This window comes from Marmota marmota, unplaced genomic scaffold, assembly GCF_001458135.2.
Source record: "Marmota marmota marmota unplaced genomic scaffold, marMar, whole genome shotgun sequence".
In the NCBI taxonomy this organism is placed as follows: Eukaryota; Metazoa; Chordata; class Mammalia; order Rodentia; family Sciuridae; genus Marmota; species Marmota marmota.
In genome coordinates this window covers 432654-504742 of record NW_025999871.1, presented here as the reverse complement: position 1 = coordinate 504742, position 72089 = coordinate 432654, and the positions used below count along the sequence as shown (strand labels likewise).

Here is a 72089-nt window from a genome sequence, read left to right as displayed (position 1 = left end):
AATGGGGATAAATCCAAGGAGGGTCCAAGAGTTGCAGCTCGGGGAGGGGTTGGGCCATCTATGAAGAGGGGACAGCTGCTTCTGATTCCCCAGAGTGAGGGAAACTCAATTGGCCCCAGAAGACATTGATAGGTGGGGCCAGAGCCAGAGGAAGGGAGCTTCACAGTGGGGGCTCTGCTGCAGGGGTTACTGCCAAGGACAGCCACAGAGCCACCCTGTTGGCAGCATTTAGAGCCTTAATTATTTTCTTCTAAAAACACAGCTGGGAAATAAATGATTATTGGCCACAAGGATGTGTGTTAGCCAGATGGCCTTTCTGTCACCCCTCCCAGCTGAAAGGGATTTTTGGAGATCGTCTTGTCAAAGACAGAGGAAGAAAACAAGCCACGTGTTGCTTGTTTGTGGAACGCCTGTGAGTCAGACCCTGGTAGGGCTGCAGGGACTCTAAGACCTTCCGGGTCAATCAACCCACTGGACAGATGGGAGACTGACCTAAGAAGCTTAGTGCCTTGTCCAGAGTCATCTGGCAGATGGGGGATTCTTGAGGTGAACAATGGCTGGTATAGGCACCAGGAGGACCCTTCAGCTGTGGGTGCTCTTTTGGGTTTGGAACAAGCTCTATAATCCCTCCCCAGCTGAACTTACCCATGGACCACTTAGTCTGCATATTTTCAGAGGGGCTTGGCATGTTCTTTTTAATGTTGTTTGTGGTGTGTATATGTATGAACCAGAAGATCAGAGGACAGGCAGGGAATATACCTTTTAGTGTGTGAGCTCGATTCTCAAATGACAACCGGAGAGAATGGCTCACAAAATCACTCTGTCTCTTTAAGACTTTGGCCCTTGCTGTTCCTTTAGCCTGAAAAACTTCCTCCTAACTCAGATGGCTTTTGTCACTTTTTTAGAGAAGTCTTCTCCTATGTGTTTTTTTTTTTTTTTTAGTTGTCAATGGACCTTTATTTTATTTATATGTGGTGGAGAGAATTGAACCCAATGCCTCAAATATGCTAGGCAAGAGCTCTACCACTGAGTCACAACCCCAGCCCTGGCTTCTCGTATTGAAAGGGGTCCTGACTATATGCCTGATCCACCACCCTGCCCACTACTGTTGATGGCCCCTTCTTATGGACCAAGCTCCAGGCTTGGGTCAGTAGGCTTCTGCCAAAACTTCCACTGTTTTCAGCTTCCTCTGTTAGGACCCAGGCTGAGTGAGCAAGGCCTTAGCAGCTCCCTGATGGGCACCCTGCTCATTCTGTTATACTGGAGGGAGGGACAAGAGGTAGAAGGTGGCCTGACACTGGATCTGAGGGGTGAGCTGCAATGGAGGCAATCAAGTGACTTCTCAGACTTGAGAGGGTGTCTGCACATCCCTGACCGGACAACCTCATTCCTCTGTTATCATGCTCTGAGAAGGAGCAAAGCAAAGGTCAGGGCTATGAAGCAACTGTCCAGCAGGCACTTCCTCTAGAGAGCTCCATTTCCTCTGCTGATGGACTCCTAGATGTGGTCTTTATACCTGGAATGTTCTCATAGCAAGCATGCAGTACCACTTTGAGTCTGCTGGGTTAGGGTATGAATCTCTGCCCCCAGACCCTTAATTGCCAGCTTTAGTAAGGTTTCTTTAGAAGGACAGAACAAATGAAGGATAGAACAAAAAAGAGATATATCTATATCAATACCTATATCTGTATCTATCTATAGAAGAGGAGATTTATTAGGGGAATTGGCCCACACAATTATGGAGGTTGAAAAGTTCCATGACAGACCATCTGCAAGTTAGAGACCCTCGATGCTGGTTCAGTCTAAGTTCAAAGATATCAGAATCAATAAAGCTGATGGTATAACTCAGTCCATGACCAACAGCCTAAGAATCTTGAGGGCTGCTGGTATAAACCTTGGAGTTCAAAGACTGGAAAGCCTGAATTTTTGGTGTCCCTGAATAGGACAAGAGTGTCCCAACTCCAGGAGAGAGAGGTATAGGAGGAAATTGCCTTTCCTCTGTGGTTTTTGTTTTATTTTGTTTTGTTTGGGCCCCCAGTGGATTGGATGGTGTCTGCCCACATTTAAGGCCAATCATCCCTGCACAGTTGACTGATTTACATGCCAGTCTCCTCCAGAAATACCCTGACAGACACATCCAGAAATGATGCTTTACCACTTCTCTAGGCATTCCTTAATTCAGTCAAATTGATGTTTAAAACTAACTATCTATTGCATTAGCCATCTCTGAACCTCAATTTTCTCATCTGTGAAATAGTAGTAATACTTTCTAGCATAATTAGTTGGGAGAATTAAGTAAAAAAAAAGTAAGAGGAACTTATGAAATTGTATGATAAATTTAAACATTTCAAAAAGCAGAAACTAAGAAAAATACATTTCTTATTCTAAAATATTTATTATTAAATTATTAAAAATACATTTCTGATTCTAATGAGTTGACAAATTTTCTTGGAAATAAAAAACAATAACCCAGCCCCGTGTGGTGGCACACACTTGTAATCTCAGTGGCTCTGGAGGCTGAGTCGGGAGGATCTCTAGTTCAAAGCCAGCCTCAGCAACAGTGAGGCACTTAGCAACTCAGTGAGACCCTGTCTCTAAATAAAATACAAAATAGGGCTGGGATGTGGCTCAGTGGTTGAGTGTCCCTGAGTTCAATTCCCAGCACCCATCCCCCCGCCAAAAAATAAAAAAACCCCCAATAACCCAATAGTAGAAGAGGATAATAGGAAACTATACAAGAACACATACATTAAAACCTAACAGATGCATATGAAGTGGTATATTCAGAAGAAAATTCATAGCCTTAAAAAATCTTCATTAAAATATGGAAGAAGAGGGGTTGGGATTGTAGCTCAGTGGTAGAGCGCTTGCCTTACATGTGAGAGGAACTGGGTTAGATCCTTAACACCACATATAAATAAATAAAGGTATTATGTCCATCTACAACTAAAAACAATCTTTTAAAAATATGGAAGAAGAAGAATCCTTGGAAGTAGAGCTTTTTTTTTCTTTTTCTCTCTTCCTTTCTTTTTTCTTTCTTTTTTGTTTCTGTTTTGCTCAATGATACATTCCAAGTACTAGAACTAAGGAAGCAGAAGAAGTTAAGAGAAGGATAGAACAAGGAGGGGGAAAAAGGTAAACAAGAAAGATGCTGGAAATTTTGAGAACTGAAACTCAGGGACCCACTAGGTAAGTGGCAATGTGGCTGATGGCAATTGGAAAGTATTGGCAGAAAACATGTTAGTCCCTCTCAGATTGACCCAGCACCATCTATGCAGGGTCATCTCATAATTTATTTTTTAAACATGGAATCTTTGAGAGTGAAATAATGTATTTCTTATAACGAGGTCAAGGAAAAGGGTGTAAATTGGGATTATTCCCCACAAGTCAGTCCTAGGATTGCTTTCTTCACATAAAACCCCAGAGGAAAGCAGGAGTAGGTATGTGTGATATATGTGTGTAAAATCCTGAATTAACAGTAATTACCTGAAATCAACTAAAATGGAACCAAATCTTGGTGAAAAGAAGCTTCAAATTTAAATTAAACTTAGTTATTTAAAAAAAGTAAAGTTATTCTTTGTATCAGTCAAGGCCCTGTAGGATATAAATGATACTCTCAAATGGGGTAATTGGAGATTTTCATAAAAGGACCCTTTGTGAAGATATAGATAAGTTATAGGGAAACAATGGACTGTAAAACAGCAGGAAATAATTACTGCTCCTCTATGGAAAGGGACAAAGGAATGGAGCAGTTTTTATAACCCTGAGACTGAAAGTGCTATGTAGATATTGTCTGTTAGAAGCTGTAGCCTTTGGTTGTAGGCTACTAAGGACCCCACAGGAAGGCTCTTATCTCCTTCCTCTCTCTCTTCCCCTTCCTCCCTCCCTCTCTAATCTTCTTCTCCCCATTGGCTAATCTCAACTGGAAGTCAAAGAGAACACTCTGGTATGGTCTGTATAGATCAGCATCCTGGGAGATTGAAAGGTGGAAAAAACCTCCCATACCTTTTGCCCTCGAAATGCATTTAATTCAGATAAAACTTTGTGTCTGCATAGTGGAGCATAATAACTTTCAACAGTTATAGCAAGATTTGATCAACTTTTTCCATAGGGGACCAGATAGTAAAAATTTAAATTTTATTTATTTATTTATTTATTTATTTATTTTTTTGTGGTGCTGGGGATCAAACCCAGGGCCTTGCTAGGCAAACACTCTACCACTGGGTCATATTCCCAGCTTTTACCTAAGCGTTATGAGCCATATTAGCTTTATTGCAACTCAACTCTGGCTGCTATAACCATAAACAATTCATAAATGGATGGATATGGCTATGTCCCAATAAAACCTTATTTACGAAAACAGGTGACAGAACAGATTTGGCTTATGGGCTGTAGTTAACTACACTGTGACTACTGTATCATTGTGGAGGGGGTTTAGTTCCTCAGTTTGGTCCCACTAGAAATTAAGGTCTTTCTTGTGACATAGGATTCATTCCCATGAGAATGGATTAGTTTCCAAGAGAGCAGGTTATGATAAAGCATCTGCCCCCTTGTCTTTTCCTCTAACCCTCCTGCTTTCCACCATGAGGCTCTCACCAGAAGCCAAGCAGATGCCAGTGCCATATTCTTGGACCTCAGAACCATGAGCCTAAATAAACTTCTTTTCTTTACAAATTTCCCACTTTCAGGTATTTTTTTATAGGAAACGGACTAAGACAATAATCTAAGCACAAATACTCAGATTCTTGGACAATGGCTAACAGATTAATTGTGTGGGCAGCGCTTGGAAAGAATAAGATTGAATATTTAGAGATCAGGTCCTGAGAGTGAAAGTCACATGGATAGATCACTTGAAAGGGTTATAAAATGTGATGATATCTGCCAAACCAATAGCATCTATGGTGGAGAAATCACCACAGGTACCTATCTTAAGCCTCCAAACTCCTTGCCCAACCAACATTTTCATAAGCTCCCATTAGCCAACTTGTAGATCCACAGGTTATGTATTCCCATTTTGATGATTTTAATGGAGTTGTTCTATTCTTGTTTCTTTTGGACTTGTTTCTTGCTGGTTAACTTATCTAATCTAGGTTGAATTGACACATACTACTCTCAGGGTAATAATATATACCTAAGAGCAAGTGATGCATTTAAAAGATTCATCTTTAGTTATTCATTGGTAGCCAGATCTAACAGCCCATTCTGTAAGTTATAGCTAAATTAACTTTCAAACAAAGAAATGGATTCCATATTTTAACCACTTTTGCATTACAATGAGGACTAACCTTAAAACCTCACACAGAGTAATACCACAGTACTGCTGCATGTGACAAGGCAAGCTGGCTCCATTGTGAGACTCACTGTCTGAATTTGGCAGTGTCTGAAAGGTTCATGCCGTAAGATGAGGACATTGATCATATTCATGGATGCATCTGGATATTGCAGCTGTACCAAAAAGCTACAAAGATTACTGAACATGCTCAATTTCTGAAGTCTGAAATTGAGCAACAAGAATTTAGGAGATGGCACTGGTCTGTGGATGGGAACCCATCTTGAAAAATAATGTTCTAGGGCCTTCACTGTTCCCTGGGTCTTGGTTGCTATGGTAACTGGATATCTCCGTCACTTGATGCTCCATTGCCTTGCTCTGTGCCTGTACTTATCTCAAGCTATTACCAGCCATCCTTGAATAATTACAATGCCACTGCATGCTAGATGTCCCATGTCACATTTCCTCTGGGCAAGAAGGTGAGATTTGTGTGTTCCTCAAATATGTGAACAGCCAGATCCCAGAGACCACTTTGAGAATCCGTTTTCTGGGTGTATTCAAATATGGAAAAGTGAGGGTAATTTTTGTTTGAGGGGTTTTAAAGCTTTATTGAGGTATAACTGGTATGCTAAAATTGCACACACGATATATATATTTTGTTAAGTTTGGACATATGCATATACCTATGATACCATCAAAGCCAAGGTATTGAACATATCCTTCATCTCTTAAATTTTCTTATATTTGTGTGTGTATGTTTGAGTGAAAGAACACTTAACATGGGAGCTTTCTCCCAATATATTTTAAAATGTACCATACCATACTGTTAACTATAAGCAATATATTTATTGTATAACAGAAATTTTACAACCTACCCAGAAAGAATTCCCCATTCCCTGCTTGCCTGAAGTCCCTGGCAACCTTTCTGCTTCTGTGAGACTGACTAGTTAGATATATTAGGTAAGTGGAATCAAGCAGTATTTGTTCTGTGACTGGTTTACTTCACTTAGTGCACTGCCCTGTAGCTTCATCCACAGTTGCAAATGGTAGGATTTCCTTCTTTGGAGATGAGTTTATTAAGAAATTCTACCAAGATATAGGGAAGGTGCAGGAAAGCCCTAAGAGAGAATGCAGAGCCCAAGGCCTCATAACATCAAGGTGCTCTGAGCCCCTGCTGTCTGCAGGGACAGGAGCAGTGAGCATCATCAGAAACTGAGGAAGAGGGGGCTGTGTGAAGGGGTTGTCAGAAAGGATGCAGTGACCTTTGGCAAAGGAACATAGTTGACTTTTTGGAGGGGATCCAGTTTCTCACTCCTGTTTCAGGAAGGCCTATTGGTTTACTCACGAGGCCTGGCTTCTGGGGCAGTGTGCAGAATGTTTCTGCAAGGCAAACTGAAGTTGTTTTGAGTTCCTGACTTGAAATTTGGGTCTCCTACAACTTCATGCTGTTTTGCTCTAAGGAAACTTGTTTCCAAACCAGGAAAGTATTTAAATAGTGCCATTGTGTCATTTTTGCATGTTCCCTGGAGTCTGACCACATGAATTCTGAGGCACATCTTTCCATATCTGGGGGTATTGGTTCCAGGACACCCATGAATACCAAAACTTAGGATGCTTAAGTTCCTTATGTACCATGTACTATGGTGTAATATTTGCATATAACTTGCCATCTTTCCTATACTGTAAGTCACCTCCAGATTGCCTGTAATATCTAATACAATGAAAATCCTATGTAAATAGTTGTTACTTTGTTTAGGGAATAATGATAAGAAAAAAAGTCTGTATGTGTTTCAGTACAGACACAATTTAAAAAAAAAATATGTTCCTCAAAGTTTGCTTGAATCCGTGGATGCAGAACCTCTGGATACAGAGGGCTGATTATACTTTTATAACTCTATGTTGAAACATTCAGTCAGAATCAAACCTGCACTTAGTCTTAAAATCATGCCCAGCAAAAATCAATTTGTAACTAAATATTTGTGTACTTTACTCTACCTTTCAACACTTAAAAAAACCTGGGCTCATCACAGGACAGTCTCCATCGCCCAAGGGAGATGTTCACACCAATTTAAACCATTCAATCACAGAGGTCCCTTCTGTGGGCAGGCCTGGGACCTAGCCTTGCCCTAAGAGATGATCTTTTTCTTTCAGTCTTCCCAAGACAGCAAGTTCATGCCCCTTCCACCATCCCATCAAGAAAACTCTCTTCCCCACCCACTGGGTGCCAACACAACTCCATGCTGGCTTTGCGTGCAGTTGCTCTGTCTGGGCTAACTAAAGCTTGGGGACATAGCTGTAAATGCCATCCTTGTCCAGATGTGGGCTGTGTAAAGTGGGAACAATGCTGATTGTAGGGGATAAAGGGACACCGAATTCACATGGGGACCGAAGCTCCTTCTGATGCCAATTCGCCTTTGACACCTCTCTGACAGTAGGCCTACTTTATTTTTAGATACAAAGTGGACAGGCCATGGACCTGAAACCTTGGCAGGCAGCAGGACATGTCACTAGAATGTAATAACAGGGTTGTTTTTTTTTTCATTGAACTTATTTTCCCAGTTGCCTTCTATTTATGGAAAACGAATCTAGTTTTATATTTAACTTAGTGATGTGACATTGCATATTTAAAGAAGGTTATTTAACTGAAAACAGAGACTGTTTAAAAATAAAAGTCTAGGTGTTGAGGAAATGTGGCAAATGCTGAATATGGGCAATTCTAATGGACCCAGGAGTCCCTGGGTGGCTGTCTTAGAGTGGCTCCCAGGCTGGTCTCCCACCTTCACTCCAGCCTCTTGCAGTGGTGCATTACTTTCCTGTTGCTGCTTTACAAATCACAACAAAATAAGTGGCTTAGAACAACACACATTTATTTTCACATAGTTGTGGAGGCCAGAAATCCGAAATCAAGGTGCAGCAGGGCCATGATTCCTTTGAAAGCTCAGGGAAGAAGCCTTCCCATCCTCTTCTAGTTTCTGGTGACTCCAGGTGGCCCTCAGCTTCTGGGTGCTTAACTTTCATCTTTGCCTCTGTCTTTTTTTTTTAATATTTATTTATTTATTTATTTATTTATTTATAGTTATGGCAGACACAACATCTTTGTTCGTATGTGGTGCTGAGGATCGAACCCAGGCCGCATGCATGCCAGGCGAGCATGCTACCACTTGAGCCACATCCCCAGCCCCTTTGCCTCCGTCTTTACATAGTGTTTCTCCCTGTGTCTCCCCTCTGTGTGTCTCTTACAGGCATATATTGTTGGATTTTGGGGGCCACTTGGAAAATCCAGGATGCTCTCATCTTAAGATCCTTAAATCAATTACATCTGCAAGAATTCCTTTCTTTTCTTTTCTTTTTCTTTCTTTCTTTTTTTTGAGAGAGAGAGAGAATTTTTTTAATATTTATTTTTTAGTTTTTGGTGGATACAACATCTTTATTTTATTTTTATGTGGTGTTGAGGATTGAACCCAGAGCCCCGTGCATGCCAGGCGAGCGCGGTACTGCTTGAGCCACATCCCCAGCCCAAGAATTCCTTTCTTAAAGGCCACATTCACAGGTTCTGATATGCAGACCATTTTACTGGGGAGAGGAATCTTATTCCATTTTCTGTTGCTATAACAGAACACTGCACACCGAGCAGTATAAACACTAAAGGTTTCTCAGTCTCATAGTTCTGCAGACTGGGAAATTCAAGGTCAGTGTCCACATCTGGTAGGGACCTTCTTGCTGGGTCATGATGTGGAGAAGGACATCATACGGTGAGAGGGAGACAGTGTGTCCTAGTTCAGTCTCTCCTCCTCTTCTTATAGAACCACCATTCCCTTGGATTAGGATCCCATCCTGATAGCCTCATTTAAGCTTAATTACCTCCTCAAGGTCATACCTTCTAATATTATAGTTGGATTAAATTTTTACCCTCTTAATACCTCACTATGGGGATTAAATGTTAACATGAGTGTTGGTGGGGACATTCAAGCTGCATAAAGGGGTAATCTTTCAACCCACTACAAGTGTGTTCTCCATGCATAGCCTCAGCCCTCAGGTCTTGTCCATCTTCTGCTCAGAGACTCCATCTCAGTCCATCCCCTCCTCCCTGTGACTCTTTCTGGGTCACTTCATTCCAAGCACAGAATGACTGCTGGGCTCATCCCTTTGCCTGGATCTCTCCTTTCCCTGACTCCTGTGGGCTCCTCCTTTACCTTTTTAGGCCTTTGCTCCCATGTCACTTTCTCAATGATACATTTCCCTGAACACTGTGATTAATGCTTGCCCTACCCTCTACCTCCCAACATCTCCCTTCCTTCTTCCTGCCCCAGTTCTCCTGGGAGTTCTCACGAACACACCACACACTAGGTATGTGTTCATTTCCTGTCTCCTTTACTACAAGGTCAACTCCTGCAGGTAGCGAATTTGTCCATTTGTTCACTGTTAGAGTCCCAGAGTCAAGAACAGTGCCTGATACAGTGTAGGTTCTTAATCAGCATATATTAACAGAAGAACCTGTGGGATTGGGATGGAGGGTGGAGTCAGGTGGGAGGGGATCACAGGGTCCAAACAAGTCTGACACTTTGTTTGGATGATTGGATGAGAGATTCCCAAAGGTCTAGGTGTTAATACTTGTTTCCCAGGGGATGTTATTGAGAGGTGTTGGAACCTTTGAGAGGTGGAGCCTGGAGAGAATATGTCAGCAGGGGTGTGCCCTTAGAGGGGATGGTGGGACCCTGACCTTTGCTGTCTCTCTTTTGCTTCCTAGCTCATTTGAGCAGTTTTATTCTACCATGCACTCCACCATAATGCCCAGAGGCCCAAAGCAATGAGCCATCCTGTTTTGGACTGGCACCTCCAAACTGTGAGCTAAAATAATCCCTTTTTCTTTATAAATTAATTCTCTTGGATAATTTTCTAAGTGATGAAAAGTGAACTAACACACCCAATAATTATAAGACTCAAACTTCAGATCTTCAGGATCTGGTTGTTTGCTAAATCTGACTGCTCCTGTCCCTGTGTCTGTTTGTAATGGGCTCCCCATCCACCTTTTTCTTTCTAAAGATAATCAAGTCTTTTCTTTAAAAAAAAAAATTAGAATGTACATGTTTTAGTCCATTTTCTGTTGCTATGACAAAGTGCTGGACATTTTATAAGGAAAAGAGGTTTATTTAACTCAGTTTTGAAGGTCCAAGATCATGGCACTAGGTTCTGCTTTGTTTACTCTTAAACTACTCTTCTAAACAAGCATTAATCCCTTCCAAGGGCAGCACCTCCACTAGCCAAAATATCTTGCACAAAGCCCTACCTCTTAAAAGTTGTGCCACCTCTTAATACCACCACCCTGAGGACAACATTTCCAATACATTCACCCTTGGGGGACAAATGATCTGAACCATAGCAGTAAGAAAGGGAAGGTTTGGTCTGTTTATATACTAAAATGTTTCTGAAGATTTTACTTGCTCTTTATTTATTTATTTATTTTAGGTAAAACTCCTAATCAGGGACTTATCTTTTTAAATAACCTTTTTTTTTTTTTGTTTTGTATTTTCTTAATGAAATCATGATTTACAGCAATAAAAAAAAAAAAGAAAGAAAGAAATTCGCCAAGTATGACTAAAAAAACAAGTCTTTTTCAGAGGGAAGGTCAGTGAGGGGCCCTTGTTTCCTTCTGTCTCTGTCCTCAGGGCAAAATCTGTGAGCAAGGAAGGCTGTTCACCCTGGAGCCGTCTTGGTGACACGTAGGAGGCCTCTCGCCCTGGAAACCCAAAGCTAGTCCTTGCCAAAAATACAAAGATGAACACAGAAACTAGTTTAAAACTTGGAACTTGGAGTCTCTGAAATGCAGAAAGCCCCTGGTCTGAGAATTCTGTGCTCCTTTCCGGTTGAGACTTTGGCTGGGCCAAGCCCCTCCCCTCACTGGTGTGCAGCCCAGGGGTCCAGCCCTCACTCTCCTCAAAGAGGAAGAAAAGAAACTTTGTTCGGCCAAGTTCAAGCACCTGGTCCTTTTAACTGTGAGTCCACATCCCGTACCCATGAACTTGAACAGGAAGGCACTGGGACAGGTCTGCCTCTGGGGGCCCTGGACCAAGATGCTGCCAAGAATGTACTGGAGAAGTGGGCCAGCAACCTGGGGGCAGGCAGGGAGCAGGGAGCTTCCGTTCATGGGTAAAGACATCCATTCTGCAGCCCAGCAGGATGGCCCCGCCTTCTGGTCTGCAGGAGCACACTTGTACCACTATACACAGCTCCCCAGGCCTTGGGGATCCTGAGGATGAAGGGCCTAGGCAGCTGCAGTTCTCAGCTTGTGACCTTGCACGGGCAAACTTGTTTTCTGAGTCACATCTTTCTGTCTGTAAAATGGGCTAATTGTCATCAGGTGGTGGTGACAATTCACCAAGTCATGTGTATGAAGTTACCTACCCCAGTCTGGCCCTTTAACAAGGCCAGAGTCCTACTCCTGCCTATTTCCTTAAGCACAAACTCAGTTTGGCAGTTGGCATCCTCAGGTTTCTTGGGCATCAGCTTCTAGTTGGCTCGCTCTTTATAGCAATCCACTCTTGTGGGAACTCATTCTTTCCAACCAGCATATTAATGTTGGATTACCTTTCTAAGATTAAGATTAAGGATCACCTTTCTAAGAGCAACCCCCCTAATAACCAAATTATCTTGCACAATGCCCCACCTTTTAAATGAGAAAGAGAGTCTTGGGTAATGAGACTGTTTCTCAGAGTCCATGTAGAACTGTTTCTCTGAGCAGTAAGAGGTCTAAGATATCCCCTCTTCTCCACCTACCTGGGGCCAGGCCTTAGCACTCCAACCTATGTCCAGTGAGGCACAGCTTCTTGACCTAGTCCTCTGGGCCTCACTTCTGCAGTGGCTCCTGACTCTGGCCTCTTTTTGGGTCCCCTTCTGTATCTCTTCAGTGTTATTTGTCATGACTAGAGGAGAAACCTAGAAAAACAAGGAAACCCCTGAGCAGTCCTCATCAGGGTCCCTCCTGGGGTCCCCCTTTGTCTATTTGTGCCCTGGTGTCCTCCTCTGTGTAAGAGTGCCACCTTTCCTGCTGAGCTGGCCCAAGTCTTTTTCTCCTTTGCAAAGATCTGCGTGTCCTCTCAGTTCCCAGCCCTGCCTCTCATGCTTCATGTCCCCTCTCCTCCCCCAGCTTGCTCCTTCCTGGGACAGGACTTGGGACCCTTTCATATCCCTCCCAAGCTCTGTTTGCTTTCCTGGCTGGGAGCAGACAGCAAGAGGCCCCTGCTGTCCACTAACGACTTCCAGATGAAGCCGGGAGCACAGCTGAGCAGCTGGACAAGGCAGGGGCAGTGGGAGCCCTGGCTAACAGGGATAGGGGAGTGACAGGGCCACTTGGGATGAAGGAGAAGCTGTAGTAAGGGCCATGTGGTCAGAACACAGCCTCCCGTGAGAAAGATCCAAAGGTGTTGGCTGAAGCTGGGAACTATGCCCTGAGGCCCACCTGTGTGTCTGTCCCTCCCCACCAACTCTGCCTATTGTTCCTTGTGGCCCTTGGATAGGCCCAGTCCTGTCTTCTTGTAAGAACAGCCATGTCTCCGTGGCTTGTCCCTGGGTCCTGCCTTGCATCTCTTCCCTGCCTCTGCTCAGGCTGTGCCTTCAGTAGGAGATGCTCCCTTGCCCTCCTTTAAGGCCTATTCTTAGAAACTCTCTGTGTCCTTGGTCCTCAGGCCAACATAGCATGGCTGCCTTCTATGTTGCCTCCTACCACCTCCTCGCCTGGATCAGGACTCACATGAGCCAGTTTGGCTTTAGGCGGTGGCCCTTGATGGACCTCTGAATGGGACCCTGACTCCACCAGTGTTTGAAGTTAATTTTCTCTGAGCCACAGGAGGGAGTATTTTCCCCAAAGGACAAGCAGGATGACTTGTTCTCACGTTCCCCAAAGGCTCATGTGTTGAAGGCTTGCTCCCTGCTGGTGGCCCTATTGTGAGGTGGTTGAAATTTAAGAAGATGCGGCATGGTTGGAGGAAGTAGGTCATTGGGGGCATGTCCTTGAAGGGAATATTGGGACCCCGCCTCTTCTCTCTCATTGTTCCCTGGCTACCATGTGGTGAGCAGCTTCACTGCTTCACTTCATAATGATCTGCCTCACTGCAGGTCCAGAGACCAAGGATCCAGGTGACCATGAGCTGAGACCTCTGAAACCATGAGCTAAAATGAATCTTTCCTTTTCTAAGTTGGTTTTCTCAGGTATTTTGTCACAGTGATGGAAAACTGATGAGGAAGAGTATATTAAGACTATTTTTTTTTGAGTCACCAGAGCCAATGCAATGTGAGAAGATACTTGTTGAGATTTCTTCCTTCCTTTATTGTAGGATCTCTGCAAGACACTTCTGTGGGGAAAGGATATGAGTGTAGAGCTGAGGCAGCTGTTTTGTTAACATGAGAGAAGAAACTGGAGGAATTGAGTTACAGGAGTACAGTGTCACCACAGGAAGAAGAGTAGAGAGAAAAGAATTGGGTTCTTGGTGACATTATCTTAATAAAGTCCACACCTGGACTAATTGAATTCATTCCCTTTGCCATTTAGGTCGGTATGATGTGATTTTTTACTACTTGCATCTCAGAAGTTCCTAACTGAGAGAATCTTACCTTCTGTTTTGGTCAACTTTTTTGCTGCTGTGACTAAAGGATCTGACCAGAACAACTGTAAAGGAGGTAGAGTTATTTGAGGGCTCACGGTTTCAGAGGTCTTAATCCAGAGAAGGCTGGCTCCATTCCTCAGGGCTCGAGGTGAGGCTGAACATCATGGTGGGAGAGGGTGACAGAGGATAGTAGCTCACATCACAGTGATCAGGAGGCAGAGAGAGACAGACTCCACTTGCAAGATACAAATATACACCCGAAGCCATGCCCCAATTCCCACCACTTCTACCACACCCCCAGCCACACCTCACCACTTCAGTTACCACTCAGTCAGTCTCTATCAGGGCATTAAATCACTGATTGGGTTAAAACTCTTACAACCCAATCACTTCTCCTCTGAACCCTCTTGCATTGTCTCACACGTGAGCTTCTGGGGGGACACCTTACATCCAAACCATAACACTCTCCAAACCAAGAGGGAAACATGGGCCATGGCAGGAAATGGAGTGTACAGGAAGTTGGCTGGAGAAACTGTCACCTATAAAGGGCAGGGCCAGCACTCTGGGAGACTCCTGCAAGAAGACACCTTCTTGTTGAGGGTCAAGGCCACAACCAGAAGGGAGCAGTTCCTGTGAAGGTGCATAAAAGGACAAATTGCCAGCTGACAGTGTCTGGGGGGCATCTGGGATCCCTCAGAATTTGAACACCAAACACAAGACATAGGAAACAAAGAGTTTACCAAAGGCGTCTGTTTTGATGTGTGCCTAGTAGCTGGGACCGTGGATGGCCAAGCCTAATGTCTTGGGTCCTCAAGGCAAGATCTCTAACTATTCCCCTGGAGGGGTGCCAGCTGCTTTGGAATGAGGCCAGGCTTTGGGGGAAGGGGTGTCCCTGCAAAGCTGGAAGCATTCCCCTTGGCTCAGGTGCTGGCTGGTCAGGACCTGAGCTCAGGGGCTTGGGTTTTGATTTGAAGACATCTTTGGCCTTTAGCTCCCAATAAGGCCAGGCTTTAGACATCTAGGGAAATCACCTAAAGATGAGCAGGTGTCTTAGAGACCATGAGGACTCCCTCAACAGTATGGCTGATGTCACCTGCATCCCCATGTGTGCTGCGTGGCTGGATAGCACAGGCCCTGAGCTTCCCTGCAGCCCACTCTTCCTCTTTCCTCTGAGTTGGCCTACAGCAGGCAGTAAGGGTTGGGTGCAATGGCTTGTTGTAGGCAAAACTCCATAGAGTCATTTTTACCCTTGCAGGAGGTGAGTGTCATTATTTTCGTCAGCTGGGGATTATCTTCAGGAAATGACAGCAGCTTAAACAAGACACAAGTGCATTTCTATTTAATATAAATGCAGTCTAGGTCTAGATAGACTGTGGTTAGGGTAGTGGCTATGTGTCACCAAGACCTGGGTTCCTTCCACCTTCCTCCTATACTAAGCATTCTCAGTATATTCCATCTCTCCTCAAGGCCACAAGATGGCTGCTGGGCCTCTGGCCATCACTCTCTCAGTCTAAATAGAAAGAAGGGGGAGGAAAGATAAAGAACAACAATCATGAAAGAGTGGGCTTTCTCAAAAGGCCCACTCAGACTTCTACCAACTTATTGGCCACCCCCCATCTGCAAGTAAGGCTGGCTCTAACCATTACACATATTGCCTTTTAAATGCAATGGTATATAATTAGTATTTAATATTATATTTTTCTTTTTTTTGTGATTACATTTGGTTTATGGCAAGTTGTTAGAAAACTGAAACCAGTAGTGGACCAAAAATAATAAGATACTTAACAAACAAATCATGGCCAAATAGAGCTTGCTCCAAAAGTGAGAAGTCACTCAAGATTAGAGAACATTTATGCAAAAGAGAAAAATCATGTGTTTATACCAAGAAATGTTTCAGAGCATTTAATACAATTTAGAAGTCATTCCTAATAAAAATGCCAAATAAAATAAAAGAGGAAAACCCGTTTACAGAGTAAACATTTGTCAAAATGAACAGCAACTATCATACTAACCACTGATAGAACTGAAATTATTTCTATTAAAATTATCAGCAAAAAGTGAATGTTTGATTACCTTATATATAATCAGAGATATGATAAATTATTGTATAATGGTGTATTAAGAATTGTAATGAAAATAAATTAAAAAATCATTAAAAAAAGTGAGTGTTTGCTGTGACCTTCAAATTCAAGATTATAAAGATGCTAACTAAAGAAATAGCACCAAGAAAATAATTGGCCAATTGGCCATATTTGGGGAAAAACAAATAAAATAATTTTGAAATTATTGTAAATGAAATTACTGTATATCCAGAAAAGCCAAGACACTTTTGGAAATAGATTAGTAGAATTGATAGGAGAATTTAAAGTGAGTAAAAATATGGCTTTCTTTCTTTTTCTTTTCTTTTGTCAGTGCCAGGGCTGGAACCCAGGGTATAGCATGTGCTATAAAATAGCTTTTTAATCAAAATTTTTTTCAAAGCAGCTAAAATTGAAAACAAAAATGTATTCACAATAATTATATTAGAAATAGTATTTTTGAAAAGACACAGACATACATGAGAGAACCATGAGCATGAATGAAAAGATTGAGAGCAAAAATTGAACACATGGAGAAAAATCAAGTTCTTGGAGAGTAAAATGTAATATAAAAATGTCATTCCCCCCAAATTAGAACTTAAATTTAATGTGCTTTGTCTTTTTGTTGGTGAAGGGAGGGGGATAAAGAGGGAGAAGGAGAGTTAGACAACATGATTTAAAAGCTTAAAACAAAGACCAAGTTTACAAGGGGATTATTAAAGTAAAATGTTAGAGGGAATTGATCTTCCAGATGTTTAATCTTATTTTAAAGTCACTTTAATGAAAACAGCTTGTTGGGAACGGCCTGTATTTACAGTCTGGTACTGCAAGATGCATGAGCTTCCCATGGGCCACGGAATCTCTGGAAGGTAGCTGGCCTTGAGTTGTCAGGACCCAAAAGGTTTTGAGGGTGAACTTCCAGATCAGAGGCAGAGGTTGTAACCAATCAAAAAGACATTGCCAGACTCTGCCAGGGGTCTCCAAGAGAACCCCAGAAGTACTCAACAAAGGAAGAAATCAGTATTTAGACATCTCCCACATTCAGAAGGCTTTGACACCAGTTAAGAATGGCCCCTCTCCTGCCATCCCTCCAACCCTGGAGAAGCTACAAGAATATGGCACAGAACAATGAGAAACTGACAAGGTCCCTGCTTTCTACTACAGGAATTCCAGTAGGAGGCTGGCATCACTGAAGTTCAGAGGTCCATGGCAGGAAAGGAAAGATATAAAAGAAGGAGGCACTTTCCACCTCTTGAAGCACAGTTCATTCATTTGATCAGATGCCTCAGTAGTAATCACCCATAAGCTCAGACTGCCTGTTTGCATCAGTTCGTAGTCTATTGATATGCTAATTTCCATTGGCTGTTGTAACAATTCTCCAGAATCTGGATGGCTTACCAAAATTAGCTCTCTCTTAATTCTGGAAACCAGGTGTCTCAAATCAAGACATCAGCAGTTCCGTGTAGAAACTCTGAGGGAGAATCCATCTTGTGTCTCTCTCCTTGCTTCTAGTAGTTGTGGGCAATCCTTGTTTTTCTTAGACTTGTGGACATGTTGCTCTGCTCTCCACCTCCATCTTCACATGGACTTCTCCTCTCTGAATGTCTTTTTTTTTTCTCTTTTATTGGTACATTCATCCTTGAATTTGGAGCCTACCCTACTCCAGAATGTTACATTTCAAGATCTGTATTTTAGTTACAATTGCAAAGGTGCATAAAAAGGAGCACCTGTGTACTTAAGATTTGTGCATCTTACTGTATATAAACTATATCTCAACGGGGGGAAAAAAAAGGAGAGCTAGAGAACAGCTAGACCCTCTTATGTTAGTTTTATGGTGAGTCTTTGTAACATGACCACATGGTCTCTGATGCTTGCAGTCAAAAAGAACTTACTCTCAAGGTGTGAGAACCTGTCGGACTTCTTGCCAGGGACCCGAGAGTAGATGCAGCTGCACCAAATAACTCAGCACTCATGTGTGTGTGCATGGGTGTGCAGTGTTCATGTCCATACTCATGGAGATGTGAATAGACTCTGGAACAGTGTTTCTTTCTTGACCAGCAACATGTAACTTTTTTGAATGAGAATGCCTAATGTAAGGCTTTAGGTAAGGAAAGCACACCCTAGTGAAGTCTGTAACTCTCTTAGCTATATAGCTCCTGAGGGCATTTTGCCCCAGGGTCCAGTACTTGGGCAATGAAGTGGGATTTCTTGCGACCTCCTACCTGGTGTTACTCCTACCTGGTGTTTACCTCTGCTAGCTAGCTCATTTCCCAACATAAGCCAGCACTCCCACCCCCACACCGGTTGCCCTGCATCTGGGCTTATGGTCCTCCCCAGCCCTCTCTGAGGCCCCTCTGGCATTCCTTAGTTAAGACCTTCTTCTCTGAAACCTGTGGGCTCTTCCCAGAGGCCTATGAGTAGCAAGGGCCAGGCAGGCCAAGTTAAACAGAGGCCTCTCCAGCTTTATTCCTGGTTCTACCATGTCCTGGTTATAGCCCTAACTAGGTATCATCCCCTCTGGTCCTGCAAAGGGGAAGTCACTCTGTCAATCAGCTGTGAACAGAAGCATGCATGGGGCCACACTGCATGGTCCTCAACACCAGTGTTGGCAATTCCCCTCCTCTGTCCCTCCAGTCATTCCCTTCCAGGAGCTCCACATGGGCAAGCTCTACATGGGTCTGTCCCCCGTAGAGGTGCTGAGCTGCTGCAGGGACGCTTCAACGAGTGCTGAGCCAGACGAGCTAGACAGCTGCTGGGAGGGTCTCTCTTCCCTGAGGCCAAAGTGTTTCCCTGACGTTGCTCGTTATCCCAAATTGCAGACAAACAACTCTGACCCCATCATCCCCTCTGAAAAGGGCGGCAAGAGTGACAGCAAGTGATGCCAGGGAATAAGTCAGAGACTGGCTGAGCAGAGAAGGAGAGCTGTGTGGCTCAGCAGGGAGGAAATGACAGGCGTCATAAACAAGCATGACTTCATGTTCGTCCACACACACACCCCTCTGAAGTCAGACAGACCCCTCCCGTCCCCTGGGCCTGGTGTACACTGCGGCCCTGACGCTACAGGGCTTTGCATTCCTTGGGGGTGGGGCTGTGGCTTGTGCAAGGACCACAGACATGTGGGCTGCTTAGCGAGGACACGCAGGTTCTGCCCCATGAACCACAGTTGAGAAGTAAAAGACACTTCTCTGTGCCAGACCTTGGCCTGGATTCTGAGAACATGGGGTGGACCCTGCCCTCTGGATCTCAGAGCCTGGTGGGGGACACGGTCATGTGAATATTCCATCACAACACAGAGTGGACCACTGGCAGGATAACAGGGAATATCCAAAGCCTCAGAATGCCCCATCAAAAAGAGGGATTTCTTCTGCCTGTGCAAGTAAGAAAAATTTCCACTGTGTCTTGCCAAAAAAGATAAGGAAAAAGACTCCAGGCAGGGAGGCTGTCTGGCAGAAGGCAAGCAGCAAGGGCCAGAGGACTGGGACCCAGGCAATGCGGACTTCCATTTGTCCTCTCAGAGCTTCCCCTGGAGTCACACAATTTCAGTGAGCATGCATGATAAATGAGACTCCACTCTGTAAGCTTCTTAAGGGGGGGGGGGACCTCTTCCTGCTGCCAATGCCCAAGCAGGTTCTGAGGCCTCATGGTTCTCACAGTGAGAAAGGCTGATGGCTCATTGTGAGCTTCAGCCTCAGACCACTCAAATCCTGCACCCTACTCCCCTCACCACCAATCCTTCTAGATCTATATTTTCTAAATGTCCTCCACCCTGAACCTCAGACTAGGCAGGCTGCCAGCATCTCTCAGGTTACTTGGGGTCAAGCCGTGAACACTGGCTTCATGTTCTCAGCCTGGGCTGAGAAAGGTAAGATCTGAGCAGTCTGACCCCAACTCTGGGTTTCTGCTTGCACCTTTCTCCCTGCACTCATTCTGCTCCTATTCATTGCTGATGGGCAAGGAAAGTGACTTCCCTCATGCAGGACTGAGGACAAAACCTATCTGTAGCCACTGCTGGGACATGGCAGAGCCTTGATTGGAACCAAGGGGACTCCGTCCATCCTGGCTCATTTGGCACTAGTGGGTGGGTTGCAGCAGCTGGTTGGCCTTTGCTGTGGAGCTGACAGGATGCAGGCACAGCCTCCTGCTGGAGGAGCCAGTAGCTGGCTGAAACTGTGACCAACTGGGAAAGGAGAATCTCGTCTGAAGGGATGGCTGCTTCCATAACTCTAGCCACCTGTGGCTTTGTGGACTGCAGGTAACATGTGGCTGGACTGCAGTGACGGCCCCCCTTCTCCATCTTTAAAATGAAGCTGGAAATTTAGATTTTAGGAAAAGACCTTCTGATGTTAAAACACTGGCAACCAGTTCAAAATGTTAAAATGCTCTGTGGGAACCAGATAACACAAACCCACAGGCTGTTGTGGCCTCCAGAGGCCATTTGCACCCTCCGCCTTCTACTAAAATATAATACGAAATTTACAAGTGAAGCTATGGAATCCCAAAGACCTGCAGGGACTGAGGCAAAGCCAGGTGGAAGCCCAGGCTGGGGGTCATATCTGTGCATTCTCCACTCCCCTGTTCCCAATCTCTTGGTCTAGCTGCCTGCTAAAGTTTGTAATGACGTCAAAAACCTGGATCATCAGCACTGCTGCTGCCCTGGCTTGGTGTTGATGCTATGGGCCTCACTAGGGACCTGCCCCTAATAGACCCTGGGGTGGGACTTCTGTAGCCCAGGCCTGGGCCTCAGAGCGGTCTGCAGGCCATGAGGATTCTTGGACCAAGGAGAAAACGCAGACTGAGTCCTGGGGTTCTCCATGCCCAGATACTACACATGTGAGCCCTTTCGACTGCTCTCCCTTTCCTCCCGTAATCCTGCTAGTTCATCCCTACACATCCTTCATAGCCTGCCGTGTACTGTGCTAAGCACCTCTGCTGCACTTTCATGCACTTCTAGAGGGATATTATAAATTGCCCAGAGCAATGCTGGAATTCTACAGGAGTACCAATGTGAGGACTCAGGCTTCCCTGGCCTTAGAGTTTTTTCTTTTAATTGTTGTATGGCCCCTGTTTTCTCATTGACCTGGGTTCATATTTCTGTCCCACCTGTCATTTTGTAATCTTGGTTTCCTCATTTGTAAATAGGACAATAGTCTTCATGTACAAACTTGCTGTGATGCTGTGAGGAAAGAGTTAACACATCATGTGTGGTTGCTTAATCCTTGTATGTTTCCAGACAAGCCTGGAACTAGGATTGATCCTTGGCCAGTTCCTGGGAATGTAACCCTCAGCATCTTCTTTTTGTTACTGATTGATGATTTTGTGCACACCCAGATCAATATGGCATTGCTGAGAAGCATTAGTTTCTCAAGATTTGTCAGAATTAATTTGTGCAAAAATCAAGATAACCGATGTGTCTGGTTTCACTATTGGGATCCCAAGTTATGGTTTCCATAGCAGGATGTATTTATGACAAGCTGCTTATAAGTGAGATTTATAAGCTTATAAATCCTTGGATTTGAGAGGGCTCCCCTAGGAGAGATATTTTGCATGGTCCCTCAGAAAAAAAGTGTGCCCTGTCTCACCCCAATGAGGGAAGGACACGGAACCTATGTATGACCTCTCACTCAATGCAAACCTTTCTCCTGATGCTTTTACTTTGTATCCTTTTCTTTTTTCTTTCTTCTTCTTCTTCTTCTTCTTTTTTTTTTTTTTACTTTGTATCCTTTTCTGAAATAAATCTTAGCCATAAATATAACATGGTATTGAAACTTTGGGGCTCATCTAGTTAATCATCAAACTTGAATCTGGACTTAAGATCCCCCAAAACAGAGGTTTAAGAGGAAGTTACATAAAGCATCTTCCCATAGCTGACTTATAGAGTAAGTCTCAGCCATGGAAACAACAAGCCCTACATCTCTAGGGCTTAAGCCTTCTTCCTGAATTTCCCCATTGATCTTGGCCCCTCCTTTAACCAGTGGTGGGTTTTGACCTTGAGCCTCAGTTCTTCCCTTAGTTTCTCTAACTGAATTTAACATTTTTTTTCCCTTATTGCTTCTTCAGAATCATTCTCCCACTAGGGCATCTCTGATCAGGGCTAGCCTTGTCCTTCACTGGGGTTACAAAGTGAAGAGTTAATCTATGACCAAGGTCAATCAATTTCAGTCCAGCCTACCTCTGAGCGGAGATACGGTGTTCCTATGGTTTGAATATGGTTTGGTCCCATTGAAACTCATGCTGAAATTTAATTCCTAATATAACAGTGTTGAGAGGTGCTCGGACCCTTAAGAGGCATACCTAGGTCATTAAGTGGGATTAACACAGCTCTTAAAAATTCTGAAGTGAGGCTGCCCCTCATGTGTTCTTTCTTCCACACATGTCCCCTTGCTCTTCCACTTTTCCTCCATGTTATCATGCAGAACAAGGCCTTTGCCAGATGTGTGTGCCCAACCTTGAACTTCCAGCCTCCAGAACTGTGAGCTAAATAGACTTCTTTCTAATAGAAAATGGACTAAGACAGAAGTATATTCCTCAGACAGCAGTCTTGCCAGGGAAGAGAAGATCCTGGAAGGCTGCAAGGTTGGACTGGATGCTCCTTCTTGTGCCCATGCTCAGACCATGCTGTTAGAAGCTGCCCCTCTGGCCAGTGCTAAGATAATGTTGTTCTACCTAGGAAAGGGTTAGTATAACTGGGCTGGTCCTATGGGGCCAGAGAGCTAGATTTGGGATCAGATCCTGGGAGGCTGGGAATGTTCTGAAGCCTTGTGAAGGAAGGAAGGAAGGGAGGAAGGAAGGAAGGAAGGAATGAAGGAAGGAAGGAAGGAAGGAAGGGAGTTCAAATATTGTTGAACAAAGAATGAATGAATGAAGGGCTAGGAATGAAGCTCTGCACAAGGCCCTGTATTCCATGCCCCAGAAACAAATACAAAACAAACAAAGAAATGAATAAACATTGTCAAAGACCCCCAAGAACATATTCACTATCAAGGTTGGGCTTTAGCAAGGAGAAGCACACATACCAGGTCTGTGGACTTTATAGGGTGTGGGCTTGTGCTGGATGAGTCTAAGGAGCACTTTAGGGAATTCAGGTCAGTCAGTGCTGGATTGGGTGCTGTCAGGAAGCAGGGGAAATCTGGTGATTCTTAATAACGTTTCCCTAGGAGATGGGAGGAACAAAGATGGTAGGAGTTGTCATTGATTGTGATGGTTAATTTTAGGTATCATCTTGACTGGATTAAAGAATATTTAGAGATTGATAAAGCATGATTTCTAGTTATGTCTGTGAGGGTGTTTTCAGAGGGTATTGGCGTGTGAGTTGGTGGACTGAGTAGGGAAGATCTCTACTTCATGTGAGTGAGCTGGCCCCATTTAACCCACTAGAAGCCCAGAAAGAACAAAAATTATAGAGGAAAGATGATTCTCATTCTCTCTCTCTCTCTCTCTCTCTCTCTCTCTCTCCTGGAATTGGGGAACCCCTTCTTCTCCTGTCCTTGGTCATACATCAGAACTTTAGGCTCTCCAGCCTTTGAACTTTAAACTTACACCGGTGCTCCCCAGAAATTCAAGTCTTTCACCTTGCACTGAGAATTATACCTTTGGCTTCCTTGGTTCTGAGGCCTTTGGACTTGGACTGAACCATGCAAGCAAGAGACCAGGGTCTCCAGCTTGCAGATGGCCTGTCATAAGACTTCTCAGCCTTCATGATTATGTGAGCCAATTTCCCTAATAAATCCTCTATCTATCTATCTATCTATCTATCTATCTATCTATCTATCCATCCATCCATGCTATTGATTCTGTTTCTCTAGAGAACTCTAATACATTGATAAATAAGCAGTAGTCATTCAGGGGAGCCAAAGGAGAGTGTGTTCAGAGATTACAGATTGTGGGTTTATCTCTGTTTAGTTCTACCATGCCTGTGGGTGGGAAGGCTTCACCTGATGATTGTTATATTCTGAAAAAGTTATTTATGCTCATTTGGGAACATTGTATCCTCTCCGATAGTTTCTAGGCATCAGGCCATTTTTCATTTTCTCAATGTGTAGTCCAAATGACTCTGTTTTTCTGTTCTCTGGGTTACCTCTCCCTGCCTATAATTTCCTAAAGAAATAACTCAGGAGGGTCCCTGCTGGCACGTTGCCAAATATTCTTGGGACATATGGGCACCTCTTGCAACATAGGTAGTCCCCAGTGAATCACACCTCAGAGTAGTCATACTTTTATGTAGTCCCTTCCCTTAGAAAATAAACTGAGCCAGTGACTTGTTTTAACCAATAGAATGAGTCAGAAGTGACACTGTGTGTGATAGTTTGGATCTAAAATGTTCCCCACAGGCTCATGTGTTAAAGGCTTAGTCCCGGCCAGGAGTGGTGGTGCTTGTCTCTAATCCCAGCTATGCTGAGTAGATGAATGAAGAAGCCGTCTTGGACGTTCCAGACTCAGCAGACACCACATGGAGTGAAATGAGCCATCTTGCTGTGCTCTATCTGAACTCTGCACTATGTTGGTCTTTATTGTCCTTTGATGAAGATGTGGGAACAATATTTTGCTGTATCTTATTCTCCTAACTCTACCATTACAAACTGTGGAAACATTGCAGCTGACACTGGACCTCAGGAAAGGGCGCAGTGTATTCTGCAACAAAGAGAAGAGGACGTGCCTGAGTAAAGCTCAAAACTCCTCAGCCTCAGTTGTCAGTTGCCTCATGAGAATGAGGACCTGGCTGTCCAGCTTCTGATTTGTTGAGAGAGGTCAAGGATCTCAGTGTGCATGTGAAACCTCCCAAGTGTTAAATGCTGAAGCAAAATGTTTTAAATATTGTGTAGACCACTTCTCACCCACTGACCTCTAAAGGAAAAAAAAAAAAAAACAAGGCAAACCCAAGTGCAGGTTGATTTTGGCTTATGATAGATAATTTTGTCATCTCTCATCTAAAGTACTGTGGTTTGAATGTACTTTGTCCCCGTGAAAACATGTTGAGGCTTGGTCCCCAATGTAACACTGTTGAAAGGCATTTCAACAGTCAATAAGGTCAATAAGAGGGATTAGTACTTTTGTTATGGGAGTGAGTTTTTTCTCTAACAGGACTAAATTGGTTATCACAAGAGTGGGTTGTTGTAAAGCAACCCTGGTGCTCCTTTCCCTCCCGATTTCCCTCGCCTCCCTGCTTCCTTTCCCTTCCCCTTTTCTCTTCCCTTCCTTTCCTCCTCCCCTCCTTTTCTCTCCCCTCTCTTTCATTTTTCTTCTCTCCCCTTTGCTTTTCTTCCACAAGTACTTTCTTGCCCTTCTATTTCCTTCTGGCCATGTGATGATGCAGAATGAGACCCTCTCCAGATGCAGCCATCCAACCTCGAGCTTCCCAACTTCCAGAATCATGTGATGGAATAAATCGCGTGCGCGCGCACACACGCACACTGGGTGTATGTGAGGTTTATTTATTTATACATATATGTATATAACTATATATATATAAAACTATCTCTCTCTCTCCATATATATGAGAGCAATGTTTCTCAACCCTTAATATGAAAAAGTAGTTTCAGTAAAATAAAAACAAAACAAGCAAGTATTTTATACTCCCTGAGTAGTGGGAGCTTCCAAGCTTACCCACATGGCTGTTGGCAAAACTCGTGGGCTGTTAGACTGAGGGCTTCAGTTCCTTGCAGCTATGGGCCAAATCCCACCCTCAATTTCTTACCACATTGGCCTCTCCATTGTGTAGCTCTCAGCATGGCCCCTGGCTTCATCAGTGAGCAAGGAAGAGGCTGCTAGCAAGACAGAGTATGCAAACATGAAGGAACCATGGTCTTTTTTTTACAGATTACTCTCAGAAGCAACAATTTTGACTGTATTCTATTTTTTAAGTGTACAATTAAGTGGTATTAATTACATTCCAGATGTTGTGCAACAATCTCAACTGTTTCCAACATCGTTTTCCTCCGAATTTTTTCTCACTGTGGTAAAATACACATAACAAAATGTCACATTGACAATTTTGAAATGTAAGCTCAGTGGTATTGAGTACATTCATTATGTTGTGCAACCTGTGCAACTGTCATCATCATTCATCTTCAGAACTCTTCATCCTGCAAAACTGAAATTCTGCAAGCATTAAATAGTAACTCTCCATTCCCCTTCCCTGGACCCTGCTGTTCTACTTTTTGTCTATATGGATTTAACTACTCTAGGTACCTTATAAAATGTTTGTCCTTTGGTGACTGGCTCATTTCCCCTGGCATAATGTCTTCAAGTTTCATTCACTTTGTGGCATAGGTCATAATTTTCTTTCTTTTAAAGACTGAATAAGAAGTCATGTGCAGTGGTGCACAACTGTAATCCCAGCAGTTTAGGGGGCTGAGGCAGGATAATCGTGAGTTCAAAGCCAGCCTCAGCCTAAGCAACTCAATGAGACCCTGTCTCTAATAAAATACAAAAATGGGGCTGGGAATGTGGCTCAGTGGCTAAGTGGCCCTGAGTTCAATCCTGGTACCCCTCCAAAAAAGACTGAATAACATTCCATTGTATGTTCATACTACATTTGAGCTTATCCATTTATCCATTGATGGACATCAAACTGCCTCTACCTTTTAGCTGTTGAGTAAAGCTGCTGCAAACATGGGTGTACAAATAGCTTCTAATAACTTTGGGTATATATCCGGAAGTAGAATTGCTTGATTGTATGGTAATACTATTTTTAATTTTTTCTAGGAAACACCATACTCTTTTCCACAGGGGCTGCATCATTTTTCCTTCTCACCAACAGTACACAAATGTTCCAATTTTCCACATCCTTGTCAACACTCATTATTTTCTTGTTTATTGATAGTCCCCATCCTAATGGGTGTAGGGTGGTATCTCATTGTGGATTTGATTGCCTTCTCCAATGTTTAGTGGCGATGAGTATCTTTTCACGTGCTGACTGGCCATTTGTATTACCACTGAGCTGCCTCTCCAGCCCTTTGCTCATTTCTTAAAATCAGGTTTTTGTTGTTGTTTTTGAGTTGTAGCTGTTCTATGATATATTCTGAATATACATAATACAGTAACTATAGTGGGATAGGGTGTGGTGGGTTTAGGGAACTCACTCATAAAAAGCTGGAGGAAGTATGCAATGATACAACATTTTGGGATGGTGAAGTGTACCAAGAACCTTAAACACGCTGTAACTTTTGTTCTGTTAATTCTCCTTCTACTGGTCTCAAGAATGAGGAAGAATCAGCAAGCCACACAACAATTTCTATTTTTAAGTGATCTCACTTTTAAAAAAATAAATGTGTATATTTATGTATGACAATTTCCAGAAGGTAGAGTAAAGGTCCATTTAATTTTAATTTTTCCCCATTTGCATTTTCTGTGATCATGTGAGCCAATTCCCCTCATTATTGTTGATGAAATGAGTTACTTTTGTAAGAAGGAAGAAATTCTTTTACAAGCTCATGTAGATTACAGCAGTGAGTGATTGTTTATTTAAAAATCCACAAATTAGAAGCATTAAAAATGTGCTTTGGGAGAATTAAGCCTACTGCTCCTTTCTCCTTGGGGACTTAGAGTGCAGTGTCTGCAACGGCAGTCTCCTTGGTAGTTATGCCATAACCTATTGCTTGTTTCCCCCAAGGACCTTTCCAATGAGCATTCATGCTTCTGGCCTTGTGCTATTCACAAACTAGGTTCCAGATAGATGTGTAGGGTGCCTTTGGGGACCCCCTGCCCCACCCAGGGAATAGTCACAAGGGTTTGCAGTAGCAAAGTCTTCATGTCCATCTGTATACTGAGATGCAGAACAAGGAACATGTGTTGAGGCCCTATGCAGAGCCAAGTTCAAGTTCCCTGGCTGCCAGGAGATGCATGTCTTAAAAAAAATGGGGTTTTACTCAGCTTAATGCAGATGGATTTGAAGACGTGGTGGCTGAGAAGTTGCTCATCTCAGATGACTGAGGGGTCAGATACATCCTCACTTGTGGTCCCGTGAACAAGTAGCGGGCCCTTCATTTGTGAGGGTTTCCACTGTGCTTCCTTTCCTACTTATAACTACCAATAAATCCAACTTCTTGTCCAAATTAATAATAATGATAAAGCTCAAAACTAAAGACGGATTATCTAATGTTTATATAGCTATGGAATACATTTTTATGTGGTCATTGAAATTATGCTTATCAAGTTTTTTAACAATACAGACAAAAATCATCCATTTTAAATAAGTTTATTATAGCTGGGTGTGATGATTTATACCTGTAATCTCAATGACTCAGGAGGCTGAGGCTTGAGAATTGCAAGTTCAAGGCTAGCCTTAGGAATTTAGCAAGGCTTAAACTTAGCAAAGTCTTGTCTCGAAATAAAAAAATAGAAAGGGCTGGGAATGTAACTCAGTGGTAAAATGACCTGAGTTCAATAATAATAATAAGTTTACTATAGAAATTAGATGTAATTTTGATAATAATATACATATATATGAAGTCAGATACTGGATTCAGTTTACATAATCAACTCAACATAATGAAGTCAACAAAACATCAATGCCTGACATATAGGAGGCCTTTAACAAGTGCTGAGATAATTAATTTGTTTATCCAGCCAAATCAAGGAAATTGCTCCAAGCAGTTGTTTTGGAAGGACTGAGTTTGCCCAGGGTGGCTGGTAGGATCATCTGATTGAAGTACGACTATGCTGATTGCTTAGATTATGTGGGTGTGAATATCTTGATTGATATATGCAGTTGTGATTAGATGATTTGTTTTCACATGCCTGAAAAATTATAATTGGCCCTCCATATCTACAGGTTCTACATCCATGAATTCAATCAGTCATGGTTCAAAACTCTTTGTAAAATAATTGCATCTGTACTGAACAGTTACAGACTTTTTCCTTGTCATTATTTCTCAAACAATATAACAACTATTTACATAGTGTTAGACAGTATTAGGCATTATAAGTTATCAAGAGATTGTTTAAAGTACATGGGAGTTGTGTGTAGTTTATATGCAAATACGACATGATTTCATATAAGAGACTTGACCATCTGTAGATTTTGGTGTCCCTGGGGTGGGAGTCAGGGTTTTGCAACCAATCCTGCTTGAATACTGAGGCAAGAATGTATTTTGAAAGAAATCCACCAAGTGTTTGACAATGATTATCTCAAAGTGATGAGTTCATAATAATTATATTTAATTTTTATGTTTGTTGTATATACTGTTTTGTCCCTTTTTTTTTGCTCTCCCCTTTCCTGTGTTAGGTTTCTGTCCATTGCCTGTGATTCTGCAGTGTTCCCTTCTGGGAGGAGTATATCTCTCCCCATTGACCTTGAACTTGGCTATGTGAGCTGCTATAGCCAAAGGAAAATGGAAGCAGAAGTGCCTGTACAATGTTAGAGCAGAAGCCTTACAAGCCATCGTGTAATTCAACTAGTTCTGTTTTCCTTGCTATGACAGCAATGTGTCTCTGTGGCCTGATTCTTCAGAATGCGCCTGGAATGGAGGAGATACACAGAACTGAGCTCGCTGACCCACTCTTACTATGAAATGTTAGTGAGAAGCAGGCTTTTGTTGCTGTAAGAGCTGAGATTTGGGGGTATTTTGTTACTACACTATATCATAGTGAAAGGTGACTCGTCTTTAAATTCCCAAGTTTTCTACAATTAATATTGTGTGAGTTTTACAATCAGTTTATTTTTTCTTTTTTTAAAAAATTTATTTGTTCTTTTTAGTTATATGTGACAGTAGAATGTACTTTGACATATTATACATACATGGAGTATAACTTCCCATTCTTGTGGTTGTACATAATGCGGAATTACACCAGTTGTGTATTCATATATGAATATAGGAAATTTATGTCTGATTCATTCTACTTAGTAAAAGCCCTTAAATGTGAGAGATTTGGTCTTATAGAAGTAGAGAGTAGAATAGTGATTACCAGAGCCTGGGAAGGGGATGATAGAGAGAGTTTATAGGTACAGGGGTGCAGTTAGATAGGAAGAATAACTTCTAATATTCTACAGCACAATAGGCTAAATACTTTTAACATCAATTAATTGTACAGTTTTAAAATAGCTACCAAAGAAGCTTCTGAATGTTCCTAACATAGAAATGATAAATATCTGAGATGATGGATTGGCCAATTTCCCTGATCTAATCATTACACATTGTGTAACTATGTTGAAATATCACCATGTAGCCCATAAATGTTTATAATTATGTGTAAATTAAAATTAAAATTCACATTATAAAAGAGAAAAATTAAAGATAAATTTTAAATGTTTTTATTGGTACATTATAGTTATACATTTTGACATATATATGCATGGAATATAATTTGTCCAACTTCAGTCCCCAGGGCTTCCTCTTCCCTCTTCTCCTTCCTCTCCATTTCCCTACTTCTACTTCTACTCTTCCTTCTATTTGTTTATTGCTTTTTTATTTGTTTTAATTAGTTATACATGACAGTAGAATGCATTTATGCACTTTGATATATCATACATAGATGGGGTATAATTTCTCATTTTTCTGAGTGTATAGAATCATATTGGTCATGCAGTCACATACATACATACAGTAATAATGCCTGTTTCATTCTACTATCCTTCCTATCTCCACATCCGCTCCCCTTCCTCCTATCACTTCCCTCTACCCAATCTAAGGTAATGCTTTTTTTCCCCTAGTGACCCCTGCCTTATTGTGAATTACTATCCACATATTAGAGAAAACATTCGACCTTTGGTTTTGTGGGATTGGCTTATTTTGCCTAGCATGATATTCTCCAACTCCAACCATTTACTGTCAAATGACATAATTTTACTCTTCTTTAAAGCTGAGTAATATTCCATTGAGTATATATACCACATTTTCTTTATCCATTCATCTATTGAGGGACACCTAGGTTGGTTCCATAGTCTAGCTATTGAGCTGCTACAAACATTGATGTGGCTGTGTGACTATAATATGCTGATTTTAAGTCCTTTGGGTGTAGACAAAGGAGTGGGATAGCTGGGTCAAATGGTGGTTCCATTATCAATTTTCTGAGGAATCTACATACTGCTTTCAATAGTGGTTGCACAAATTTGCAGTCCCACCAGCAATGTGTGAATGTACTTTTTTTACCACATCCTTGCCAACATTTATTGTTGCCTGTATTCTTGATGATTGCCATTTTCACAGGAGTGAGATGAAATCTTAGTAGTTTTGATGTATTTCTCTAATTGCTAAAGATGTTGACACTTTTTTATTTTATTTGTTGATCAATTGTATTTTTTCTTCTGTGAAGTGTCTGTTCAGTTCCTTAGCCCATTTATTGATTGGGTTAAGGTTGGTTCCATAGCCTAGCTATGTCTTTTTTTTTTTTTCGGTGTGTTTTTGAGTTCTTTATATATTTCCTATGAGATTAATGCTTCATTGGAGGTGCATGTAGTGAAGATTTTCTTCCAATCTGTAGGCTATCTCCTCACTTTATTAATTGTTTCCTTTGCTAAGAAAAAGCTTTTTAATTTGAATCCAGCCCATTTATTAATTCTTGATTTTACTTCTTGCACTTTAGGAGTCTTGTTAAGGAAGTCAGATCCTAGGCCAACATGGTGAAGATTTGGGCCTATTTTTTCTTCTGTTAGGCGCAGGGTCTCTGTTTTAGTGCCTAAGTCTTTGATGTACTTTAAGTTGATTTTTGTGCAGGGTGAGAGATAGAGGTTTAATTTCATTTTGCTACATATGGATTTCCAGTTTTGCCAGGACCATTTGTTGAATAGGTTATTTTTTTCTCTAGTAAATGTTTTTAGCACCTTGGTCTAGTATAATATAACCATATTTATGTGGTTAGTCTCGGTGTCCTCTATTCTGTACCACTGATCCACAAGTCTATTTTGGTGCCAACACCATGATGTTTTTGTTACTATAGCTCTGTAGTATAGTTTAAGTCTGGTATTGTGATGCCTCCTGCTTCACTTTTCTTGCTAAGGTTTGATTTAGCTATTCTGGGTCTCTTATTTTTCCAAATATATTTCATGATTGCTTTTTCCTATTTCTATGAAGAATGTCATTGGGATTTTAATAAGAATTGCATTAAATCTGAATAACACTTTTGGTAGTATGGCCATGTTGACAATATTAATTCTGCCTATCCAGGAGCATGGGAGATCTTTCCATCTTCTGAGGTTTTGTTCAATTTCTTTCTTTAGTGTTCTGTAGTTTTCATTGTAGAGGTCTTTCACCTCTTTTGTTAGATTGATTCCCAGGTTTTTTTGTGTTTTTTTTTGAGGTTATTGTGAATAAAGTAGTTTTCCTGATTTCTCTTTCAGTGGATTCATCGCTGATGTATAGGAATGCATTTGATTTATGGGTGTTGATTTTATATCCTGCTGCTTTGCTGAATTCATTTATTAGTTTTAGAAGTTTTCTGGTGAAATTTTTTGATCTTCTAGATATAGAATCATGTCATCAGCCAATAGTGATAGTTTGAGTTCTTCTTTACCTATGTGTAGCTCTTTAAATTCTTTCTTTTGTCTAATTGCTTGGCTAGAGTTTCAAGGATGATGTTGAATAGAAGTGGTAAAAGAGGACATCCTTGTCTTGTTCCAGTGTTTAGCAGGAAAGCTTTTGATTTTTCTCCTTTTAGAATGATGCTGGCCTTATATAGCTTTTACAATGTTGAGGTATGTTCCCAATATCCCTAGTTTTTCTAGTGTTTTGAACATGAAGGTGTGCTATATTTTGTCAAATGCTTTTTCTGCATCTATTGAGATGATCATATGATTCTTGTTTTTAAGTCTATTTATATGATGTATTATATTTATTGATTTCTGTATGTTGAACCAACCCTGCATCCCTGGGATGAATCCCACTTGATTATGGTGCACTATCTTTTAAATACATTTTTGTATGCAATTTTCCAGAATTTTATTGAGAAGTGTTGCATCTATGTCCATCAGGGATATTGGTCTGAAATTTTCTTTCCTTGATGTGTCTTTGACTGATTTTGGTTTCAGGGTGATATTAGCCTCATAGAGTAAGTTTTCAATTTCATGGAATACTTTGAGTAGTATTGGTGTAATTCTTCTTTGAAAGTCTTGTAGAACTTAGCTGAGAATCCATCTGGTCCTGGGCTTTTCTTGGTTGGTAGGGTTTTGATGGCGTTTTCTATTTCATTACTTGAAATTGATCTATTTAAATCATGTATGACTTCCTCATTCTGTTTGGGTAGGTCATATGTCTTTAGAAATTTGTCCATGTCTTCAATATTTTCTATTTTACTAGAGTATAAATTTTCAAAATAGTTTCTAATCATATTCTATATTTCAGATATGTTTGTTGTGATATTTCCTTCTTTATCTTATATTCAGTAATTTGAGTTTTCTCTCTTTTTATCTTCATTAGCATGGCAAGGGGTTTATCTATTTTGTTTATTTTTTCAAAAACCAACTTTTTGTTTTGTCAATTTTTTCAATTGTTTCTTTTGTTTCAATTTTATCAACTTCAGTTCTGATTTTAATTATTTCCTGTCTTCTGCTTTTGGTGTTGATTTGTTTTTCTCTTTCTAGGGCTTTGAGATGTAGAGGTCTTTATTCTTTTAATGAATGCACTCAATGAAATAAACTTTCCTCTTAGTATTGCCTTCATAGTGTTCCAGGGATTTTGATATGTTGTATCAGTATTCTCATTTATCTCTAAGAATTATTTTATTTCATCCTTGATTTCTTCTATTATCCATTCATCATTCAATTGTGTATTATTTAGTCTCCATTTGTTGCAGTATCTTCTATTTTTTATTTTATCGTTGATTTCTAATTTCATTCCATTGTGGTGTGATAGAATGCAGGGTATTATACCTGTTTTTTATATTTACTAAGAGTTGTTTTGTGGCATAAGATATGGTCTATTTTAGAGAAGGAGCCAAGTGCTGCTGAGAAGAAAGTATATTTGCTCATTGATGGATGAAATATTATATAGATAGAAAGATAGATAGATGTCTGTTAAGTCTAAGTTATTGATTGTATTATTGAGTTCGATTTAGTTTTTGTTTGGAAGATCTATCCAGTAGTGAGAGAGGTGTGTTAAAGTCACCCAATATTATTTTATTGTGGTCTATTTGACTCTTGAAATCGAGAAGGGTTTGTTTGATGTACATAGGTGATCCATTGTTTGGGGGCATAAATATTTATAATTGTTATGTCCTGCTTGTATATACTTCCTTTAAGAGTTATAAAATGTCCCTCTTTGTCTCTTCTGATTAACTTTGGTTTGAAATCCACTTTATCTGAAATAAGAATGAAAACCTCTGCTTGTTTACACAATCCATATGAGTTATAATTTTTTTCCCATCCTTTCACCTTCAGCCTGTGGATATCTTTGCCCATGAAGTAAGTCTCTTGAAGACAGCATATTGTTGGGTCTTGCCTTTTAATCCAATCTGCCAGTCTATGTCTTTTGATTGATGAGTTTAGGCTGTTAACACTCAAGGTAATTATTGAGATATGATTTGTATTCCCTGTCATTTTCATTTATTTCTGTTTTTTATTTGTCTTAGTTTCCCATTAGTTGAATGTCACTTTAGTGTAGATCCTACCTTTGCTGGTTTTCACTTTTTTTTTCACTTCATCCTTATGGAATATCTTGTTGAGATTGCTCTGTAGTGTAGGCTTTCTAGTTGTGAATTCTTTTCATTTTTTGTTTATCATGGAATGTTTTAATTTCATTTTCAAATCTGAAACTTAATTTTGCTGGATATAAAATTCTTGGTTGGCATCCATTTTCTTTCAGAGCTTGAAATATATTATTCCAGGACCTCCTAGCTTTGGGGGTCTAGGATGAGAAATCAGTTGAGATCCAAATTGGTTTCCCCCTATACATAATTTGTTTTTTTTTTTAATCTCATAGTCTTTAAGATTTTATCTTTATTCTCCATGTTAGTCATCCTCATTATAATGTATCTTGGTGTGGGTCTTCTGTAATTTTGTATTTTTGGAGTCCTGTAAACCTCTTGTATTTGATTTTCCATTCCATTCTTTAGGTTTGGGAAATTTTCTGCTATTATATTATTGAAAAGATTTTGCATTCCTTTGGTCTGTATCTCTGCTCATTCATCTATTCTGATAACTCTAAAATTTGGTCTTTTCATGTTATCCCATAATTCATGTTCTGCTCATGATTTCTTATCATCTTCTCCACATGTTCAACTCTACTTTCAAGGTTATATATTTCATCTTCATTGTCTGGAGTTCTGTCTTCCAAGTGGTCTAATCTGTTGGTAATGCTTTCTATTTAATTTATAATTTGGTTTTACTGATTCCTTCATTTCGAGGATTTCTGCTTATTTTTCCCCACAGTCTTTAACTCTTTATTGAAGTGGTCTTTCACTTCCTGTATTTTTTCTTTGATTTCACTCCTTATACTGTCCTTTACTTCCATATCAGTTTAACCAAATACAATCTAAACTCCTTCTTGGACATTGCTTCTACTGTGTTATCAGTGGGTTCTGTTGTTGAAGCATCTTGGTTTGTTTTTTCATGTTGTTAGTGTGTTTTCCCATCTAAAAGTATGGATCTAAGGCAGGATAAATTCTACCCTGTAGACCTATATGGTCCCTGAAGGTTTCCAGTGCTTTGCCTTTACTGGTAAGACCAATATCAACAGCACCCAATGAACACAATATATAGCCTTAAACCTAATAGCTCCCACTAAGGCACCTACTGCTTTCTTGCTCTGAACCAAAATGATGAGTTCAATAACTATCTATCGTATAAACAGGTTTGATTTAGCTATTCTGGGTCTCTTATTTTTCCAAATATATTTCATGATAGTCATACATGATTTAAATAGATCAATTTCAAGTAATTTTGTTAAAACGATTTACAATTTCAAATGGTGGATGAAAGAACAGAGGTAGTGTAATATGCAATATTCATAGAAGCTAGAAGTAAAAATTCACAGGAAGAGTGGAAGAGTAGCTGACAGAGATTAGCTGTTGGTTGGAGAAAAGTTGGAAAGAAAATAGACAAGAGAGAGGAAGAATAAGAACAAAGAGAAAAATTTAAAGACATAAGAATACAATATGCAATACAAAAATGCAAAACACCAATCATATATATCATTGTCCTCCATACAATGGTGCACAAAAAAATCCTGCTCCAAATATGGTAGAGAGATTAGTGAATCAAAAAATAAAATAAGTCTTGCTGGGAAGTCAAACTGTCTCTGTCAATGTTCAACAGTTTCTCAGCCCTGTCTCTGACATCTTTTGAGATCACCAAACCCAGATCAGCCCTCAAAAACCCAGTTACCATCCCACTGATCTGGACTTCAGATACCTCAGCCAAGCTGCAGTCCCAAGATCTCAATGCTGCTCCTACTTACAAAGAGACCACCAGGGATACACTCATGTGAAGGAGTAACCCTGAGATGTAGCAGCAAGACAATGGCAACCAGCACTCTCAGCAGGAAGATCCCAGCCTCCTCCAAACCTGCAGGCACCTCCACACTGAACCTGCGGGTCCCAGATGGAGTCCCCAGACAAAGGCTTTTGTGGTGGTAAACCTGCTGGCACCCAGGCCCCCAGCCCTGGCTGGTTTCCCATAATGGGTGCAGCCTCGTGCAGCCAAACCTGGAGTCTCCCCTGAAGCAGTCCTCTAGGCTGTGGTAGCAGCAGTAGTGGCAATGGTTGTTGGCAGCAGGCAGCGAGTCAGCAGTAGTGTTGGCTGCAGCAGCAGCTACAACTGCAGCTGTGGGGACACTGTCTCCAGGTGATCTCTGGGGCTTAGTAGCAGTGTTGGCTTCAGTTGCATCCAGAGCAGCAGTTTCTTCTGTGGCAGTAGCACCCAGAAAGAAGACCTCCAGGTGAGCTCAGGCTGGCAACAGCAGAATCAGAGGCAGCAGCGATGGCAGTAGTGGTGCAGACAGCAGTTCTACAATCGGTTTTAAAAGTTATTAAAATACAGGGTGAATATTCCTTACCTGAAAATGCCTGGGACCAGAAGTGTTTCAAATTTTGAATTTTGGAATAAATATTTATCTATATCTATCTTGGGAATGGGACTTAAGTCTAAACATGAAATCCATTTATATTTCATATGCATCTTATACACATAGCCTGAAGGTAATTTTATATAATTTTTTGAGTGTACCCATGTTTAGATTGCAGCCTGTCACATGAGGTCAGGTGTAGAATTTTCCAGTTGCAGCATCACTGTTGGCACTCAAAAATTTTTAGATTTTGGAACCTTTTTCAGATTTTTGGATTAGCAGTTACTTGAAGGGTATTTAATATATACATCTCTCTCTTTTATTTATTGATTTTTTTTACAAAAATTTGTGTTTGTTTTAATTAGTTATACATGACAATGGAATGCACTTTGATACATCACATATAATGGAGTATAATTTCTCATTCTTCTGGTTGTACATGATATAGAATCACACCAGTTGTATAGTTATATATGTACATAGGGTAATAATGTCTGATTCATTCTAATATCCTTCCTACCTCTATACCCCCTCCCCTCCTTTCAGCCCCCTCAACCTAATCTAAATTAACTCTATTCTTTCCTAGCACCCCCCCCCCACTGTGAATTAGCATCTGCATATCAGAGAAAACATTTGGCTTTTGGTTTTTGGGGATTGACTTATTTTACTTAGCATAATATTCTCCAGCTTCATTCATTTACTGGCAAATGCCATAATTTCATTCTTCTTTAAGGCATATATATATATATATATATATATATATATATATATATATATAAAATTTTTTTATCCATTCATCTGTTGAAGGGCATTTAGGTTGGTTCTGTAGTTTAGCTATTGTGAAATGAGCTGCTTTAAACATTGATGTAGCTGCATCACTGTGATATGCTGATTTTAAGTCCTTTGGGTATAAACGGTGAAGTGGGATAGCTGGGTCAAATGGTGGTTCCAGTCCATGTTTTCTAAGGAATATCTATACTGCTTTCCACAATGGTTGCACCAATTTGCATTCCCACCAGCAATGTATGATTGTACCTTTTTCATTTTATTTGTTTTTAATAAAACTCTTATCAGCCCAGAGTCTGTATTATGAAGACAAGCCTTGAATCTTATCATTATATTAGATTTTAATATATCACAGGGGTCTAAAAGATTTGGGGGGACAAATTAAGTAAATCCAAAGTCATTGTGGACTGTGTTGTCAATCTGACTTTGATGAAGAAGCTCTGAAAGCATTTGCTGGACCTGGGTGGGGCTAAGGAGTAGTCAAGAAGCAACACCCAAGCATTAGTGGTTAGTGTTATATATGCTTGCCTGGCACCCATTCCTCCTTCTGGGAAAAGCGCTGTATGAGTCAGCTTTATGTTAGTACAATGAAATAGCTTAGACAGTTATCTTATAAAGAGAAAAGGTTTATCTAGTTCACAGTCTTGGAGAGTCAAAGCAACCTCTTTTGCTTGGCTTCTGCTGAAGACAGTGGATGGCAAGATGCCCTGGAACAGGAGCAAGGAGATTGGCACCCTATAATCCTTCAGTGGGTATTCTCTTAATGACTGAAGGGCCTCCAACCTCTTAAAGGTTTCATCACTTCTTAACATCACCACACTGGAGACCAAGTTTCCCACATATGAATCTTTATGGGACAAATCATATGCAAATTATAGCAGGTTCCCTGATATTCCTACACAGAAGGAGCCCCCTCCACACTCAGCCTATGAAGTCTGATGGGGCTGATACACTCTCCAGACTTCAGAGGTGAGCATGAAACCCAGGCCTGACCAATCACAGCAGTGAAACCTCTTGGTCTCAGTGACTGCCTATGGAAGGCCGCATGGCCTGCCTCCAGATGCAATAGGATGTGACTACCAAACCAGTTAATTCTTCTCTGGTGCCAGCTCTCAACAAAGGAATGTGAGCAAAGACGATGAATGCTACTTTCAAGCTTGTCCCTTAAAAATCTCTACTAATTATGATATTTTCTCTTTTCCTTTTCATAATATCCTGAAGGCCTCACCTTGAAGATGGTAGGATCACAAAATGACAGGAGCCTGGACATCTTAGTGATTACTTGAAGCAAACTTCCATCCCCCAAACACGCTGGACAATGATGTCAGCGGTTATTATTTCCAGTCACTGATGTTTTTATAATGTTATTATGTCCAGTCACTGACGTTTCAGGATTTATGTGTTACCATGGCAAAGTCTAGCCTACTCTGACAAATATATGACCCAAACCTAAGTCAGACTAATTAGCATCAACCCTAAGAAATTTGGATCTCAGTTTTTTGTTTTTTGTTTTTTTAACCCTGGAGTTGCTAAGCTGATAAGATGTAACCTGAAGTGCTAAGGACCATCAATCATTGTACAAGTATTTATTGAATCCTTACTATGTTCCTGACACTGGCCTAGGCTCATAGGTAAAGGCTGCAAAGTGAGGGAGAGCCAATCTGAGAATGAGGCTAACATAGAGGGAAGTCAAACTGAGAAGCAGAGCATTGGTCTAGACCCTTGGATCAGACCACATCTGAAACCACCTGCACTTTTTTTTGTTAACCATTTTGAATGAGTTTCTGACATGTATATGTAACAAGACATAAGTAATTCAAGGATAAGCCTGAAATAAAATTGAAGTTATATGTTGTGTTGTCATCCAGAAGGGATGATTATATGTAGGTTCAGATATCAGTTCAGACAGAGCTTGCCAGAACAGAGAAAGTGGTGTCCAGGACTGGGCATGCCCTGGGTCATTGGGACACAGCCCTAAAGTGTGCCTTAATCAAGGAAAGGGGAGGAAAGAACAGCCCTGGCATTGAACCTAGCACTGAGGTTTTCTCTGATGTGTATCTTTGTCTGTGGCCATACATATCAACCCTATGTTTGGACAGTTCAGATCAGCTCCACAAAGCTGTGACCTTGCTCCCGACTCCCGGCTCTATGGGCTTGACAAAGTCTAGACAAATCATTGGAAGAGACATGAGTGAAAATCAATTCAACTGCATTCAGCACGTGTTTGTAGGATTCCTACTGTGTTCTATTTTCAATGCTGATTTGAAAAAATTGTCTTGAACACTTTCTACATGTCTCTCCTTCCTTCTTTTCTCACCTTCCTTCCTTTCTTTAAGTTTTTTTTAAAATATTTTTTTAGTTGTAGATGGACACAATATCTTTATTTATTTGTATGTGGTGCTGAGGATTGAACCCAGTTTCTCACATGTGCAAGGCAAGTGATCTCCCACAGAGCTTCAGCCCCAGCCCTCTTTAAGTTTTTAACATTAACTAAACATAACTTCAGCAAGGTCCTGCCCTGAGCAGTGATCACTGAAAAGTGAATGGGACATAGGGGCATTGAACTCACAGAAATTATATTATCATTATGCTGTTACAACATATTTTTAACTTTCTACCTTCTGAGCACATGATCAGATCACATTCCCTGGCCTCCTTGTTGGGTGGGGTTGGATGACTAAGGGGTCAGACAAATGAATTTCGGAGCACTTAATTGCTTATGCAGGATCTGCCAAAGCTCTTTTCTTCTGCTGTCACGCTTGTTGAAATGATGTATTGAAATGGTGACCACTTCTTTAGCCTGGTTTCTAGAGATAGAAACCATGGAGCAGAAGAAGTCACAGATAACCTATTAGAAACATGTGACACGAAGATGAAATAAACCTTTGTTTTTAGAATCCACTAGGGTTCTTTGTTATCAGAGTATAGTTTCACTTATCCTGATTAATGCACAGATTTCGACCAAAGGATTTGACAGTAAGTTGAATAATATTCACAACAGAGATACTGCCAGAGGGTTGCTCCAAGAATGCTGAAAGAGCATGTTGCTCCTCCCTGGTTGGAGGCCTTGTCTCCTCCTCGGGCTACCCACCAGCTTGCCTATCTCTGATCTCCCACACCAGACTGAAACAGAGTTTTTATTCAGTGTTCTGGGAATGACTTTTGGACTGAGGTAGCCTGACAGGATGACCTGCCAACTGCCTTGCCTCTTGGAAGCTTTACTAGTTTCCTATTGCTGCTGTCACAAAGTGCCAGCAAAGCAACAAGTTAAAACAACAGAAATGTATTGTCTCATAGTTTGGAGACCAGAAGTTCAAAATCAAGGTATCAGCAGGGCTGTTTCCTTCCAAGGTTCTAGAAAATCCATTCTTTGCCTCTTTTAACTTTTGGCAGCTTCTTTGGCTTACAGCCACATCACTTTAATATCTACCTAGCCTTCAGATCATCTTTTTCTCTGTGTGTTTCTTCTCTTGTACATCACTTATGATGATATAAGGGACATACAGGATTGTGATAAACATGATGAATTTATTTCTTTTGGATAAATACTGAGGAGTGATATAGTGGGATCTATACCACTATTTTCAGCTTTTTGAGAAACCTCCATATTGATTTAGGGCTCACCCAGACAATCCAAAATGACCTCCTCCTCTTCTTATGATCCTCAATTTAATTACATATCTAAAGACCTTTTTTTAATGCTCACCATCACTAGCAGTCAGAGAAATGCAAATCAAAACCACCCTAAGATACCATCTCACTCCAGTAAGATTGGCAGCCATTATGAAGTCAAACAACAACAAGTGCTGGCGAGGATGTGGGGAAAAGGGTACACTTGTACATTGCTGGTGGGACTGCAAATTGGTGCGGCCAATTTGGAAAGCAGTATGGAGATTTCTTGGAAATCTGGGAATGGAACCACCATTTGACCCAGCTATTCCCCTTCTTGGACTATTCCCCAAAGTCCTTAAAAGAGCGTACTATAGGGATACAGCTACATTGATGTTCATAGCAGCACAATTCACAATAGCTAGACTGTGGAATCAACCTAGATGCCCTTCAATAGTTGAATGGATAAAAAAGATGGGATTTATACACAATGGAGATATTACTCAGCACTAAAAAATGACAAAATCCTACTCGNTACAAGAGGAAGTGAGGGGAAAGGGAAAAAAAATAACAAGGGGGCGAAATGAATTACAGTAGATGGGGTAGAGAGAGAGAAGAGGGGAGGGGAGGGGGGATAGTAGAGGATAGGAAAGGCAGCAGAACACAACAGACACTAGTATGGCAATATGTAAATCAGTGGATGTGTAACCAATGTGATTCTGCAACCTGTATACGGGGTAAAAATGGGAGTTCATAACCCACTTGAATCAAAATGTGAAATATGATATATCAAGAACTATGTAATGTTTTGAACAACCAACAATAAAAATTTAAAAAATTAAAATTAAAATTAAAAATTTTTTAAAAAGACTTTTTTTTTAAACAAATAATGCAACATTCACAAGATCCAGGGACTAGGACATTGGAGGCTACCATGCAGTCATTATGTATTGCTAGGGCATGAAATGGGAATATGGGACTCCTCGTCAGAGTTCATGACAATCACTTCTTTGTTTAGATTTTGTGTATTTATTTTAGTGGACTATTTTGGTGATATAAAATTGACAATGAAAAGTAAAATAAAATTACCAGAGCCTACCCCAATGTGTTTTTGTTAGAGACTAATTGATCTGGAGGAAGAGTAATACCCAACTCCAGCTCCCTCCAATCTTTTTTGTAGGGTAAGGGAAATATTCAATGCTAGCCTACTTAGCTATTCTGGCTCATCCAAGGGGATACAGGCTGCTGAGAAGCATATGTGAAGTTCACAGTCCAGAAGCCACTAAAAGACAGACTTAATCATAAGACTGTAGACTGGTTCCCATCCCCCACACCTTAGTGCCACTCCTTTTACACAGTACATCATGTCTGCCTGTCAACAGAAATAAATAGAGAAATATTCTATATTCATAGCTATCAGGGAAAAGTATATCAAAACTACTTTGAGATTCCATCTCACTCCAGTCAAAGTGACAGTCATCAAGAATATAAATAACATCAAATGCTGGCCAAGGATGCAGGGGAAAAAAGACTCTTATACTTGGTTGGTGAGAATTTAAATTAGTACAGCCACTATGGGTGTCAATATGGAGGTTTCTCAAAAAACTAAAAACAGATCTACCATATGATCCAGCTATACCACTTCTCTGTATTTATCCAAAAGAATTAAAGTCTGCATTCTTTAGATATACATGCACACCTATGTTTATTGCAGCACAATTCATAATAGCAAAGTTATGGAACAAGCATAGGTGTCATCAACAGATGATTGGATAAAGAAGATGTGGTATGTATACACAATGGAGTTTTATTCAGCTATAAAGAATGAAATCAGGTCATTTGCAGAAAAAAATGGATGGATCTGGATAGCATCATGTTAAGAAAAACAAATCAGACTCAGAAAAGACAAGTATTGTATGTTTTCTCTCATGTGCGGAAGCTAGAGGGAAAAAAAGAAAAAAAGATATCATGAAAGTGGAAGGTAGAAGAAGAGGGTAAGTGGAAGAGAGAAGAGAAGAGTAAAGGGAGGTAGTATAGAGTGAAAGTGACCAAATTATGTTCTAGGTAATGTGAATATGCCACAGTGAAAATCACCACTCTGTACAATTAACATATACCAATAAAAATTCTGCTTGTAGATAGGAAGATGTAATATTGTTGAGATGTCAGTTGTCCATTCAGACTATTATCAAATGAACTGGATAAATTCATAGACAAAATAATTTATTGCTCACAGTTTTGGTGGTGGGGAAGTCCAGGATGAAGGATCAGCAGATCTCTTGTCTGGTGAGAATCTGTTCCTCAGAGCCAGCACTTTCTAGCTGTGTCCTCACATGGCAGAAGAGGCAAATGCACTTTATAAAAGAGCTCTGGCAGGAAGAAAGCTTGTAGACTTTGCAAGCACATCTGTGGGTTTTTTTTTGGTAGTGTTATTATACTTTAAAAAAAAGGATGATTTAACTATTTGTTTTTATAAGAAGTTGGTAGTAAGTATGCTTTACAGTTCTGTGGGAAGACTTTCTTGTTGTTCAAGATTGTGTCGGCTACTTGGTTTCATATGAATTTTAGGATTTCTTTTACTTCTGTGAAAAATATCATTGGAATATTTTCCACATTTTTTATTGGAGCATTATAGTTGTACATAATGGTGGAATTTGTTGTTACATGTTTGTATGTGCACAAAGTACAACAATATAATTTGGCCAATATCACTCCCCAGAACTTGGCCTCTCCATCCTTGCCTCTCACCTCCTACCTCCCACCTTTTGGTCCCTTTCTTAGATTGAGGACTTATTTTTTCCACTTAAGTATGTATTAATTTTAAAATATTTGTATCTTATTTGTAAGAATTTATTTGTAAGTTTATGTTTTATGAAAAAATATGTTAGCAACATACTTAAAGTTTTGGTTTTAGTGTATATATTTTATTTAAAAAGAAAATAATTATCAGTTGGAGATAATACTTTTAGATATGTTCCAAAATACTTATAAAACATTCTACTGCTGAGAAATCACTTCCAGAAAGGTGGCTATCTAACAGTGAATTATTCATTTTTAATCATAAATCATGTTTTGTAAATCTGTGAATTTATTTTAATTATGGCCTTTAATTGAAAATATCAGATATATTTTTGGAAAAATATTAATTTGAGTACACTAAAGGAATCTAATTTAGTCAGCTATTAAAAGCAATGTTTTGGGCTGGGGATGTGGTTCAAGCGGTAAGCTTGCCTGGCATGCGTGGGGCGCTGGGTTTGATCTTCAGCACCACATAAAAATAAAATAAAGATGTTGTGTCCACCGAAAACTAAAAAACAATATTAAAAATTCTCTCTCTCTCTTTAAAAAAATAATATTTTATTTTAAGTATGTTGCTAACATATTTTTTCATAAAACATAAACTAAAATAATTTTGTTGTGAATCAGTGCCACTGTTACATTTTGCCCATAAAGTTCAATAAATCATCTTTGCTATGAAAACACACACACACACACACACACACAAGCAGCCAAATAAAAAACTCTAGCTTTTATTTTAACTGACAGATATTAATTATATAGCATAGTGGGTTTCACTGTAGTATACTCATACATGCATATAACATAACTTGATCAATCCCACTCCTCATGACATCCTCTTACTTCCTCATCCCCTTCCTCTACACCAATCACCTTCCTTCAACATTCATGATGTCCCTCTTTTTTTCTTCCTCTAGCTCCATATGAGAAAAAAAAAACCCAAAACAACAACACTTGTCTTTCTGAGTCTGATATATTTCACTTAACATGATGCTCCTCAGATCCATTCATTTTCTGCAAATGGCATAATTTCATTCTTTTTAATGACTAAATAAAACTCCATTGTGGATATATACCACATTTTCTGTATCCACTCATCTGTTGATGACACCTGGGCTGGTTCCATAACTTTGCCATTGTGAATTGCGTTGCACCAAACATAATTGTGCTGCCTATATCTCTAAAGTATGCTGAATTTAATTCTTTTGGATAAATACAAAGAATGGCATAACTGGATCACATGGTAGTTCTACCTTTCGTTTTTTAAGGACCCTCCATACTAATCTATCCTCTTTTATGAAGGAACTAATGCCATTTAGGAGAATAGAGCCCTCCTGACCAGTCACCTCCTAAACTCTCTACCTCTTAAGACTTGCATATGGGATTAAGTATCAATATATAAATTCAGGGAAGAGGGATGCAAACATTAAAACCTTAGTATCATTTTTTTCCCCAACTTGAGCTACATATAATGCCCTTTGGGAAAATTATTTTTGACCTTCAAAAAAATTCTAAAATTTATGTAGAAAACCAAAAAATCCAGAACTGTCAACATAATGTTGAAAAAGAACAAAGCTAGAGACTGACATTCATGGCTGGAGGCAATACCAAAAGGTTCAGCCACTTTGGAAGACAGTTTGGCAATTTCTTATAAAATTAATCATATTCTTACCATACAATCCAGCAGGTGCACTTCCTGGTATTTATCCTAATGGATTGAAATTTATGTCTACAAAAAAAGATATTGGTAGCATATTTTTCATAACTGTCAAAATCTGAAATCTAGTAAGTCCTGATATTTCTTATTATATATCCTTACTACATAGCCATAGTAATCAAGACAGTGGTGAAAGAACAGACCAAAAATCAATGGAACAGTATGGAGAACCTAAAAATAGACCCACATAAGTACTGTCAACTGATCCTTGACAAGCAAGCAAAAGTAACACTGTGGAGCAAAGATAATCTCCAACAAATGGTGATGAACATCCACATAGGAGAAAGGGAATAACATAGTTAAAATAGACATAGTTAAAATTAACTCAAACTGGATCATAGACTTAAATCACATGCAAAACTATAAAATTCCTTGAAGATAACATAGGAGAAAATTTGAATAATCTAAGTAATGCAATGACCTTTTAGACACAACACAAAAGGTGTGATCCATAAAAGAAAGAACTGATGAGCTGGACTTCATTAAAATTAAAACTCTATTACACAAAAAAATATTATCAATAGAATGAGAAGATAATCCATGCACTGGCAGACCTGAATAAATACTCACCAACAAAGATACACTTGTGGCAAGTAAGCATATGGAAAAGTACTTAACAATATACATCACAAGAAAATTGCAAACTAAAACAATGATGAGATGACACTACAAATCTATTAAAATGGCCAGAATTCAGAACACTGACAATACCAAATGCTGATGAGGGTGTGGAGCAACAGGAACTCTCATTCATGACTGGAGGGAATACAGAAAGGTTCAGCCACTTTGGAAGAATGTTCAGCAAATTCTTATAAAAATTAATCATATTTTTTCCATACAATCTAGCAGGTGCACTTCCTGGTATTTATCTAAATGAAATGAAATTTATGTCTCCAAAAAATATTGGTAGCAATTTTTTCGTAATTGGCAAAACCTGAAAGCAACCAAGATATCCTTCAGTAAGTAAATGGATGAATGAACTGAAGTACATCCAGATAATGAAATATTATTTAGTGCTAAAAAAGTTGTATGTTGGGGGGCGGGCTCTGAAGACATGAAAAGATGGAGGAAACTTAAGTTCATAGAAACAAAGAAGCCAATCTTAAAGACTACATTTTGTATGACTAATTATATGAAATCCTGGCAAAGAAAAAACTATGAAGACAGTAAAACAATCAGTAGTGGCAAGGGATCAGGGGGGTGGCAGGATGAATAGGCAAGGCAAAGAGGACTACAGGGCTATGAGATTATTCTGTGTAATATTATAATGGTGGATACAGGTAATTATACCTTTTTCTTTGTACCAGGGATTGAACCCAAGGGCACTTGACCACTGAGCCACATCTCCAGGTCTTTTTTTTTATTTTTTTAAATTTTGAAACAGGGTCTTTTTTTTTTATTGTTGGTTGTTCAAAACATTACATACTTCTTGATATATCATATTTCACATTTTGATTCAAGTGGGTTATGAACTCCCATTTTTACCCCATATACAGATTGCAGAATCACATCAGTTACACATCCATTGATTTACATATTGCCATACTAGTGTCTGTTGTGTTCTGCTGCCTTTCCTATCCTCTACTATCCCCCCTCCCCTCCCCTCCCCTCTTCTCTCTCTACCCCCTCTACTGTCATTCATTTCTCCCCCTTGTATTATTTTTCCCTTTCCCCTCACTTCCTCTTGTATGTAATTTTGTATAACCCTGAGGGTCTCCTTCCATTTCCATGCAATTTCCCTTCTCTCTCCCTTTCCCTCCCACCTCTCATCCCTGAAACAGGGTCTTGATAGGTGCTAACAGCCTTGCTAAATTGCTGAGACTGGCTTTGAATCTGCTATTTTCCTGCCTCAGCCTCCCAAACTGCTGGGATTACAGGTGTGGGCAACCACGCCCAGCTATACATTTTTGTTTTTTAGTAGTAGATGGACACAATACCTTTATTTTACTTATTTATTTTTATGTGAAACTGAGGATTGAGCCTAGTGCCTCACATGTGCTAGGCAAGTGCTCTCTGTGGGGACAGTTGCATGGAGAACTACATACATGGCATACGTTCAAGGTGTCTGAGTGGAAGCCCACTCCCCTTGTTCTAGGTGTGTGAGCGGCAGGCCGCTTACCCCATAGGCACAGCTCTGGGCACGAGGCCATGTGTTGTAGTCCCTGTGCTTGCTCCACAGCCCACTCCTCAACTGGTTGCTGCAAGGACAGTTAGCAGAAATTGCATTGGTGGCTGCCTGTAATCTACTTAGCTACTGCCTGAGTATATATACATGGTCACTGCACAATAAAATCAGACCTGCTTCCTGCTTGGTCTCAGGATGTCTTAATTAGCAACTCCGCAGCCACACTCTCCTCTACCCTGCTCCATGGACCTTCTAGCTGGACAAGAGAGCGCCCACGCAGCTCTCTACCACTGAGCCCTAGCCCCAGCCCTGGCTATACATTTATTAAAACCCATAAAATGTTCAACATCAAGAGTGAAACCTAGTGTAAATTATGGACTTTGAGTCCATGTCAATTCATTGATTAGAACAAATATACCACTGGGTGCACAATATTGATAGTGAGAGGCTGTCATGGGGCTGGGAGAGTGGTGCAGGGAGTATATGAGAACTGTCTGTATTTTTCACTCAATTTTGCAGTGAACCTAAAACTGCTCTTTAAAAGGTGTATCAGAGAGGCAGCTGCTGAGCTGCAGGCCTCCAGGATCCCAGGAGGGTGCTGAGTGATGGAGGTAACGAGATGGAGAATCTTGTTCAGCTTCAACAGCCACCCCTGGGACCCAGACATCCAAGGCGAAGAGAATATTTGACTAGTAGGCTCCATGAAGAGGGGAAAAGTGATGAGCTGGAGAACTTTGACACTGGTGAGGAAGGCCTATTTAAAAGAAATAACCTTCTTCAAGCTGGAAACATTGCCCAAGGAAGAGCTAAAGTGCTATTACAGAAAGCTAAATCAAGGTGTACAGAATTGGAAAATGAAATTGAGAAACTCAAAACCTGTTCATAGAGGAACCGATGATATCATTTAGATCTGCTGAACAGTTGGCCTTTGGTGATGACCCTCTTATGTCCCATCTTCTATACCACTTTCCCCACAGCAGGCCCCTGTTTGCTAGGCTCTCTTGTCCTTCATTTTTGGGGCTAACCATCTGACTTTACTGGAGCACAGCCTCCTGTAACTTCCTAAGAATGAATGTATGGGAGGTAAATTTTTGTGTTGCGTCACCAGGACACAGACTTCCCTTCTCTCTGTGCTCCTGCATCTTGATCCTATCAACCTGGGAGAACAGAAGTTTTAGCTTTTATAGTGTTTATTAAAGAGGAAATCAAGGAAGAAACAGTTGATCATAGAGGCTGAAGGAATCATTCTGCAGAATATACCATGGAACTTTTGGGAAAGTTCAAGAATTTTATTTTCATTTCCATTTTGTCTGAGAAATGTCATTGATTATTTATTTTTCCACCATTGTCTTGAAATTTCTATTTGAAGGTTTACATGTTTAATTTCAAAGAGCTCATTCTTGACATCTGAAAATTCATTTTTCATACATCTTAAAGACTGAACATGTTTTACCTTTCTGAGGAAATAAATTGATGCTTTTAAAGTTAAAAAAAAAGTCTGTTAAAATTGTAACAATCACTGGGAAAGAAAACAGACTGCTAAATACCACTGAATCACATGAGTTACCCCCACCCCCAATTTTATTTCCCTTTGGTATTGCCTGGTCTAGACTCAAAGGCAGCCTGAAAGCCAGATGTAAGCACTGGATGTGAACAGAAAGAGTTGTCAAAGAAACTCTTGATGTGAAGTGTGGGAAGGAGGGTCCGTCCCCACGTGTAACAGAGGGTAGAGGAAATCTGTTTCTTTCCATCTCTTCTAGCCCCACCTCCATGCAATTCCACAGAAGTGCAAAACAGTGACAGCTGGGAAGGTACCTAAAATTCTGAGAGAGGAAAACCCTTTCTGACCAAAGGAACTGTAATCTCAGAAGTACAGGGGGAATCCCCAGGGCTTTTGTTTTCTCTTATTCTCTCTCTGGTTGGTTCCAGAGCAGACACAGTGGCAGGAAATACATGACTGGGCAGGAAAACTTAATTCTCAGGACTCTAGTTAGAAGTTCAGGAAGGTGGCATGTGTGGTGGTGTGGGGGAGTGTACTGGAAGGAGGAAAGTAGTGGAAGAGGCTAAAAAAATTCCATCTGATCCCCATAAAATTGTGTATGAACTCTCAGATTTGCCTCTTAGCTGTGCATGCACATGCGTGGATCTGATCCTAAACATCAAGCCTCAAATCTGGCTTTGAGATCTGAACTGCATGGTGGACCACCAGTCAGGTCCTGGATTAAAAACTGTCCCTCCCAGGACAAATACACTACCACCACTAAGGCTTTGAAAATTGAACTGAGATTAGAACCACAGTCCTCAGAAAGCAGTAGGAACTTGCCTGCTAAAACATATAAACAAAAAAACTCAACATTTTCTATCAGATTAACCTGGACTTAAAATTTAATACTTAAAATGCGATACTTCAAATATCCAAATTCATGATCCAAAATGTGATATTTAAATGTCCAGCAGCAAATGTGATTATTTGACACGTGAAGAGCTAGGAAAATATTTTAAATTTTTTAAATTTTAAATAATTTAACTGATACAGAAAAGCATAAAGATTATACATAATAATGGAATACCATTGAATATTGCAATTTGGGCCTAATTGTTTTAATGTTCTTTTCTAATGCAAATGTTAGTCTGGGTCAGTCTCAATTGTCTGATTATTTTTCTCTTTGTGGTTGTGTTTGTGTGCTTCATTGCATGCCTGATAATCTTTGACTATATGCTAGATATTGTGAATTTTGTCTTGTTGTGTTCTGGAAATTTTTGTATTCCTATAAATAATTTGAGTTTGATTCTGGTAGGCAGTTAAGTTACTCCTAAGGAAATAATTTGCTCCTTGTCTTGCTTTTGTAACTTGTTATGCAGGTCTAAAGTAATGTTGTTAGGATAATTATTTCCTCCTCTTCAGGCAAGATATTTCTGAACAATCTACTCAGTAGCTCATGAATTATGAATCTTTACAGTAGGACTATTAGGAAAACACAGAATTCCCTTCATTGATGAGCTGTGTCCCCTCCAAACCTTTCACGAGGCTCTTTCTCTGGTCTTGGGTAGTTTTCTTATATTCATATACTGACCAGTACTCTGGTGAAACCTTAGGAGGACCCTCTCCAGTCTCCTGAGTTCCTTTTTGTGATGTTCTCTTCTCTCTGCTACTCTGTCCCTTGACCTTTAGTTGCCTGGTCTTTCACTCCTAACTACATCTCTTCAACTCAGGGAGTCTTCTGGCCCCAGTTTTCCCTCTTGCCCCTTGGCTTGGAAATAATCTCAATACAAACTGGTGTCATTGTAGGACTCATCGTGTTCGCTCCCCATTTTTTCAGGGATTATAGTCCCGTGTTGACTGATGTCCTGTGTTTTGAAAACTATTGTTTCATAATTTTTCCTAATTTTGTTTGTTTGTTGTTGTTTTCGAAAAAAGGTAAATCTAGTCCTCATTCATTCTTCTTGGCCAGATGTAGAGGTCCACAACATTTAACTCTAAGATGTATTATAAAGCTACAGTAATCAAGACAGTGTGTTACAGAAGAAGGGGCAGACACATAGAAAAGAAAAGATGAAAGCCCAGGGATAGACCTAAACAATTATGGTCGACTGATCTTTTACAAACATGCAAAGGTAATTTGATAGAGAATGGATAATATTGTCAATAACTCTGTTGTAAAAATTAGAAACCCATATCTTTAAAAAAAAGAACCTTGATCTGAACCTCACATTATACAAAAATTAAGTCAAAATGGACCATAGATCTAAATGTAAAACAACGCTTCTTATTAGAATAAGTTATATTCCATGTATGTATAATGTCAAAATACACTCTACTGTCATGTATATCTAAAAAGAGCAAAACATAAAAAAAAATTTAAAAAGAAAACATAGGAGAAAATGTTCATGGCCTAGATTAGATTAGACAGAGTTCTTAGATAGGTTATCAAACACATTATCAATAAAAATAAAATCATATATTAAAATGTAAAACTTGCTCTGAAAATTAAAACCATAAGATACCATCCCATGCCTTTGTGAGTGTCTAGAATGAAACAAACAACAAACCAAACAAAATCTTGCCAGTACCGAGTTCTGGAAATGAAATAACTAGAACTCTCATTCATTGCTGGTGTAGATGCAAAATGGCACACAGCTTAGTAATTTCTTATAAAGTTAAACATATAATAACATATGACCCACCAATTCTACTTCTAGAGAAATAAAAATGTACAGTCACACACAATCTTATACATATGCTCATGGCAGCTCAATTAATAATTTCTAAAAACTAGAAATAACCCTTATGCTCATCAACAAGTGAATGGATAAACAGTTCATTCATAAAATGAAAGACTACTCAGCAATAAAAAAAAAAAAAATGAACTGGGTCTTTCTACCAAAGGGTAGCATAAGGAGGACATTTTTTTTTGCACGGGGTGGTGGTCGTGGTGGTGATGAAACTATTCTGTGTTAACCTTTTCCCAAACTGGAAACTGGACTCTCTCTTCCTATTATGTAGCTATTAATACATCTATTTCTGGCTTTATAATGTGCAGGACTCCACACACTGTGGGGATCAAGACAGATTCGGACCCTGCCAGTTGTGGGGCTCCAGACATAAGCAAGTAGAGAAGCAGGGCACAAATCCCAAGTCAGAGGCATGAATGTTGTGACTCCATTTTTGGTGGCTTGTGTTGATCTCTGACCCAAGATCAGAATCCTTGTCAAACCACTCTTAGAGAATTCTATCCAATTCTATGATTTCTCAATCACTTTCTGATTGAAAATCAGTTAATTCAAAGTTCTCCCCTCTCTTCTCACAAGGTGGTATCTAAGTTCTAGGGGTGCAGAGGTGAAGGGAACGGACTTGTTTGGAAGGTACCCTGCAGTGGGAGGCTCTCCAGAGTTGGTGCCTCTCACAGATGCTAGGATGCCCATGCTCCCACCGGACCCAGCCATGTCCTATTGTTCACCTACACTGAGGGGAGACTCAGTCTGCTTTTTCCTCTCACCACTACTGGCACCCCAAAACTCCTGGATGATCATCTTCCTGGACAAGCCCATAGTCCAACTGCACTCTGGTTTGTGGTGTTAGGCCTGACTTTTCTAGTGGGCTCCTGACTCCATAGGTCACCTGGGAATCAAAGCTGAGTATTTTGTCTTCTGGGCTCCTTCTCTATGTTCTAGTCTTCCTTCGCCCTCTGAGAGTTGATGGAAACTGAAAAAAGGGTCTCTTCTCAAATGCTCAAGTAAGATGGTTTCAGTGTTATTCGTCCCCATCCTAAGAAAACTTCACACCTGGTGAAACCTGGATCTAATCATACCAAACAATGTCTCTGTATTTGTCTATTTTGTATTGTGATAACAAAATACCTGAAGTGGAGTGTATTGGTTGGCTTTCTGTTACTATAACAAAATACCTGACACAGGGTACTAATGAAGAGAAAATACTTGTTTAGCTCATGGTTCTGGAGTTTCCAGTTCAAAATTGGGCAGCCCCCTTGATTTGAGCCTCTGGTGAAGGACCAGATGGCTAAGGTGAAGAGCAAATACATCATGATCCAGGGAGCAAAGATAGCTACTAAAAGATTAGAGTCAGTCCCACATTCCCTTTTGAGGACATAATCTCAAGGAGGTAAGGACCTTCCATAAGGCCTCACCTCCCAAGTTCTAACACTTCCCAATAATGCTACACTGGGAATACTATCTCTATTCAAACCATAGTACTGATTGACTTAAAAAGGTTTATTTGTCTCATGATTCTGGTGGCTGGAAGGTACAAACAGCCTGGCACCAATATCCTGATGAGAGCCCCCTGGCTGCATTATGGCCATGTATAGGAGGAACATGATTGTAAATAAGGAAGCAAGAAAGTGGGAGGGGTCCAGGCTTACTCTTTTTTGCCTGTTCTCATGGGAACTAATCCACTCCTACAAGACCTGCCCCACTTCCATGAGTTAATATTAATCCATTCATAAGGGTAGAGCACCCATGACCTAATTACCTTCCATTAGTACTGACCTCTTAAAGTTTCTATTACCTCCACATGCCAGATGGGCCCAAGCTTCTAGTAAATGAGTTTCTGGAGGACAAACCACCAACTCCAAATCATAGCAGGCTCACATTCTCTACTTTGGAAGTCAATTTTCCCATTTTTTGCATCCCAAAACCTTTCTTCTATAGACTTTATTTATATAGGTGGAGAGCAAATACATCATGAACCTCCACTGAGGGGAGACTCAGTCTTATATATAAAAAGACAATTGGAAATGGGTTTAAATGATACCTTATGTACCTCCTAACCATGTGATCTTGGCAACTTTATTTATTTATTTATTTTTTTAGAGAGAGAGAGAGAGAATTTTTTAATATTTATTTTTTAGTTCTCGGTGGACACAACATCTTTCTTTGTATGTGGTGCTGAGGATCGAACCCGGGCCGCACGCATGCCAGGCGAGCGGGCTACCGCTTGAGCCACATTCCCAGCCTCTTGGCAACTTCTTAATCCTCAGCTCTTAGCCATTAACTGGGAATGCAGACAGAGATGGCTCTAGGGACTGATGTGAGGAGCCAGAGATGATGTGATGTGTCACTTGGTGACACACTTAGCACATGGTGGCATGAGCAGGGCATGTCATGATGGCAGTCTCAAGGAGTAAGGATCTCAATAGGAGACACACTATAGGGGTCTTAAATGGTTATCAAGTACTGGGTAAATGGGACCCATCAGTAGTGGCAAGCCTGAGCCTGAGTCTGCCTGTCTTCACCTCACACCTTGCATGGTTCGCAGCCCAAGACGAGGCCCTTGCCTCTCCCATCTATGGAAGCCTAGGCCCTAGGATCAAAGGTGCCATGAGGTCAGACCATGGAGCACGGTGATTCTCCCAAATAAAAAATGGAGTATAGAAGCCTAAAGCAGGACAAATTAACACTGGGGCACCAGTACTCATGATTATTCCCCCTTTACAGAGGAGTTGCTAATGTCTGGTAGGCAAGTCTTTGTTGGGCTCCACAGAAACAGACTCTGAGAGATGGATGTATGTGAAAGTGGTTAACTGGGCACCAAAATTAGACTATTTAGGTACAAGTTCCCAAGAAGCACTCTGAAGGAAGGTTGAAGTCAAGTGAGGGCCGAAGAGACGCCAATAAGAGTGTGTAAATGAGAAGATTACTTTTGCTGGGACAATGACTTTAATTCCCTGGGGCCTTCTCAGAGAATTGGAGGCAAATGATTTGGGGTCACCAAGAGGCAAGGAAGCTATGATACTTACCCACTACTATGGTTTGGGTGAGGATTGCCCCTGCTAAAACTCAGGTTGAGGCTTAATACCCCATTGCAACTCAATTGAAGTGGTGGAGCATTTAAGGGAGATAACTAGCATCACTGTCATGAGAGATTAATGCCCATTTCCAAGAGGTCAGTTAGGTCTTTTTAGGACTGGATTAATTACCAAAAGAGTGGGTTGTTATACAAGAGGAAGGATGGTCCTCCTTGTTTCTTCTCTTCCATGGGATCTCTTCCATGTGTACTGTTCGTTGTTCTGCCAAGTTGTTACATAGTCAGAAGGTCCTCACCAGAGGCTGAACAGGTGGGGACCTCTGACCTTGGACCTCAAACCTCCAGAATCTCTTTTTTTATATAGTTCCAGTTTTTTTTTTGTAATAAGGAACATAATAAGGAACCCACCCACTTCCTTCCTGGGGCATCAATTTTCTAGCACTTTGGGCCTGCCCTTGGGCAGAGAGATTCATGAGTGTTGTGTGACCTTAGGGTAATGTAAGGTAAGCCTCCGGAAGGGCATGCACCACAAAAGAGGTATGCCAGGGGATCCTTGACAGCTTTTGACCTTATTCCTTTTATGATTTCCTGCTCACCCTTTTGTCAAGTGTTTTAGACAGAGCCATTCCTCAGGAGAGATTATGAGGATTCAGACATGCCCATGAATTGCTGGTGGGATTTAAGCTGGCACTGCCTTTTCTGCAGAGCAGTTTGGCAGTGGCCTCCTCTGGCTGTGAGGGAACAGGATGCCCACCATTCATGACTCAAACAATTGTAGGGAGTGGAAATAGAATCTCAGTAACAGAGCTGAGGACCCAGGCTCTCTTCCCTTTTAATTCCCTCTTTTAATCTAGTTTATTGTCCCCAAGACAGCAATCCAGAGACCCCAGCCAAAGTCTAGTGTTTCCAGAGCATGATGTAGGAAGAAATGGCCTCACAGGAATATCTCTTTTGTGTTAGGCAGGAAAGTCTCTCCTCAGATCTGCCCACCCCCTTTCCATAAATATCTCTTCCATCCCCAGACCCAGGTTTGTTCTGACCTACCTGGTGGTATAAGATTAGGTCGCACTTCTCTATCCCGCACTTCAACCTTGAGGGGATCTGGAGCTTGGGAGGTGATGATAGATTAGGCCAAGCGGATCATAGACTGCCAGTGGCAACCAATGCCCCACACCACCAGCCCAGCTCAGAGACAGTCTTGGGTTCAAGATAATCTACTTTCTGTTGCTATAACAAATTAACGGATGCAGGTACTTTATACAAAAAAAGATATTTATTTAACTCATAGTTTTGGAGTTGCAAGAGCATGGCACTGGCATCTATTTGGTTCTGGTAAGGGACTTCTTGTTATACCACAATTGGCAGAATGGCATCATGGTGGGAGTGCATACAAAAGGGAGCTATCACCACAGAGCAAGACAGGTAGCCTGCAAGAAAAAAGTAGCAGTCAAACTTTCTCTACAATACAACCCATTCTTATGAGAACTAAACCACTCTATGGGGCCAGCCTTAATCCCTTCTGACTGCAGAGTTCCCATGACCTAATTATCTCATATTAGGGACCAAGCTTTCAGTACATAAAACTCTGGAGGATCCTTACAAACTATATCCAAACAATAGCCATAACTCGGGATTTAATTTTGAGCACACACTTAGCTAGAGTTCAGCTTCTGAATTCCATCTTGACCCCACCTTCTTCTGGAGGAAGACCAGAGAGAGTGTGCCTAGGACAATGGTCCCAGCACATGAGGGTCTGCTACAGGCTTGATCCAGTGCTGGGGTTCATACATTTCTACTCCTATATTCTTCAGTGCTTGCAGTAGCTGCAGGGTGAGTCCCAGTCATCCATCCATCTCAGCTTCCCTCTGTGCCTGGAGTATCCCTGAACCTTGGCAGCCTCCAAATTGAGATAATGGCAGCCACCACATTATCTCTGAGCAGCTTTCCCATTCACAGTCTTCCTTTGGTAACCATGGGGGAGAGTGGTTCCAGGACACCCTAGGGATACAAGATTCTTCAGATGCTCAGATCCCTCTTATAACATGATACATCCCTCTTTTAAAATGATTTTATTTGCATAAAAGCCATGCATATAATCTCCCATATACCTTATCTCTAGTTTCAGCCTGATAACTAATACAATGTAAATGCTGTATAAATAGTTGTTACACTGTATAGTTTTTTTTATTTGCATTATTTTTATTGACATGTTATTATTCTTTATTGATTTACCCACATATTTTCAATGTACAGTTGGTTAAATCTGCTGATTCAGCACCTACAAATATGGAGGGATGACTGTGTATTGTTACATTAATTTCAAATACTCAGATAAAACATGACCATATTTTTCTTATACGAATGAAATTACTTCAATAATACTAAGAAACCCTCGACTGCTTCCTCCTTCCTAAGCTCCTTCTAAGGAAGGTCTCTCCTTAAAGAATTTTCCTGTGCATTTACACCCACCTGTAGCATATATGAAGAATTTCCATGTGTGTGTCATAAACAGCATAATCTGTCCATATTGTTTTGCAGCTTGATTCTTCTCACCAGACACCTGTCTTGTTGAGTGAAGCATATGTTGGCATGTGGCCCTCTGCCATTCTTTTACTGGCTGTTGTGTTTCCCAGTATGAACAGACAAGCTGATGTAGTCTCTCCTATTGGTGGATATTTGGATTCTGGGTACAATTCTGCAGTTTCTTTCTGCTACAGAGTGAAGGTTTGTGTTCCCTCCATATGTTGAAATGGAATTCCCAATGAGATGGTGTTAGGAGATAGGGCATTGGGAGGTGATTAAAGCATGAAGGTAGAGCCCTCACGAATAGGATTAGTGCCCTCATAAAAGGAACACCAGAGAGTTCCAATGCCCCTTCTGCCATATAAGGATATAGTAAGAAGTCTGCTGTGTGTGAGCCAGGAAGAGAGCCCTCACTAAACAACAGGTCTGTTGGTACCTTGAACTTGGACTTTGCTGCTACCAGAACTGTCAGAAAAAAATTTTTGTAGTTTAAAGAAATTTATTTATTTACCCAGTTTATGCTGTTTTGTTTTAGCAGACTGAATGAACTTAGACATGTTCCTTAAGTTAGAATAATGGAGGCATTAGACCCCATTGACCCTTCACTCTCCATAAAGCATGGCTATTTCTTCCAATGCCTAGCCTCAACTTTTATGTCTGTGCGGGGTGACCTTCACCTGGCCACCTCTACTGGATGGCCCTATAAAGAGGTCTTTTTGTTTCACAGGAACAGGGATTGTGGCCAGTATCCATTTGCTGAATCAAGGATCTTGTTGATCATGTTTATTTCTTTATAGAAGAAACATCTAAGGGCAGCCTTAGGTGAGCTTGTATATGCACTGACCCTGTTTCTGTGTTACTACTGTCTACAAGCAGCCAACACAGGGCTGGCTATGATCCAACACAACCTCAACTGAGAGAAGGAAAATGTCAGTGTATTAGTACATGCTCAATAAATGCTGGCTTCCTTTCTTTCCAGATTTGTCTTTAACTGGAAAGAATTAATGAATGAGTAAACACTGAGTCACTCCCCACCATGGCATAGAGCTGATGAGTGGATCCTTACTGACTGCTGAGCCACAGGAAGCAAGCATTTACCTACAGGGATCAATGATGTTATTATTGACAGAGAAGCATCCAAATGGGATATAATAGGAAGTTCCCATTCCTGCCTGAAAAGTTTTATGCCAAAAATGTTGAGCCTACTTCCAGTTTTGAGGAGGAAGAGGAGATGGAGAATCTGGTTAAAGGGCACCTCAAGGTAGCCCAGATGAATTGGGAAGCAGGAACATTTATTTATAAAACTACTGACTTGGCTCATGAAGCAAATCCAAGGCAAGAAGGGAAGAGGCAGGGTGTGTGCATGTGTATGTGTGTGTGTGGGGGGGGGTGTCACTCAGATTAAAAGAGAATTAAAAAGCATAATGCCTAAATATCATATGTGGTCTTTATTTGGATCCTATCTGAGCAGAATACACCAAAAGATTTTATTTTTGAGATAACGGTAACATGACTTGGGGCTTAGATGACACCAAAGACTTCTTGGTCATTTAGTGTCATAATGGCATTATGATGATGTGGAAGAATGTCCTTAGGGTGTATGTAGGGGTAAGATAGGATCCCCCCCCCCTTTTTTTTTTGGAGAGTACTATGATGGCAGACTGAAAAATTGGTTTTTTTGTGTAGGATATCTGCTTATCAGTGACCTGTTTATAGTATAAGAATATTTGAGGTTCAGGAGCCCGCGCCTCTGTGTCTGCGGCCATTTGCCCTCCGCTCTGTCTTGCGCTACCTACTGCCCTCTTGCCATCCACCATGGCCCTGCTGCACTCCGGCCGCATCCTCTCCTGGGCTGCTGGCACCTTCCACCCGGGCCTTGCCGCCGCAGCCTTTGCCAGAGCCAGCTCTTGGTGGGCCCATGTAGAAATGGGACCCCCAGATCCTATCCTGGGAGTCACTGAAGCCTACAAGAGAGACACCAACAGCAAAAAAATGAACCTGGGAGTTGGTGCCTACCGAGATGATAATGGAAAGCCTTATGTGCTCCCTAGCGTCCGCAAGGCAGAGGCCCAGATTGCTGCAAAAAATTTGGACAAGGAATACCTGCCCATTGGTGGCCTGGCTGAATTTTGTAAGGCATCTGCAGAACTAGCCCTGGGTGAGAACAGTGAGGTGTTGAAAAGTGGCCGGTTTGTCACCGTGCAGACCATTTCTGGAACTGGCGCCTTAAGGGTCGGAGCCAATTTTATGGAAAGATTTTTTGAGTTCAGCCGAGATGTCTTTCTACCCAAACCGTCCTGGGGAAATCACACACCCATTTTCAGGGATGCTGACATGAAGCTACAGGGTTATCGGTACTATGACCCAGAGACTTGTGGTTTTGACTTCACAGGCGCCATAGAAGACATTTCGAAAATGCCAGAGCAGAGTGTTCTTCTCCTGCATGCCTGTGCCCACAATCCCACAGGAGTGGACCCTCGTCCTGAGCAGTGGAAGGAAATAGCATCTGTGGTAAAGAAAAAGAATCTCTTTGCATTCTTTGACATGGCCTACCAAGGCTTTGCCAGTGGTGATGGTAACAAGGATGCCTGGGCTGTGCGCCACTTCATCGAACAGGGCATTAATATTTGTCTCTGCCAATCATATGCCAAGAACATGGGCTTATATGGAGAGCGCGTGGGAGCCTTCACCGTAATCTGCAAAGACCCTGATGAAGCCAAAAGGGTGGAGTCACAGCTGAAGATTGTGATTCGCCCCTTGTATTCCAACCCTCCTCTCAACGGGGCTCGGATCGCCTCTACCATCCTGACTTCCCCAGATTTGCGAAAGCAGTGGTTGCAGGAAGTGAAGGGCATGGCCGACCGCATCATTAGCACGCGGACCCAGATGGTCTCTAACCTCAAGAAGGAGGGCTCCTCCCACAACTGGCAGCACATCACGGACCAGATCGGCATGTTTTGTTTCACAGGCCTAAAGCCTGAACAGGTAGAGCGACTGACCAAGGAGTTCTCCATCTACATGACAAAGGATGGCCACATCTCTGTGGCAGGGGTCACCTCCAACAACGTGGCCTACCTTGCCCATGCCATCCACCAGGTCACCAAGTAATTTCCTGGTGCGAGAACAGAGACAACCTTTCTGTCGTCAGCCACATCCACATGCAGGATGAGGGAGGGTGGATGGTGGAGAGGGTCATTTCTTTCAACCACAGTGCATAACACTTAGTGATTGGATGTGTTTCTCAGAAAACAACATGTAGTAAGATAGGGCAGAGGCATCCATGGCTGGTGTCTGGAACTCTGTGGCTTTAAACCAAACTCCCCCATCATCCTTTTATCTCCAACTTTTTTTGAAAGAGTTTACATGTATAAGAAAGTCACAGCACCAAAAGCTGGTCATGATGTTGCAATATTTCAGAAGCTTTAATGAAGCACTGTGTGGTGGAAGGGATTCCTCTGCAGATCCAGCTTGAGACATAGCTCATGCTATAGGCTGAGTTGTGTCATTAACAGTCCACTTCACATTTGTCCCCCCATGGTGGAGCATCCTATCAACAGACCATATTGCACAAATTGTGCTTTACAAAAACCAATGAGTCTGTTGCCACTGCAGCAAGGAAAATAATAGATGTTGTTTCCTGTCTTATTTAAGAAAATAAGGAAAATGTCTGTCTCCTCTTACCATTGCTGTTCTTTTCTTTAACACAAAGATCTATAACTAGCCTAGATTTCCATCCCATTCTATTGCTTGATTAACCATGAACCCATTGTATCAGGGTCTATTTAAGAACGGAGAACATAATTTTCTGCTCATGCCATACCCTCTTTCTTGGCGAAGAATAGTGGAGGGTAGGTGACTGCACTTTATGCCGGCATCCTCATCAGTGACTGTGTAATTGTCTCCTCCTGGGGTGCTGCCTCTGCCGGCTGGACCTCTTCCTTCATTCTTTATGGTTGTGCAGCCACTAACCTCACATCATGAGTCTGGCAACCCAGGTTAGGATCAGAAAGGAGATAGTCTGGGGTTTGTTTGTGTGCTGCCAGCCAGGCTTAGGCTTCACTCTTGGAACGATAACCATCATCTGCTCTAATCATGTAGACTTACTACAGCTTGGTTTCTCTGTTACAATAAAATTACTGTAGATCCAAAAAAAAAAAAAAAAAGAATATTTGACAAGCAATTGTTTTTAATTTATAAAAACAAAAGAGTAAAAATATTTGCAAAAATTTCCAAAAGTTAAGGATAAAAATCAAGGCCAGTAATGCCGTAGTGAAACAAATATATTCACTTATTGATAGCCAAAATATATAAGCACATGGGGAAATGATTTGGCAATAAGCATCCCAAACCATAAAAATATTCATATTTTCTAGCTTAAGAATCTGACTGCTGGGAATTTACTCGGATGCAATAATTTGAAAGAAGGGGAAAACCTCTCACTGCAAGGGCGCGGCTCTGTGAGTTACGTGTTTTGGCTTGATGGTATTAGAAAGCAAAGTTCCGAGGACTATGTTGCAACTTGGAAGCTTGAACTAGAAGCTGGGATGTGCGCTGTGATTACAGCCACGAGAAGGCATGTGTGCTTGGGGCCCCTGCCAGCAGATTCTGGAAATGTGAGTGTAGGTCTTCCAGGAAGCAGGTTTGGGGCGGGGACGGGGAGTTGGTGTAGGGGGTGTTTTCATGCTTTTTGCAAAATTTCAAGCTGGTACCATACTGCTATGGCCACGTGTGCAAACTGGGTGGAAGTAAAGTGAAAACTTAGAAACCCAACCAGCCTCACACTGGAGCAAAATTGCGCTTTTAGAAGCCTGGGGAGGTCTTGGTCACCCCATTTTTCTTTGCCAGTCTTGGGGCCCTGTGCTTACAAATCGAATCCAGAACATTGAGTATGAAAGGCTGCATCATATGGTATGATGTGTATTTTTTTTTGGTGTAATACACATAACACACAGGCTTCTCCCAATAGGATGGGATTGTCAGACCTTTTCCTGAAACCTCGGGTGGGGAAGAATGTGGTCATGATGGAAGGTATGCAAGGAAGGGCTGTGAAAGAGAGATGGAACAGAACTGAAAAGATTTAGGAGATTTATCGGTACTGTGTTCCTTATATACATATATATACATAACATATATATACATAACATATATACTTATGTTGCTGCCTCAAATGTGGAATGAGGCACAGTATAAACTCTTCACTATTTCTTTTCCATAATCTATGGTGAATATATTATTATTCCCATTTTACAAATGAGGAAGCTGCAATTCCAAGGGATTGATAATTTCATGAAGGTTTTCTTGGCTTTTAGGTGTAAAATTGATACTAACCTGAATCAGGTGTCAGGGCCAGAATCTTGGGAGCAGGTAATGAAGAAAAACAGGGACACAAAGAACCAGTCCTTCACCAGTTCTCTTTGTTTTCCTTTTTCCCTGATGTCTCTAGACACTTACTGTACAGGAAACTGAGGCTGAACACTTACAGGCTTGAATAGATGATTGAACTTCCAGCCCCAAGATCTGATTCCAAATCCCACCCTCAGAATGCTGGTTCCTCAAGTTCCATTGTATTATGTCCCTAAAGGCTGATGGAGCTTTCTCTTCCCAAGTAGGTGCCTGGTCCACCCCACTAGATCCCTCAAAGAGAATGCTCAGAAACGAGATAGAGACAGGATGTGCCCAGTGTTACCACCAAGAAGTGAAGGAACCAGAAGTTGAATGCAGTCCATGGAATATAAAAATGGATGTATCATATGGTATAATGCTTCTTTTTTCCTTTTTCTTTTTGCTGTAGTGAAATACAAATAACAAAGCTTACCACTTAATCAAGAGGCACTTAGTATATTCACAATGTTTGTTCAACCATATAATTCCTAAGCTTTTTCATCATATTAAATGAAAACCTCATACCCATTAAGCAGTCTGTCCCCATCCTTCTCTCTCCACAACCCCAGGCAACTACAAAACTGTTTTCCTTCTCTATGCATTTATCTGTTCTGGATATTTCATATAAACGGAATCATAAAATAGGATGCTCTTTGTGTCTGATTTCTACTTAGAATAGTGTTTTCCAGATTTACCCAAGTGGTTGTATGTGCTAGCACTTCATTCCTTTTTATGGCCAAATCCTATTCTATTGTATTTATATACTACCTTTTGCTTATCTACATATTGAAAAACATTTGAGTTGTTTGGGCTATCATGATTAATGCTGCTATGAACATTTATGTACAAGTTATGGTTTGCCTGTTTTCAATTCTTTGGGGTATACATACCTAGGAGTAGAATTGCTGGGTCAGATGATAATTCTATGTTTAACTTATCAAGGAACTGCCAAACTATTTTGCACAGTGACCTCATCATTTTACATTCCCACCAGCAATGTGCAAAGGTTCCAATTTCTCTGTATCATTATCAACATTTGTTATTTTCCACGGCTGCTGCTGCTGCTATTGTTAGTATTGCCACCCAAGTGGGTGTGAAGTGGTATCTCATTGTGGTTTTGATTTGCATTTCCCTAATGATTAAGGATATCTTTTCTTGTGCTTGTTGGCCCTTTGTATATCTTCTTTGAAAATATATACATTCCAGTTCTTTGTTTTTTAATTGAGTGGCCTTTGTTGTTGACTTATAAGAGTTATTTATTTAGCCCAAATACTAGATCCATCTCAGGTATATGATTTGCAAATATTTTCTCCCACTCAGTGAATTGTCTTTTAACTTGTTGATAACGTCCTTTGATGCAACAAGGCTTTAATCTTCATTAAGTACAATTTATTTTTCCTCTTGTTGCAAATGCTTCTTCTAAGAGTTTTATAGTTTGGGTTGTTACATTTAGGTTTGATTAATTTTGAGTTAACTTTTGTATCTGGTGTGAGTTAAAGCTCTGAATTCATTCTTTTGCACCTGAAAATCCAGTTGTTCTAGCACCATTTGTTAAAAAGAGTGTTCTCCCATTGAATGATCTTGGCACCTTGTTGAAAATCATTGACCCTGATGTATAGGTTTATTTTAGACCTTCAGTTCTATTCAATTGATCTATATATCTATCTGCACCAGTACCATATTCCCTTGCTCACTGTAGTTTTACAGTTAGTCTTGGTATTGAGAAGTGTTAAGTCCTCTGATTTTGTTATACTTTTTCAAGATTGTGTTTGCTATTTATGGTCTCTTTAAAATTCTTTTGAGCTTTAGTTGGTTTTCCTTTTGTGCAAAAAAAATGGGATTTAGATAGGATTTGCATTAAATCTGTAGATCATTTTTGAAAGTATTGCTATCTGAGCAATATTAAGTCTTCCAACTCATGAACACAGATATCCCTCTCTTTATATCTTCTTTAATTTTTTTCAGCAATGTTTTATAGTTTTCAGTATACAATTTATTAAATTTATTCCTAGGTATTTTATTCTTTTTAATGCTACTGCAAATAAAATTATTTTCTTCATTTCCTTTTTGGATTGCTCATTCCATTGTATAGAAATTCAACTGACTTCTGTGTGTTGATCTTTTATCCTCATACTTTTCTGAATTCTGTCCTTTGAGATAGGTGTTCACTAAGTTGCCCAGGCTGATCTCAAACTCTTGGGCTGAAGGGATCCTCCCACTTTAATCTCCAACTAGCTGGGACTACAGTCACAGACACCACTGTGCCTGGATTCTGAATTGTTTTTTGAGTTCTAGTAGTTTTTTTCTTGATGCTTTATGACTTTCTACATTTAAGATCATGTTATCTGTGAATAGAGATAATTTAACTCCTTATACTCCTGGATGTCTTTCAGTTCTTTTTCTTACATCATTCTCCAACCACAACTTCCAGTAAAATGTTTACTAGAAAGTACAAAAACAAACATCCTTATCTTGTTTTTGATCTTAGGGGAAACACATTTGGTCTTTCACCAAACCTGTTACCTGCAAATTCTCCATTTCTGATTTTTCATTATGTCAAGAAAGTTTCAACCTATTTCTACTATTTTTTTCATGGTGTGGTCAGCATTTTTATCACAAAAGTGTGTTACATTTTATCAAAACTTTTTCTTCATCAACAGAGATTACCATTTGTCTTCTACTAATGTGGTGTATTATGTTGTTTAATTTTTATATGATGACCCATCCATTCATTTCTGGGATAAATTCCACTTGGTTATGACATAGAATCTTTTTAACATTCTGTTTGATTTGGTTTGATAGTATTTTGTTAAGAATTTCACATTTATATTCTTAACAGATGTTGGTGTACAATTTTTTTTTTCTTAAAGACTCATCTCGCTTTGGTATCAGGGTATTGACAGCCTGATACAATGAGTTATGGTGTGTTTTCTCTTCTTACAGTTTTTGAAGGACTTTGAGAAGGGTTGATGTTAATTCTTCCTTAAACGATTGGTAGGACCAGTGAAGCCACCTAGTCCTGAACTTTTCTTTATTGGGAAGTTTTTGATTACTAATTCAATCTTAACTTGTTATAGGTCTATTCAGATTTTTTTATTTCTTAAGACAGATTTTTGTTTTCTAGTAATTTGTCCATCTAATTTATTAGTATACATAGTATTCACTTATAATATTTTCAGTTTCTGTAATCTCAGTGATAATGTTCTTACTTTTATTTATAATTTTAATAATTTCAATCTTATATTGCTTTTAGTCAATTTAGCTAAAGCTTTATGAATTTTGTAAACTTTTTTTTTGAAGAATTACCTGTTGGTTTTACTTTTTCAAATTGTTTTTGCATTCTCTGTTATATTCATTTATCTCCACCCTAATCTTTATTTCTTCTGCTAGCTTTAATTTTACTCTTTTGCAGATTTTGTTTGGACACTCCTTCCGTGCTTAGCTAGGCCATTTACAACTCTGCCTTAGCCTTCACTTTCTGCTAGTATGATGACTGAAAGTCAGCAAATGGCAAAAGTTTAGGGGTGTGTGTGTGTGTGTGTGTGTGTATGAGAGAGAGAGAGAGAGAGAGAGAGAGAGAGAGAGAAAGAGAAAGAGAAAGAGAGAGAGAAAGAGTGCTCATGAATCCTTCCTTCAGCATACATGATTTTTTAGATTAAGTTTCATACCTTAGAGCTTCTCAAATCCTTTATCCCCCAAAACTTTTCTCCCAAATTATTACCATGCCTATTGTTTGCACCAAATATTATCCTCCTCCTTTCTCCTCCTTCTGTGGCAGTAGTTTGTTCAATTGCCTTCCATCATGTTTTAGAAATATTCTCTATTTAGTTACCTCATGCCCGGGAGTCCCAAAGACAAGCCCCTTGCATTGGTCCCTTGCATTCCTTCAGGAAACCCTCAGATGGGTCAAAGCAAACACAAATCCTTAGGAAGAATATCCAGTTTGGTCCACCCTGAGAATGTGGACTGTCACTTTTGAAACTGCTGCTGGAGTTAACTGACACAAGGCTCTCCTATCATGTTTCAGCAGCCTTTCTTCCAGTTAAACATTGACTAGTTGCTGTAAGTCTTTGACTATCTTCTAGAGTACTTATAAAGTTGCCTCTGACAATTTTTAACAAGCTTTTTCAATTTTTATGGGGAATAAGGGCCCCTATAGTTCCCTGCTCCACCATTTTCAGTGATGCCACACATATTTTACTTTTTTAGAAAATGCCAAATTGTTTTTCAAAATTGTTGTACCACTTAATATTTCTACTAACTGTGTGAGAGTTTGAGAGTTTGATCCATTTAATCAGATTTCACACTAAAATACACACATGGCAAAAAAGCAAAGAAACAAATGCTCAGTACCTTTAGTCATAAGGAAAATGTAAGTAAAAACCAATATGAGATGCCATTATTCCCTGTAAGCATGGTATGTTGTAAGGCCCAGAAATCCATGTGCTTCCTCGACATCTTTGAGCCTCACAGGGCCCCAAAGACCAGGAGTTGAGAGTTTCAGTGTCTCCACATACATCTTTGTCAATATTTGGTATGGTCAGTCTTTTTTAAGTTTAGTCATTTATCATGATTTTGCCCCCATTCATCCAGTCGGTGAGGATGAGATTCCTACATAGTGTGAGATGACTGAAAACTCAATATCTGACACTGAATAGACAAGATTAATAGCAATTTATTAGTCAAAGATACAACCCAGGTGAAGGGGACAATGTATATCCTGCAGGGCCACATAAGAGTTGCACTCAGGAGAAGAATGAAACAACAGGGTCTAGGAGAGGCAAGCTTTACAGTGACAAGAGGGTGAAGTGAACATTAGTTCCTGTGGGAGGAAGTGATTAGTTTATTTGAATAATTTTGTGAGCCAATAGGGAAATGAAAAGCATTGGTTGAAGACGAGGTGGGATGTAGCTGTTCCCCTGATAGGAAACCATCTGTTTGGGAATCCTCCCATTCTGGATGGCAGCATAACTGGCAGGGGAACTCCTGGTCTTTGGGGCCCTGTGAGGCTCAAAGATGTCAAGGAAGCACATGGAATTCGGGTCTTTACAACATACCATGCTAACAGGGAATAGTGACATCTCATATTGGTTTTAACTTACATTTTTCTTATGACTAAAGGTACAGACCATTTGTTTCTTTGCTTTTTTGCCATGTGTATATTTTAGTGTGATGTCTGATTAAATGGATCAACTTGGGGGAAATTGACATCTTAAAATTATTGAATCTTCCTATCCATGAACAAGGTATATCTTTCCATTTATTAAAATGTCACTCAGCAATGTATTGTTGTTTATAGTGTACATGTGCTGTGCTTTCCCCAGTGCATCTTATCAGGATCACTGCTAATGTTAACGTTGATCATTTGGTTAAGGTGGTCTCTGCCAGCCTTCTCCATTAGAAAGCTACTACTTTCTCCTTTGTAATTAATAGGAATCTTAAGGAGGAATATTTTGAGATTATGAATTTTTAGTATTCACTAATGGCTCTTACCTGCAATGCTTGTTATAGTTGTACTTTCCAAGTAGTGATTTTCTTTTTCCAACATTCTTTCTACATTATGAATTAGAATTCTACTATAAAATATTTTCTTTCTCCTCCACTTAATAATCTATTTAAATATGTATATTAATAAGGGCCCATGGCTACTTATTTTATCATACAGTTTAAAATCCATTATTTATTTTGTTGCTCAAATGTTCCCACATTTGGCCATTCTGGTTGACTCCTTCACCAGAGGACCATCTTTTGATTTATTGATTTCCTCTACTGTGTATGTAATTTGCCATTTTATTGGTTTCTGCAGTCAGCAATGACCTCCTTTCCTTCTAATTTAAATTGTTCTTTTTTCTATTTTTTTAATATAATCCTTGAATTCCTTATGGTAGCTGTCTAAAAACCAATTCCAGCACCTTTATCATCTCTGGGACTTTCCATTATTTTTTATGTCTAATAATAATATGCTAGGCATTATTATGCAACATTATTGTGGGACGAGATTATGTGGTTTTATTTAAAAGTGCTGTGTTTTGTTTTCTTTTATGGTTATCTTATCTGAATATTTTACATTCAGTAACTTTCTAGTTTGGCTGTTTGGAACTGCAGTTTCTTCTAAAACTGACCTCAGGAATTTCAGTTCAGCTCAGTCTCTAGGTAGCTTTTCTCTGATTTGCTTCATAGGATCTTATCTAAGCACTGCAATCTAACACTTGGCCAAAGACTAAAGGGAACCACTATGCATTTTTCTAAGTTTCTTCTTTACACTATTCCCTCGTATATGTGACTGTGCTTCACAAATTCTAGCTGTTGCAGCACTCTAAACTGTAATCTCCATTTCTTCTACTCAATAAGACAAATGCATGATATTTCAAACATTTTGTTGTTTGAAAAGTGCCCCCAGGCAGAGAGCTGGAATGAAACCACATGTGTTTCTCTTCTCTTAAAATCATTTCTTTGTAGTATTTCTGAATATATTTTCCACAGTGTTATTGTTGTCTAAGACAGAAGGGTAAATCCAATACTTATTTCTCTGTCATGAAAGAACCTAAAAATCCTTATTCTTCTTTTCCCCATTAAATATAAATGAGTAGTCAAGGATTATCATTTATATGAGAAAAGCTTTTTACATTAAGTCCAGAGAACAAAACTAACAAGTAAGCAAGCAAACAAATAACTTAAAGGAGTCAAAAAACATGCATGGAAAGGCATGGAAACCTAGTATTAATATCCCCAGAGAGGCACCGAATCCTTGATCCAAGAACAGAACTTTATATTTTAAAATAATGTGAAACCATTCAGAGAAAAATTGCTTTTAGACAATGAAAACATGATTCCAGAATACAAAGTTTAACAAAGAGATGGAAAATATGAGGGAAACAAATATTTAAAATTTATGACCCTTCCCAAGAAGTCTAACATGAAGAATAGGGTTTTCAGAGAGAATAAAGAATGCAAAAGAGACAGATATATTAACACAACAACAATCATTCTATAAGTATCCCAGAAAAAAAAAGCCTCTAGAACATCCAGAATGAAAAGAATATGCCCCTCATGACGAATGCTCTGCACAATAGAGGAAAATACACTAGCACCAAAGGGCATGATTATAAAACTTTAGCACACCAAAAAAAGCATGTATTTTAAAAGCTCCAGATAGAAAGGAAAAACAACAACAACAACAACAAAGAAACCAACAAAAAACAGGCTCCCTTAAAAATCATCAATGAGGGGCTGGGGTTGTAGCTCAGCGGTAGAATGCTTGCCTAGCACATGAGAGGCACTGGGTTCCATCCTCGGCACCACATTAAAAATAAAATAAAAATATTATGTCCACCTATAACTAAAAAAATTTTGAAAAAAAAAATAATAATAAAATAAATAAAGGTTAAAAAATTATCAATGAGAATGCTTCATATGTCTCAATAGTATCTCTGGAAGAAAACAGACGTCTTTAGAATAAGGGGAAAATATGCTTCCAACTTAGATATCTATATTCAAGAAAGCCACTAGCCACATATAAAGGTAGATTAAAGACATTTGAAGACATACAAGTTATCAAAATAATTATCTCTCATGCTTTTGACTTCTAGAAACTATTATAGAATGTGCTTGCAATATAAGGAAGAGACTCAGAAAAGAGGAATGCTTAGGGTTCAGGAAAAAGAGACCCTGACTTAGGAGAGAGGCAGAGGAGATCCCTGGAGTGATGGTGAAGGGAGGTCCGTGGGTGAAAGCCCCTGCCCTTCCAGACTGGAACATATCAGGAACCTCTGGGAGAAGAGTTCATCGAGAAGTTTAAGCCATAAAGACATCTAATGTGTTTTTACACAATCCAAAGTACATTTATCTAATGGGGAAGGTTGAGGATAAAATTAGTGATAAGTACTTACAGAAATAGATGATAGTCATTACCTCTAGTGCTAACAAAAAGCTGTTCTAGGAAAGGAAAAGTAATTATGGTACCACATGGTTCAGCTGTGAATAGCATTGACATAGTCACTCTGATATTATTCCTGAATAGCAATCTAACTAAAATGACAATAAAAGTGGAGAGATGAGGGATTAAAAGTGGATGTGGGAGAAAAAAAGTGGATGTGGGGGTTGGGGATGGAGGGGGAAGTAAAAAGCTATATTTTCATCTTACATTGTGGAAACACAACAAATGAATCTTAAAAGAAAACAGTCAAGACATAGCAATATAAGCATGCTGCTTAAAGACATGAAAGTTCATTCCAAAAGAATTGAATAGTAAATGAAGGGACTGCTGTTCTTGATATGATTCTTGCAGTTTCTTAAGTCTTTTCATTGTATGCATGCACAGCTTAATGAACAGTATTAAAATTAAAATGAGGAATACTGGGAAGAGCACTTCTAGGCAGAAAATTTAGGGTTTCTTTATGTTTATTTATTTTATTTTTTTGGTGCTGGGATTGAACTCAGGGCATCATGCATGGTAGGCAAGTGGTGCTCTACTATTGAGCTACACTCTCAGCCCTTTTTAAAAATTAGCATTTCCAGCTATTGCCCTTCTCGGACTATTCCCTGAAGACCTTAAAAGAGCATACTACAGGGATACTGCCACATCGATGTTCATAGCAGCACAATTCACAATTGCTAGACTGTGGAACCAACCCAGATGCCCTTCAATAGATGAATGGATAAAAAAAATGTGGCATTTGTACACCATGGAGTATTACACAGCACTAAAAATGACAAAATCATGGAATTTGCAGGGAAATGGATGGCACTAGAGCAGATTATGCTTAGTGAAGCTAGCCAATCCCTAAAAAAACAAATACCAAATGTCTTCGTTGATATAATGAGAGCAACTAAGAACAAAGCAGGGAGGAAGAGCAGGTAGAAAAGATTAACATTAAACAGAGACATGAGGTGGGAGGGAAAGGNCCCCGCAAAAAATTAAGATGGCAAAACATTTGTAATATATAAAAGATTTTTAAAAAGTAAGCAATTCAAAAGCTAATTTGAATTAACTGTAGGACACATATGA

At 40.2% G+C, this 72089-nt stretch overlaps 1 protein-coding gene and 1 long non-coding RNA gene across 2 annotated transcripts; both read left to right on the top strand.

Moving 5' to 3' along the window:
• The first annotated feature begins 31306 nt into the window (after positions 1-31306).
• Positions 31307-61282, top strand: LOC125610981. The gene is made up of 2 exons (XR_007341099.1): positions 31307-31360; positions 61148-61282. It is a non-coding gene; the product is annotated as an uncharacterized LOC125610981 (long non-coding RNA).
• Positions 59437-61096, top strand: LOC107159797 (aspartate aminotransferase, mitochondrial-like). The gene has a single exon (XM_048784595.1). It carries the CDS (start codon positions 59516-59518, stop codon positions 60806-60808), a length of 1293 nt encoding a protein of 430 aa, XP_048640552.1. The 5' UTR covers positions 59437-59515; the 3' UTR covers positions 60809-61096.
• Positions 61283-72089: the final 10807 nt, after the last annotated feature.

What these genes read in the sequence shown, in the direction of transcription:
- LOC107159797 (XM_048784595.1), top strand. Translation starts at nt 59,516, where the DNA reads ATGGCCCTGCTGCACTCCGGCCGCATCCTCTCCTGGGCTGCTGGCACC.